Raw genomic sequence first — 57,874 nt, forward strand, 5'->3', positions numbered from 1 at the left:
TTTGCTGGCCTCCTACCTTACTCAGTTCCCATCTCACCTCCTTTCTTCCTCTCCTGCCTTCCATCCTCTCTCTTTCTCCATGCCTTCACCTAACATTCCTTCATTCTTGTTAGCTCTTAGCCTTCACTCCATCTCTCTTTCTCATTCTCCCTCTTCTTTCTCATTCTCACTTCTTTTAATTTTACTTTCTTTATTTTTCCCTCATGCTTTTTGGGTCATAGGAAAATCTGAACAAGCTGATGACCAACTTGCGCTCCACACATCCCCACTTTGTGCGTTGCATCATTCCCAATGAGACCAAGTCTCCAGGTGAGTCGCAGACCTCAGGACCAGCTCACTGCCAAGACTCACTGCCCAAGAACAGGGCCTTCTGAGTCATCTCCTAATCTCCCACCACAGTGCTTTCCAAATCACATTCGTCTCTTGTCCCCCATGAGGTCTCATAGACCATCCCCTGCCCTAGTGCTACCTTACATTTGGAATGTGTAACTCAGGGCAATGTGTAAGGCACTTTGATGGACATTACCTCATTAGTGCCATACAACTCCCATTGAAACTTATAAGGATTGCTTATCCCTTTTTGATTGATAAGGAGATAGAGGTTCAGGGGCCTGGGTTTAAGGCTTGTCTCTGTTCTGATCCACTTGGCAATCTTGGTCAAGTCCCTTAGTCTCTCTGGGCTTAGTTTATTCTCTAGAAAAATGGAATATATCTGCTCTGGCTACCCTGTGACAATAGGCATTAACAATATAAAAAATGTGAAAGATTTTGATTATTCTTATAAGCTATAAAAAATGAAAATAAATTAAGGGTCATTATAAACTGGCCTGCTAAGGCTACCAGCTTTTAAGTGGCAGAGACAGGATCAGAACTAGGACACCTGGCACTTGGTCCAGTGTTTTCCCCACACACTCCTCTCCCCTCCCCACTGCTGCAGGGGTGATGGACAACCCCCTGGTCATGCACCAGCTGCGCTGCAATGGGGTGCTGGAGGGCATTCGCATCTGCAGAAAAGGCTTCCCCAACCGCATCCTCTATGGGGACTTCCGGCAGAGGTGGGTACAGGATGCCCCAGGGCTCAGGGAACAGGGGAAGCCCAGGCAGCCTTGGTGAGGAGGGGAGTCTGCAGGTGGCCCCAGATTCTGTGGGCAGAGTGGATCAGTGCAGCCATGGGTGACTCCGGGCACCTCCTTCCCAGGTACCGTATCCTAAACCCATCAGCCATCCCTGAAGGGCAGTTCATCGACAGCAGAAAAGGAGCAGAGAAGCTGCTGGGCTCCCTGGACATTGACCACAACCAGTACAAGTTCGGCCACACCAAGGTGAGTCTAGCGCTCCATGGGGTGGAATTGCAAGGTGTGCAGCCATCATGAGTGGAGCAGCTGGGAGTTCGGAAGACAGACCCCTGATTCCTGGCTCCCTGTGTCAACCCAAAGGCTGGAAGCCAGGCTTCCTTTCTGTCTTGTCTTTCACACTTCACTCCCAGGTGTAGGATGAGCAGGTGATGGGTCCCCTGGGAGCTCAGCCTGGGTCTCCCACCCTCTTCCTTCATCCTAGATACCCTTCTCTGAGGCTGTGGTGCCCTTGGTTCTCCCCCTTTCCACAGGTGTTCTTCAAGGCGGGGCTGCTGGGGCTGCTAGAAGAGATGCGAGATGAGAGGCTGAGCCGCATCATCACCCGCATCCAGGCCCAGTCCCGTGGCGTGCTTTCCAGAATAGAGTTCAAGAAGTTGGTGGAACGCAGGTGGGAGATCTCAAAAGGAGGTTGCCAACCTGAGGCACAGGGTGGTTCAGGGGTGGTGTCGGGAGAAAAAGCTCACGGGATCTTCAAACAATGAAATCAGCAGGAATGTCTGATAGGGACAGAGGGTGGACCTCATGGTCAGAAATGGGATGGATGAGAGAAAGGGCTTAGGAGTCAGGGCCTCCTAGCGCCCTCTAGGAAGGAAGGAGGAAGGACCTCTCACCACCACTCTCGCTGGGCCCCTGCAGAGACTCCTTGCTGATAATCCAGTGGAACATTCGTGCCTTCATGGGAGTCAAGAACTGGCCCTGGATGAAGCTGTATTTCAAGATCAAGCCCCTGCTGAAGAGTGCAGAGACAGAGAAGGAGATGGCCAACATGAAGGAGGAGTTTGGGCGCCTCAAAGAGGCCCTGGAGAAGTCGGAGGCTCGCCGGAAGGAGCTGGAGGAGAAGATGGTGTCTCTGCTGCAGGAGAAGAATGACCTACAGCTCCAAGTGCAGGCGGTGAGGCTCTGGGCGGCTGTTGGCTCTTCCACCCAGCTCTGCCTGTACCCTGGACCTCCCTACCCAGGGTCTCTTCATCTTGTCCCCTCTCAAGCAGAGGACTCTGGAATCAATATTTTCAAAGACTTCCAAAGAGGCCCCTTGAGAGAAGGAAAGGGAAGGGGCATGGGGGAGAATTAACTTTTAAAACACAGGCTTTTCACCTGGGTTCATCCTGGATCCACAGCTCAATAATTTTGTGACTTTGGGCAAACTATGCATTATCTTTGAATCTCAATTTCCTCATCCTTAAAGCTGCCCATGTCACTACATTGTAAATATATAAATTTATGTATATTTATGTAGTTCCCTCCCTTCAATGGAGGGGCCCAGAGGAAGAGGACCAGACAAAGAGACTTCTGATTTCCTTTCCTCTGTTCCCATCCCCCAATGCTCCCATTACATTGCACTGAAATTCTTCTCCTCCCATCCTTCTGAGATTCTTCTCAGAGCGGGGATGTTCTGGAGCTCCTATAGTGAAGGCTGAGCCTCTCCCTCCTTCCACCTGCTATAGCAGAGACCCCACCCACTGAAAAACCTCCCCTCTGTGTCTCACCTTCAGGAACAAGACAACTTGGCTGATGCAGAGGAACGCTGTGACCAGCTGATCAAGAACAAGATCCAGCTGGAGGCCAAGGTGAAGGAGATGACTGAGAGGATGGAAGATGAGGAGGAGATGAATGCTGAACTCACTGCCAAGAAGCGCAAACTGGAAGATGAGTGCTCTGAGCTCAAGAAGGACATTGATGACCTGGAGCTGACACTGGCCAAGGTGGAGAAAGAGAAGCACGCAACAGAGAACAAGGTGAGGGAAGCTCTCTCTCTGGTTTCAGCCTGGGTCTCCTCAGGATTCAAAGACCACACTGACCTTAACAAATGCCAAGCCTCTCAGGGGATCCTGATAGCAGTGTTGTCCTTGGCATTGGAGATCTCCATAGATGTCTCCAGGGTAGTGACCTTTGACCCTAAAAGGGGATGGGGTTCTTGGTTGACAGGTGAAGAACCTGACAGAGGAGATGGCTGGGCTGGATGAGATCATTGTTAAGTTGACCAAGGAGAAGAAAGCTCTGCAAGAGGCCCACCAGCAGGCCCTGGATGACCTCCAGGCTGAAGAGGACAAGGTCAACACCCTGACCAAGGCTAAAGTCAAGCTGGAGCAGCAGGTGGACGATGTGAGTAGATTGTCACAGGGCCTAGATATACATGTCCATCTGTGCTTGTGTGTGTGTGTTCGTGGGGTGGTATGGAGAGTGCTCTCTTTCCTAAAACCTTTCTAGAAGGGGGCTGGGGGAATTGAAAAGGGGGAGGGTGATCAAATGTGAGTTATGTAGATCATCTCACTGATATGATCAACAGTTGAAGTGGGCTTCCTTATTTCAACTTAGGTTCAAGTCTAAAGATCACTACCTTCAACCACAGGATTTAGAGGGTTATCTCATAAGAACATGATATATTTCTCTGGGAATTTTTGAGGCTCCTCAAGGAGGATCTTCAGACTTCTAATATTTTAGGCAGTCTCTGGTCCTCAGGGATCATTTTTTTTGCACAGATAGTTCTTTGTGCATGTCTCTGTTGACTCACTTATTACTCTGACTTACCATTATTGAAGTATCTATTATTGAAGCCCACATCCATAACACTGTGGGCTGCCTTTTGGCAGAAACTTGGATTTATTCAATTTTGTTACTGCAGTGCCTAGCATGGTCCCTGAAACCCAATAGGTGCTTATAAGATGCAGAATGAATAAATGTAGCTTAGGTATTTTGTCTCATAGTCATTCATTCAATCATTTATCAGTTACTGAGCATCCCCACATGCTAGGCACTCTCACAGCTCCCTGGTAACATTGGAACTTCTCTGGGGAAGCTTTCCCAAGTACTGGACATCTCTTGGGATCCCCCAACCCCAAAGTGACTAAGCTTTTAAACCACCAACTCAAGATCTTGTCCTCAAGAAGCACATCAGTCCTTCTCTCCACCAGCTGGAAGGGTCCCTGGAGCAGGAGAAGAAAGTGCGCATGGACCTGGAACGAGCAAAGCGGAAGCTGGAGGGTGACCTGAAACTGACCCAGGAGAGCATCATGGACCTGGAGAATGACAAGCAGCAGCTGGATGAGCGGCTGAAAAAGTAATATGTTCCCCACCCTGCTGCCTTTTACCCTCCCCAGCCCAGCACCCTGTTCTGTGGATGGCAGCCTAAGCTGACCCAAGACATCCATCCTCAGAGGCAACAGCCTCATGCAGCTTCAATAAGTGGGTGCAAAAATGTGGTTAAAGCCTCTAGAAAGAATGCTTTCCTCCCCAAAACATGCACTTCAGGGCCCAGCCATCCTCGCTGGCAAAGAGTCTAACTTGAATCCTTCAAGCTCTTTCTTTCTTTTGGGCACTTAAAAGGGGCAGAAAATAACAGCTTGCCCCATTTACACACAAGTCTTTTTGGAGGCCAGCTGTTAATGTGGAAGAAGGCTCCACGAAGCAGCCTCTCAAGAACGGTCTTTTAGGTCCTTCACAGAGAGCCTAGAGCACAGAGAAATGGATCAGCCATAACACTTGAGCAGTGCAGAGTCTGGGCCATTTCTTTTGTTCTGATGAACCTGTGGTTCTAATCCCTATTGCAAATCCTTCCAAAATGTATAGTTCCACTTTGCAACTTGGTAAACAGTGAACCTGAAGAACATATGTAGATACTCAAAGATCCTCTGGTACTTTACACTCAGTCCTTTGAAAGGCTCTGAGAATTATCATGATCCATATCCTCACCGGGCTATGTCCGCCCAGGAGGCTTCACACTTCCCCAGGCACAGTGTTTGTGGAACGAGTGAGTATGTGATCTCGCTGATCCTCAAACCACCTTTAAAGGATGGTATTTTTGGCTCCAATTTACCAAAGGGGAAACAAAGGGTCAGAAAGATAAACCAAATTCAAAGTAAGAGTGTCTGAAGTGAAGACCATTGGAGCTAAAAAGGGTTTTTGAAACAGTCAGACCAGCCCCCTCATTTTACAGACCAGAAAGGGAGAGTCCCTCAGAGCCCAGGTCCTGTCACTCCACCTGTACTGCTCTTCCCACTGCATTTCCTGCTGGGCTTCCATCCTTCAGCAGGTGGACCCTCCATCAGCCCTGGAAGCTGTTTTTCTGATGAAATCCTGCTGTTCATTTGTTTTGTTACCATTTCCAACCACTGGTGGACTCTCCTAGAGTCCAAACGGCCTCCTTATCCTCACCCTCCCTCCTTCCCCACAGGAAGGACTTTGAGCTGAATGCCCTTAATGCAAAAATTGAGGATGAGCAGGCCCTGGGTAGTCAGCTGCAGAAGAAGATTAAAGAGCTTCAGGTAAAGTCTGGGATGCCCAGGGTGGGTACTGGACTCCCTCGACCGGTTCTCAGCTTCCCAACCCCTCCTGCAGTCTGTCCTCTCCCCAGCATTATAGGCGATTGCTATGGGCCCATGAAGGGGGACACTAAGCTATCATAGTTCACCCATGGAACAACTTCATGAGGGACTTGGTGATCCAAGGATGATTGAGGAAGAGACCTTGAAAAGCTCACGGGTCTGGGGGACAGAAATCTTGGCTTCCTATTTCAGCTCTGGACTAGCTAATGACAGTGGGAGAGCCCACTCCAGATCTCTGGGCCTCCATGTCCTCCCCTGTTACCTGGTAGTTTTAAGGTCCCTTCAGCCCTGATGGTCCATGACTTTGGTTCTTACTTCTAGAGCAGACACTGTTAGGTCTTTAGTTGCCTGGTCAGACAAACACATCCCTCTCATTCTAACTTTTATTATTTTTCCCACCAAACTGTTTTAACTATCCCTAGAGCACAGGCCTCTTTGTCTCTCTTCAAGAGCAAGCTTCAACCACTTTCCTTGAAGTAAAGAGAATGTAAATGTTCTGGCCTGAAGGAAGGCTAACTCTGATGCCCAAACCATCCCCCCCAAGCCTTTTTCTTTCCACACCTCCACTGGTAGAACTAAACTGACTTGCTGTTCCAGATGGGCTGGGAGCCTTCCAGAGTAGGGGGAGGGGGTTCTGTTGGAGAGTTCCAGGCAATGGGTCTGAGCCCTTAGTGTCCCGACCCAGGCACGCATTGAGGAGCTGGAGGAAGAGCTGGAGGCCGAGCGCACTGCCAGAGCCAAGGTCGAGAAGCTGCGTTCAGACCTGTCCCGAGAGCTGGAGGAGATCAGTGAGCGCCTGGAAGAGGCTGGCGGGGCCACATCTGTACAGATTGAGATGAATAAGAAGCGTGAGGCTGAGTTCCAGAAGATGAGGAGGGACCTGGAGGAGGCCACCCTGCAGCACGAGGCCACGGCAGCGGCCCTGCGCAAGAAGCATGCTGACAGTGTGGCCGAGCTGAGCGAGCAGATTGACAACCTGCAGCGTGTGAAACAGAAGCTGGAGAAGGAGAAGAGTGAGTTCAAGCTGGAGCTGGACGATGTCACTTCCAACATGGAGCAGATCATTAAGGCCAAGGTGCTTAGCCTGTGCTTAGCCTCTTCCCTCCTCCAATTCCCTCCACCCACCTCCACATTCTGCCCATGTCTCCTCCTCTCTTCTTTGGTGGCTGTTTTCTACTTTCCTTCTTCTACCGAGTTGTCTGATCTCTCCTTCCTTCCATGCTTTCCCTCTTCCTTCTCCTTTAATTGCTCCCAGTACACCCCTGAAAGTGCCCCCTACAACCATCATATGACTCTCCTTCCTCTCTTAGGCTAACCTGGAGAAAATGTGCCGTACCTTGGAAGACCAGATGAATGAGCACCGGAGCAAAGCTGAGGAGACCCAGCGTTCTGTCAATGACCTCACGAGCCAGAGGGCCAAGCTACAGACTGAGAATGGTGAGCATCACCGGAGCCTTGGGTAGACACACACACATACCTCTCCAGAGAATGGGGCCTGAGGGTTAGGAGAGGGGTTGGGGGCGAGAGGAATGCCTGGCCTTTAAGAGTTGGATGTGCCTTGGTACCTTTCCAGGTGAGCTGTCCCGACAGCTGGATGAGAAGGAGGCGTTGATCTCCCAGCTAACCCGAGGAAAGCTCACCTACACTCAGCAGCTGGAGGACCTCAAGAGGCAGCTGGAGGAGGAGGTTAAGGTGAGGTCTAGACTCAGGCCACTGGCCCCCTGCCAGGAGCATAGTGGTTAGCCTTGTATCCACATCATTTCCTTTTCCCAGACTGGGGTGGCTATTCGTCCATTATTCTCCCAGAATTCCAAAAGGAATAATAGCTTAGACCCTACCACATGCTTCTTAACTCTAATCCCTGGGCTGAGGCTTTCTGCTGCCATTCCTGGAAGGCTGTGGGGGAGGCCAGGGCCTAAGGGTGCCCCTGGGTCCTAGATTAGCAAGGCAATTTGAAACTAGAGAAAGAAATTCACTGAAGTCTATTCCTAGAATTTTGCTGGGCTCATGAAAAAGGGGAAAGAATGTGGCTTTTTAAAAAGGCCAGGCCTCAAATTCTAACCTGCCTCTTAGAGCCTGGTGATCTTGGGGAAATCACCTAACCTCTCTGAGCCTCTGCCTCCTGCCTTCAAAAGGGGTGAGGATGATAATGCCTGCCGCAGTGAGGAACACAAGGGTGACAGGCATGAAGCTTCCTGGAAATAGTGCAGTGCTGCATGGGCAGACTTTCTTATTAGTATTCAGTAAACCATTCCTGGTCCACTGGGGATTTAGAGATAGGTGAGCCATGGAAAGGCTGTTGAAAGTAGGGTGAGGAGATGGGCAAGGCCTGGCATTGCTTTGTGAAGAAAGCTGAGCCCACTCTTGGCGTTCACCTCCCCAGGCGAAGAATGCCCTGGCCCACGCATTGCAGTCAGCCCGGCACGACTGTGATCTGCTCAGGGAGCAGTATGAGGAGGAGACAGAGGCCAAGGCCGAGCTGCAGCGTGTCCTGTCCAAGGCCAACTCAGAAGTGGCCCAGTGGAGGACCAAGTATGAGACGGACGCCATCCAGCGGACAGAGGAGCTGGAGGAGGCCAAGTGAGTCCCAGGCAGCCAGCCTCTGGCTGGGGCCCGGACGCAGACAGGACTAGTCAACTGGCCACAGGGGATGGATGCTTAGCTAAGTTTTGACAACACAGGAGGACCCTACCCTGGCTCCATCTCCTTCTCCTCTCAGGGAAGCTTTTTGCTCGCGTTATGTTTCTCATCCGAATATAAGACGAACAAAAGGTTTGTCTGAGGGCAGAGTGCTCCCACCTGGAGCAGGGTGCTGTGCGGGGGAGGTGGGGTGGCCTGTGGAAGCTCATATGCCCTCCATATCTGCAGCCTAAAGACTGGCCCAGGGTTAGAGGGATGTCACCCAGAAGGCCCTCCTGGGTTCTGTGGTTCTTCATACCTTGCCACCAAAACTCTCTGCCTGCTCAGTTCTCCCCCTGGGGCCCGTCCTCAGGCATCTCCCACACACTTCTGAATTTTCAAGTATTGTTCTCCAGAAGACTCATGTCATTTCCTCTTGTCCAAATCCACACTCTCCATCTTCCCCATCCTCTCCCCTACCCCCTACCTCTGGGGCAGGAAGAAGCTGGCCCAGCGGCTGCAGGATGCTGAGGAGGCCGTGGAGGCCGTCAATGCCAAGTGCTCATCACTGGAGAAGACCAAACACCGGCTGCAAAATGAGATTGAGGACCTGATGGTGGACGTGGAGCGCTCCAACGCAGCCGCCGCAGCCCTGGACAAGAAGCAGAGGAACTTCGACAAGGTGGGGCCTGGTGGGGGCTGCAGCCAGGGGGCAGGGCAGGGGTACCTGCATCAGTGTGAAGCCAGGAACATCCTCCTTGGAGGCAGGGAGGAGGCTGAGCCCAGGCGAGGGGCCTGGGCAGCCCCTGGGGGTGGGGCAGGACTGCACACTGAGCCCCAACCCTGTCCCCGCAGATCCTGGCTGAATGGAAGCAGAAGTATGAGGAGTCACAGTCAGAGCTGGAGTCCTCACAGAAGGAGGCTCGCTCCCTCAGCACTGAGCTCTTCAAGCTCAAGAATGCCTATGAGGAGTCCTTGGAGCACCTGGAGACCTTCAAGAGGGAAAACAAGAACCTTCAAGGTGTGCTGAGGGCTGAGGCTGGGGAGGGGTGGGAAGAATGCCTCCTTCTGGAGCACACAGGACCTCTGAGAGGGATGCCCTCCCCAGTGGACCAGGGAAGCCTCTAACTGAGTCGTTCGGCCCCTCCCACAGAGGAGATCTCTGATCTGACTGAGCAGCTGGGTTCCAGTGGAAAGAGCATCCATGAGCTGGAGAAGATCCGCAAGCAGCTGGATGCAGAGAAGCTGGAGTTGCAGTCAGCCCTGGAGGAGGCGGAGGTGTGTGTGGGGTGGGGGGGAGGTAGAGCTCTAGGCTGTAATCCTTGTTGTTGTCTCCCTTTTGTCTGATTTGTTCACTGTTACATCCTCAGAGCTTAGAATAGTGCCTGGCACATACTAGGCAATCAACAAATATTGTGGAATGAATGAACAGGTCACTCAGTTTACTTGCACAAACGTTTGTTGCACAAACATTTTACCTATTACATCTTAGAAAAGATTTCCTGTTTTCACTCTCTTCCCCTTTCCACCTCTGCCTCCCTCTTTCAGATTTTCACATTCTGTGCCTGATTGCATTTGTTTCCTTGGTAACATCTTCCTCTTCATTTTCCTCTTTATCTGTATTGCTAGCTCTTCTCTGAGGCCTGAATCACCTTCTATTAGGCCTATTTTTTTTCCTTTAAACTCTCTTTTCTTCTTCCTCTTGATGTTTCTTTGACTGAACCACTTACACCACTCTTGAATTCACTTTGTATCCATAACTCATGGACAGACCCCTGCCCTCGCCACATGCTGTGACTCTCTGCCTCAACCCCCTTTCCCTCACCCCTCTCCCAGGCCTCCCTGGAGCATGAGGAGGGCAAGATCCTTCGGGCCCAGCTGGAGTTCAACCAGATCAAGGCAGAGATGGAGCGGAAGCTGGCTGAGAAGGATGAGGAGATGGAGCAGGCCAAGCGCAACCACCTGCGGGTGGTGGACTCGCTGCAGACCTCCCTGGATGCAGAGACACGCAGCCGCAATGAGGCCCTGCGTGTAAAGAAGAAGATGGAGGGTGATCTCAATGAGATGGAGATCCAGCTCAGCCATGCCAACCGCATGGCTGCTGAGGCCCAGAAGCAACTCAAGAACCTCCAGAGCTTGCTGAAGGTACATGGTGACTGTTGGGAGCAGGAAGTCAGCTTCCCAGAGAGGGGATGGCCTCCACGTGGCCACGTTGGGTGGTGGTGTCCCATCACAGCTCCAGATCCCTCCTGCCCCAGGGCCATTACACAGACAACCCACAGGCTCCTCCTGAGCCACCACAGTGGGCTCCCCATCGGCATCCAGTTCAGTGTAACAACTTTCTGATGGGCCCAGAGGTCAGCTGCCTCTATCATGCCCAACCTCCTGATCCACAGGACACTCAGATCCAGCTGGATGACTCAATCCGGGCTAATGATGACCTGAAAGAAAACATTGCCATTGTGGAGCGGCGCAACAACCTGCTGCAGGCTGAGCTGGAGGAGCTGCGGTCTGTGGTGGAACAGACGGAGAGGTCCCGGAAGCTGGCTGAGCAGGAGCTGATTGAGACCAGCGAGCGGGTGCAGCTGCTGCACTCCCAGGTGAGCAGTTCTCCTGGGCATTCCTAGAGTCAAGCACAAGCTGCAGGACCCAGCAGGTGAGGTTTGGAAGCCAGTCATGGGTTCTCAGTGCTCTACCCACTCCTGCCCTCAGAACACCAGCCTCCTCAACCAGAAGAAGAAGATGGAGGCAGACCTGTCACAGCTTCAGACTGAAGTGGAGGAGGCAGTGCAGGAGTGTAGGAACGCCGAGGAGAAGGCCAAGAAAGCCATCACAGATGTAAGTGCCACCACCCTGCCCACCTGCTCCAGACCAGCGTCTCCCTGCTGGGCCGTGAGTGTGAGAGGACTCAGCCACACCACGTCTCACTTCTCTCCTGCCCACAGGCCGCCATGATGGCGGAGGAGCTGAAGAAGGAGCAGGACACCAGCGCCCACCTGGAGCGCATGAAGAAGAACATGGAGCAGACCATTAAGGACCTGCAGCACCGGCTGGATGAGGCTGAGCAGATTGCCCTCAAGGGTGGCAAGAAGCAGCTGCAGAAGCTGGAGGCCCGGGTGCGGGAGCTGGAGAACGAGCTGGAGGCCGAGCAGAAGCGCAACGCAGAGTCGATCAAGGGCATGAGGAAGAGTGAGCGCCGCATCAAGGAGCTCACCTACCAGGTGGGGCTGGTGGCTGCTCTGGGGCAGGGTCCTCTGCATTATGGCTTGAAGCCAGGATGACGACCATCCAGGAGGAATGAAGTGTTCTCTGTGAGATTCTTCCAGGGCAAAGGGTGGAAGTGTAACCCCTGGAAGCCCATTTTGACATCGCTGACTCTGTCCTACCCTCAGTGTTTCCTGGCACAGAGGCCAGTCCCTGAGACTCCTGGCTGAGAGCTTTACCTCAGCATTCACCCTCAGCCTGTCCGCTGGGGACACACACAGAACTCCAGCCAGAGCTCAGCCTGCACAGTGTTACCAGAAAGCAAGTATGTGGCCAAGCTTTAGCCTGGCACCATCACCACCAAAATACATCAAAAGCATGCCAAAGCCATTCAAACAAATCGCAAAACTTTTCAGTTATGCCAGGAGATATAGACTTTAGCTTTCCATGGTGTTTTCTAGAATAGATTCTCACTTAGATTTTGTTTCTGTCCAATCCAGAAAGTCACCATCCCTCTATGCACATTTTTCCTTAATCTCAATCAAGTCTATGTCATTTCCCTGCAGTCCCAGAGATCCCATCACACCTGCAGTACCAGAGCCACTGCCAGGGCCTGCTGGGTTCCAGAACTGTGAAGTTTGTCCTCTGGGGGTCCCAGGACCTCCAAGGGCCTGCTCCCCAAAACAGGACACACACACAATTTTCCTCACACTTTCTAGAGTCCTATCAGTTCCCTAGACCTTTTCCTGAAACATACCAGCAAAAATATTTATACTTTTTTGGGCCAGATGAAAAATTATAAGGATAACACAAGTGTTTGGTGAGGATCGGAAAGTAGAGTAAAAATGTCCAGTGAGGGAATGGGGCATGCCTCCTATGACTGTGCTGTCCTCACTCCTGACCCCCAGACGGAAGAGGACAGGAAGAACCTGCTGAGGCTGCAGGACCTGGTAGACAAGCTGCAGCTGAAGGTCAAGGCCTACAAGCGCCAGGCCGAGGAGGCGGTGAGTGACCTTGCTGCGGATTGAGCCTGGCGGAAGGACAGGGGAGCCAGTGCTCAGGTTGGGAGGCTGAGAACCCCAGGCCCCCTCTCACCTCATTCTCCCCCCAAACCCCCACAGGAGGAGCAGGCCAACACCAACCTGTCCAAGTTCCGCAAAGTGCAGCACGAGCTGGATGAGGCAGAGGAGCGGGCGGACATTGCTGAGTCCCAGGTCAACAAGCTGCGGGCCAAGAGCCGTGACATTGGCACCAAGGTGGGTTCCCTACCCCTGGGCAATGTTAGTGGTCCCCACAGAGGTGAGCCCCCATCAGTGCCCAGACTCAGCCCCCAATACAAGGATGCCTTCTCTTTATTCATCCTCCATAACTGAACTCCAAGGCCCTAGAGGGCAAAGTGATTCTGTCCTCTGTGATTTCTAAGGTTCTTCCAGCTCTCACTTTCAATCATTTTGCAAATCCCAGCCTTAGGGTAGTCAGCAACCCTAGAAAACGCTACTTTGTATATCTACCCAGTATGCTCCAGCTCCTCCCAGCTGCTGGGCTCCTCTTCTCTTTCACCTTGTTTTGACCTACAACCTTGCAAGGCAAACTTAAAGTGGACAGGCCAAAGCACCCCTTGTCCTCACCCACACAACTCCCTCTGGTGGACCCCAGAGCCCTACCACCCAGAACATGTCCTCCACACTGATCCCTGGGACACATCTCCCACTATCACGGGGCCCCTGTCAGACCACACAGCAGTCCTCCACCCCACTGAGGGCCCTGTCTCCCCTTTGTTTCCTGTGCCAATCCCTACCCAACTCCCACCTTTCCAGAGCTAAGTTGGACTTTATTTCCTTTCAAAGGGCTTGAATGAAGAGTAGCTTTGCCACAGCTTCTTGATCTGCTCAGCCCTGAGGGTGCCAACAGAGTTCCAGTCCTAGAACCTATAAAACAGCCTTTTTGGAGGAGGCAGAATAAAGCAATTTTCCCCGATGTGAAATCCTACCTCTGGACTCTTCTTCACTGCCTGCCAGCCACAAGGACATGCATACTGGGATGGACACAGGAGTGAGGGGAGGAAGGGCAGCTTCACAGGCTGGACCAAGGAGGCCTCCCCGAGGTGTCTGTGAGGCTCTGAGCATCCCCAGTGCAATGATGCCTGTGTTCCCCTTCACCTCCTCCTCAGAAGCTGACACCTCTCCTCCCAGCCCTCTCCCTGGCTAGCAGACACTCAAAGTTAAAGAGATTTAGGGGAAACTCTTAAGACTTGCCTAGAGCATCTGAGCCACTCTGCTGTGGACAGACATCCCAGCTCTGATCAATGCTACCCCACCACCATCAACAACAACACCAAGGCTGGGCTGGGCGGAGGAGGGTTAGTGTGTAGGATATACTATGAGGTGTGACCCACTTGGACAGGTAGGGTAATGAGCCCCAAGCCCAGTCAAAGAGGGTCTCTGAGAGGGCACAAGGACTTAAAGCTATAGCCCACCACCCTTCCCGACACAGCCACCACTGTCTCGAACCACCCCCAGAGGCCAGGCCCCTCTCCCCACCTCACCAGGAGAACTATACCCTTAGCCCACCTTCCATCCTGGCCCCTCCATCCAGGGGGCTACTTTCTTCTCCCTCATTTCTTCCACTATAATTTCTTTCACAAGACCCTCTTCATCTGAGTTTGCTGGAAGGTGGGGACTCTTTGGTCCATTTATGACAGGCTACCTCTAAAGAAAGCAGGCAGATGAGGGACTGGGAAGAGACGTGTGTGAACCAGACTCTGAGGGGAAAAGGAGGAAGGGACGGGTCACTGAAGGGCTGGGAGGAAAAAGCAAGCCCCACTCCAGTGAAACCAGCCCAGGCCCCTGGAGTCACTGCCACACCTGGGCTGCTTAGCAAGGCCTGGGACTATGGGACCATAGAGGGCAGGGGCTCAAGAGGCAATGGGGCCGTTGGCCTCCTGTTGAGACTCCTGAAGCCTTGGTTCACCCCTGAACTGAATCTCCCCAAGCCTACCACACATAGCCACTCCCAGCCAAGATCCCACTCCACCCCCCACTCTGACCCTGAGCTTTGAATGCAACAGTCAGAGTGAGGGCAAGATACCATCCCAGGACTGAGGGACGCCAGTGTTAGATTACAGGAGGGGAAGAGACAGGGAAGAAAGGGAGAAGGAAAGGAAAAAGGAAAGACCTGAGGAGAGAGAGAGGGAGAGAGCTCAAGAAACTGGGGCACAGGAGGACCAGGGAAACCAACAAAGAGAAAAGATACAGGAAATGAGGAGAAAAGGTCCACGGTCCCTCCCACCTTTCTCCTCATATCTTTCTCCATTCTCCCACCTTAGGACCACTTCTTTTCCTAGGAAGAACTTGGACAGCAATGAGGAAATCAGTAGGGAAAAGAGAGGGACACACTTGAGAAGAGAGATACAGGGGACACCCAAAGAACCTAAGTTCCTGAAGCAGAAGACAGTGGGATCTGGATGCTGAGAGAATGGCAGGCAATAGCGGGTGTGAGAGAGAACTGGCAGCTGAACCACAGGAGAGGAGGGTGCTAAGAGGGGATGGTAGAGGAGAAGGGAGGGTGAACCTTGGACAGAGGAGCTGGAAGAGCTGACGGGGGTGATCTTGGACCAAAGAAAGAATCCTGGGTCACCTTCAGATGCAAGGAAAGTCAGGAAAGCCGAGAACAGTGAGATTAGAAAGAGGTCAACAAAGACCCTGGAGCAAGATGTGGAAGCAGAGATGAGACAGGCAGAAGGACAAGCAGAGATCAGTCTCAAAGAAAACAGAGACTCATGAAAACATAGGCATTTCAGACCCCTAGATGGACAGAAACATGGCACAGGTCAAGTCTGACTTTGAGAAAGGGAACCAGGCATAGGGAAGGGATTGTCAGACTCAGAGACAGACAAAGATACAGGGAACCAGGCAAAGACAGGCGACTTGGTGCCAAGGACGCTGGACTTACCTCTTTATCCCCTCACCTGTGTCAGGAGCCTCCATCCCATGCCCTCACACTCTAGGACTTTCAGCAGAATTAGGAGCTGCTTTGGAAGGAGCTGAGGGAGGATGGAGAGCATGTGTGGGTATGAGAGCCAGGGGAGTGGAAGGGGCCTAGGAAAGGAAGAGGAGGGCAAACCAGACCACAGAGGGGCAGAGCCCTGGAACAAAGTTAGCCCCTTCCCTCCTCCTCCTTCCATAGGACACAGCAGGAACTGTCTGCCACCCTTCACCCGTCTCTCCACCTACATTGAATCTGGCATGCTCAGAACACAGGGTTCCCTAAGGACAAAGCCTAGTCTTTGTCACCTGGACCTGACCTAGCCCGACCTGGTGTTCTCAGCCCCTTATCTTGTCCCCAGAGCAATGGGAACCAGGCATGAGGCACTGAGCCAGGACTAACCCCCCAGCTTGCACAATGGGGCCTCAAATGACCTAGAGCTGGGGACAGGTGGCCTGTATTCCCTGGGGTAACAATTTGACATATGCACCTGCAGGAGATGGGAATGTGGGCTTGACTCACAAGACATCAGATATAGGATACAAGTCGTCTGGAGACAGATGTATATTCCTGAGTCTGATAATGGGGCAGTGGAGGGCCCTAGGGAGTTGGGGACCTTGAGAGAGAAGTTTCATATTTAATGGAAAACTCTCCTACCCAGAGAAGCTGACCCCTGTCTGTCCTACCCACCTCCACACTCTAGAGCTATATTGAGAGGTGAGAGTAGATGGGGTGGAGGGGGGAGAGGGGGGAGCTGGGAGAGTATTCTTGGGTGTGACGGTGTAGGGGAAAGCCAGAGCAGGGGAGTCTGGCTTTGTTTCCTGAACACAATGTCCACTTAGTCATAACAGTCACGGCTGCTGAAGACCTGACACCTACCGCATTTGAGAGGTGGCACCAGTGGAGGCTGGGGAGGGAGACCTTGAGGGCCTGGGGCACTTGGGGACACCATGAAGAAGGGCATGTGAATATGAACCCCATTGGGTTGGAAGGGGCACCAGAGTTCTACCTGGGAAGGGGTGGCAGACTACAGAGCCCCACCTGCACCCCCACCCCAGGCAACAAAGAGCAAAAGGCCCAACTGTTGTAAATCTCCAGGCCTGCCAGACCTTGGCCAGCTTCAGCAGCACCTGCACTCTCTGGCAGTCCAGAGAGGCGGAAGGGGGCAGCCCCCCACCCCTACCCCTCTTCCCTCAGGCCCCAGGGATTAATGCCTCCTTGCTGCCCCCCACCAGGAGTAAAGGGTGTTGGGGGAGACAATGTATGTGTGCAAATGCGTGTATCTGTGCATAACAGCAAGTAGGATAATTTGCAAGATTAAGCTTATAAGTGTGAAAATTCTGCATATGTGTGGCTAAGCATGGGTGTGGACATGTGGTGGTCAAGTTTACATGTAAGGGTCCTGGACTGTTGGTCTGGATACAGATCTGCTGTGGTGGCATGAGGAAACCCCCTTTCCCCTGTTTGAGAAGTTGGATGGTGGGCAATGTATCAGGAGTATGAGGGGAGGGCTTGGGGGCTCCAGATATGTCCCCAAGGCAGCACAGCCTCAAGTCTCCAGGAGGACACCTGCATGAAAACTTGGGGAACAGAAGGTAACAAGACACAACCTTTGTGCTGAGAGACAGCAGCACAGACATCATGGAGCTGATCAGCAGACCCTTCCCCTGGGCATCGTGGCTTCAGCTCCCAGTACTTGCACTGTAGAACTCCAGGTGGGAGAGTGGGAGATGCTCCCAGCCTGGGGCTGTGTGAGGACAAGCCAGAGTGAAAAAGAGAGGGTGAAAAAGATGGGGGAGCCTGTGGTTGGAGGGCAGGGGACAAGTATCTGGCCTGCAGGAGAAGGTGACCCTCACCCAGTGTGCTCAACTCACCCTTCAGGTTAAAAATAACCAAAGTAAGGGAGGGGGTGGTGGTGTGAGAAGGTGCTGTCTTCCCACTATCTGCCCATCAGCCCTTTGGAGGGGAGGAATGTGCACAAGGACTAAAAAAAGGCCCTGGAGCCAGAGGGGCTAGGGCAACAGACCTTTCATGGGCAAATCTGGAAGCCCAGTTGTCCTTCTCTCACCTCCAGAGCCAAGGGATCGAGGGAGGAGGAGCTACAAGAGGAGAGAGGTGGGAGGGAGGGTCCCTCCGGAAGGACTCCAAATTTAGGCAGGGGGTGGGGGCAGCAGGATATAAAAGGAGCAGGCTGCAAGGACAGACAGATGCTCCTTTGAACCAGGTAAGGGGAGAGTTGGGTGGGGGCTCTGTGGCCCATCCCTAGAGCTCCTACCTTGAGAGACTCTGCCTTCACGGGAGAGTGGGGTGCAGGTCGATTGGAGGCCCCAGGGTGCTGCTAGAACTGCCTTTCTCCACCCTGGGAAGTTCCCACTGACAGAGACGTTTCAATGGGAAAATCAGAAACCTCTTTTCCTCTCCCATCTGCCTTTCTTTCCAGCAACTGTCATCTGCTTTCTGTGTCCTCCCAACACTGTCTCCATTGTTCTCCCTTCTCTAATGGCTTTCCTCTCTTTGTCTGGTTTTATTTTGCTTCTTCATCTTTGTCAATACTCATCATACTTCTTTGTCTCTCCCCCTTGTTCTTCCTTCTTGGTTGTGTGTTCTAATCTCCTTGCTTCTCTCTGTCCCCCACTCTGATTCCACATCCGACTGCTCACTTCTCCCCGGCGGGCCGCTGCCATGGTTCCTCATCCTCTTTGTCTCTTCTCTCTGCCTGCCTGCACCTCTGTGGCTCCACCCATGGTCCAGACTCCAGAATTCTTTGTGAAGTGGTAACCAGGTGAGAACCACTCAATTTTCTCCTGGAAACCAGGTTGCTAGAACAGGGACTCACTGTCTGTCCTTGGAGCAGCTCAGCACCCCTCCTTGGCAGACTGCAGCCAGTTCCACCCCCTGCAGACCCCTCACAGAGATTCTTCTTCAGTGCCACTTTAGAGGGCAAGGGAACAGAACTTGAGCAAGGAGGACTGAACTGAGAGCTTCTCAAGGGAGGGGTCAGAAAAGCGATAGGACCCAGGTGGTAATGAGAAGGTGGGGATGGGAGTGGGGTACAGAGAGCAGTGCCGCCTACTAAGGCCTGGGCCCTCCTATCTCAGTCACAGAGGAGCAACAAGATGAGTGACGATGCCCAGATGGCCGAATTTGGGGAGGCGGCCCAGTACCTCCGCAAGTCAGAGAAGGAGCGTCTGGAGGCCCAGACACGGCCCTTCGACATCCGCACTGAGTGCTTCGTGCCTGATGACAAGGAAGAGTATGTCAAGGCCAAAATTACATCCCGAGAAGGGGGCAAGGTCACTGCGGAAGCTGAGAACGGCAAGGTAGTGTGAAGCACAGGGCCAGGGGAAGGAGAGAAATGGTTTTGGGGAGGTGCAGGGTGAAGCCACTTGTGGTGGGAGCTGCAGGGTCCTGGAGAAGAGCCAAAGCCAGCAGGGTGGCAGGACATGCTCCCTTGTCCCTGAGGAGCCCTGTATCTGAGTGAGAACTCTGATCTTCTCAGGTGGACCTGCGCAGGTATGACAGAGCACCACCCCAGCATTGCACACCCCTTGCCAGAGAGGATTCTGGAAACCTCTGCTGGTTTTCTCCTCGGAGGGATCTTATTAATAGAGGGCATAGTCACAACATCTCATGAAGTTCCCTTCTCAGATTTGTTTCCAGCTTCTCTGTGCCTCAGTTCCTCCATGAAGAAGCTCCCCCTAATTCTCCTCACCCAAACCAAGAGCAAACTCATAGACCCAGATGAACACAAAGAGCAGGAATTCCTAAGCTGAATGGCCAGTCTTGAGGCTGGTGACTTGCTCTCAGAAGTCCCCAGTCCCTGGTCTCTCATACCATCTGAGAATTGGCACTGGTCACCAGCAGCAGCTCAGAGTCATATGCCTCACAGACACACTTACTGAACGTTGCATCCCATGGAGGTGTGGAATTGTGGCCACAGCCCACTGGGGGTTTTGACTCTTACCCCAGCTCTGCCACGAACTAGCCACTGTGCCAGGAAATCATTTCATCTAAGCTAGTGTCCTCCACTGTAACAAATGCTAGAATACCTGCTCACAGGATCTAATGATGCCAGGGCATGGCAAACCGACTGGCACCAATCAAACCAGTGACGGTGGCCTTTAGGGAAACAGGGTAGATGTGTGAGACATTTTTCCAGTAGAGGTGAAGGCTTGCCTCAAGCACTGCCCCCAGGAGTCATGGTAAGGTTATGCACACAGATGGCAGAGCTGGTGGCCCTCCAAGTCTGCCCCTAGATGCTTGAAGCAGCGACTGAAAAGCAATACTCAGGCTCACAGGGTCTAGGGTATTAACAAGATGCAGGGACTCTAGGATTGTCCTTAGAGTGGGAGAGATAGTGAGTGGGTGGGCAAATCTTCTAGGAAGTTCTGAAGTAGGACCTGGGTACTGGTTGGAGAAGAGCTGGGGGAGCGAGGCGAGGTAGTGGCCTGTGTTCTGGGAGGAGGTAAGTGGGCAAGGCTGGTGATCACAGACTAGAAGGTATACTCATCCTGTCCTACTGCCCATGCTCCCTCCCTAGACAGTGACCGTGAAGGAGGACCAGGTGTTGCAGCAGAACCCGCCCAAGTTCGACAAGATCGAGGACATGGCCATGCTGACTTTTCTGCATGAGCCTGCTGTGCTCTTCAACCTCAAGGAGCGCTATGCCGCCTGGATGATTTACGTGAGTGTGTTCTGCACATGGCAGGGAGCCCATCCTGGACCAAGACCTAAGTAGGCCAGGGCAACATTCTGAAGGCGAGAAGGTCAAAACTCTCCCAAGGGACCCACCCCCTCCCCCTTCCTGTCCCTGGTCAGCTGCAAGAAGAGAAGAGCCAGCTGGGGTGACTAGGGACTCTCCTGCCTGTCACCACTGCCCATCCGGGGTTCTCCCTCCCAGCCTCTCATGCCTGCTTGTCTTCTGCTCCAGACCTATTCAGGCCTCTTCTGTGTCACTGTCAATCCCTACAAGTGGCTGCCGGTGTACAACGCTGAGGTGGTGGCTGCCTACCGGGGCAAGAAGAGGAGCGAGGCGCCACCCCACATCTTCTCCATCTCTGACAATGCCTATCAGTACATGCTGACAGGTGAGCCCTGTGGCCCTGACCTCTGCCCCCTCAGCCCCACAGCCATGGGCCTAGGCCCTCAGCCCTGACCCCACTGCCTGCCCTCTTTTCTCTTCCAGATCGGGAGAACCAGTCCATCCTCATTACGTGAGTGAGCACCATCTATCCACAGAGGGGCTTGGGTGAACCCAGGCTGATTCTTGAGAGTCAGGGTGGGTGGAGGACATGTTTAAGGTTGTGATTGCAAGGACTGTGGGACACTGAGTTCTCAGAGGGGCTGCGCAGGTATGGTCCTGTGCAGAGGGGGGCAAATTCTCCTGGTGGAGGATGGGACAGTGTTCAGCCCCAAGTGAAGAGCAGTGGGAATCCTAGATTCTGACGAGTCCCTGTTGCCTCCAGCGGAGAATCCGGGGCAGGGAAGACTGTGAACACAAAACGTGTCATCCAGTATTTTGCCAGCATCGCAGCCATAGGTGACCGTGGCAAGAAGGACAATCCCAGTGCAAACAAGGTGCGGGGTGAGCCAGAGGCTCAGCAGAAGGGGTCTGCGGCAAACTGACCCTGGTGTCCCTGAGCCCTGACCTGGGAAACGGTGGTGGCAGTAGCACTGAGCCCAGTGCTTAAGACCTTCCTGGCAAAAGTCACACACTCTGAGGTCCAAATGTGGCCCATTTGGAGCTGCAACCTCCTCAGCAACCCACCCAGCCCCATCCCCATTTCCCAGAGAAGCCCCCTGCCCTCACCACCAGCACCCAAAGGTAGACAGAAGATGAACTCCCAAGGATCTGCTCCCTCTGCAGGGCACCCTGGAGGACCAGATCATCCAGGCCAACCCTGCCCTGGAGGCCTTTGGCAACGCCAAGACCGTCAGGAATGACAACTCCTCCCGATTTGTGAGTGCCCTTGACCACTGCCACCTGGTTTCATCTGACCTTAACCAAAAAAGGAGGAGCTGTTTTACTAGTACTAACCACACCCAGCTGATTGTCCTGTGTTTGGCTTTGGATTATCAACAAGTGTGTGTGTACACCACCACACAACCCTCCTGACTCAGCTTGGCTCTGGGAACTCAAGAAGACAGACCAGAGTCACCACAGCTGTTTCTTAGCCAAGAAAAGGAGTGCATTTGGTTGCATTCTAGATTTCCCTTATGTCTGTTTCCAGAGCTCTTCCACGTTAGAATGGGAAGAGAGCACAGGCATTGGAGCCAATTCCCCAGCTGCACACTTGCCCAGCAAGTCCCACACCTGTCAGCTCTAGTCCCTCCATCTGTGGAACAGGTCCTAATAGTCACTGAGAGGATTACATGAGGTCAAGTCAAAAGTACAAACAGGAGGCATTCTCTCTGTTCTCATTCCTGTGCCATTGTTTCTGGACAGATGTGGGTATGGGCATCCTCTCCCTGTTTCACTGATCCTAAACTAGGACCCCAAGTCAGTCATCTACATTTCCAGGGCATTCTGAGTTGCGTTGAGGTCTAAGATCCTTACTCTGTCTCTTCTGGCCAGTTCCCTCACTCTCTGTCCCATCTGCCCTCAGGGGAAATTCATCAGAATCCACTTTGGAGCCACTGGAAAGCTGGCTTCTGCCGACATAGAGACCTGTGAGTATGCAGAGAGCCCTGCCCACCGCTCAGGGTCCTCCACCGCTGCCTCTTTGCCCTGTGGGTGGCCCTATTTCATCATTTCCCCTCCATCTTCTATCTTTCTCTACATCTGACTCTTGGTTTTAGTTTAGTCCTTTGTTCCTCAAGCTGTGGTTTTCCCCTGACTCTTTCCATCTTGCTGTAGGAGCCTAATCTCCACCCTATTGCTGGATCAACTCTCTCCCCTTCCTCACCCACCTTCTTCTCCTCTCCTCACTCCAGATCTCCTAGAGAAATCCCGGGTGATCTTCCAGCTCAAGGCTGAGAGGAACTACCACATCTTCTACCAGATCCTGTCCAACAAGAAGCCAGAGCTTCTGGGTGAGCCTGGTTTCATGCCCCTGCTGCCCCACTGCTGTCCCCAGACAAGGCAGGAGCCCTCCACCTCCTTGCCCTGTCCTGCTGCCCCACTTGCCTCCCCACTCCCTCCATCTGCTCAGTGGCTTTCTGTTTCTGCTCCACCTTGGGTCTTCCTGCATCTCCTCTTGCCTCCCTTCCTACCCTTTCCTTTTCGTAGTTTTCTCCTCTTATTTGTTAGCTTTCTCCCACTCCCCTTTGTTTGTTTCTCCTACTCATAGATGCCATCTCCTCAACTGTCCTTCCTCCCTGGGTCACCTGCCCCTCCCACCTACCTTTTCATTTCTTTTGGAGTCTCTCCAGGGAGGGACTGCCCTGCTGACTCTCTTCCTCTCTATCTGCTCTTGGTCCTCTCCTTCCATCTCTCAACCCCTCTCTGCCCCCCCCACCACCCTCTCCCATCCCCTTGTCTCCTCCCCTGCCCCTGGCCTGGACAGAAATGCTGCTGGTCACCACCAACCCCTACGACTACGCCTTCATATCTCAGGGAGAGGTGTCCGTGGCCTCCATTGATGACTCCGAGGAGCTCATGGCCACAGATGTGAGTGAGGAGGTGGTGTGAGGGCTTCACAGGGCTCCTGGGCCACCAACTCCAACCACCTGTTTGCCTCTCTCACTCTATCCAGAATGCCTTTGATGTGCTGGGCTTCACTGGGGAGGAGAAATCCTGTGTCTACAAGCTCACAGGTGCCATCATGCACTATGGAAACATGAAGTTCAAGCAGAAGCAGCGGGAGGAGCAGGCAGAGCCTGATGGCACCGAAGGTTTGAGGGGCCTCTGGTGCTGGGTACTCACCCATCAAGAGGAAACAGTCCTCTCAGAGCAGGGTCTCCCACACTGCACCCAAAAGTAGTACTTTCTAACAATTCTTAAGGAATGAAGTTGACAACAATAGAGAAAGTGGGAGGAAACCAGAAGTCTGAGAAGCAGGTAGTCAGAGGGAGACGCCTTTCCAAAGGGGTAGGATCTGCTCCGCCCCCTCCCTGTTCAGCCCTGTGCCCAGGCTCTGTGCCAGCCTACCCCGGCCCCTGGCCACCCACTGTCCCCAGAAAGGACTGAGGCTCATGGGGTAGATGGGTTTGGTGAGGGCTGAGTAGGGACAGGGACGTGGGAGAGGTGGGCAGACAGTAAGAAGGGAGGCCCCCCACCATCCCAAGTTCTCAACACCAGAAGCACTGACCAGAAGTGTGTTGAAAATTTTTCCTCTTGTGCCCAAATCTCACCAAAGCCCAGGAAAACACAGACCCTGAGCTTCGCACGTCCACATCATTGATGCAGTATGTACACGAGGGTGCCCCTCGCAGGTTCTGTCATGTTGTTTAGGAGGCAGCAGGCCAGAGGTCAGGCCACAGATCACAGCATCGGTGTGCCACCCACTCTCTGGCCCTCAGTTTCTTCTTCAGTGAAACGGAGGACAGTCCTTCCCAGCTCCCTCTGGGGCAGTTGCAAGGATTCTTTCAGAAAGAGATATGAAGGTGTGAACACTGATAGACAAACACCTGAGACATTCCTCTTGACCTACCTTTGAGGAGCTGTTCTCTGTGTCTATCCAGACCAAAATGCAAGCCCAAGTGTCATGATAGCCATGTCACCAATGATCACAAAATGCTTGAAATTAAAACAAATAAATATCCTCTAAATAGGGAAGGTATATTGGAAGGCACATCTGGAAAGCTGGGAGTTGGAAGCAAGGAAGCTGTTTGACATGCCGTTCGGAACTTAATTTCCCAGCCAGTCAAGTTGGTCAAAATGTGGATTGAGTAGAGTGTACCCAATCCTGGGCCAGTCCTGAAATGGAACAAAGGAGGAAGGGAGCAGAGTGTATCTCCCATCCCTGTCCTGGAGAAACGAGGGGATACAGAGAGCTCAGAAACATGCTAACAGCAGTGCTAGTGAAGAGCCTAGACCAGAGACATCCAGCAGACATAAAGATGGAGCAAGAGGAGCTGCTGTGTTGTGGGAGGCCCTGGGTGAATGAAGGGGCCTGGGCTTCAGGCTGACTCAGACACATGCTGCTGGTGTGACCACAGCAAGCCTTGTGCCCTTCTAGGCCTCTATTGCAGTTACTTAATGAGCGGGACATGATGCTTCAGAAAGGTTCTGGCCCTAGGCAGGGAAGAAGAGTCTGTTGAAAGCATTCACTTGCTCCTTTCCTTCTCCACCAGATGCCGACAAGTCTGCCTACCTCATGGGACTGAACTCAGCTGACCTGCTCAAGGGGCTGTGCCACCCTCGGGTGAAAGTGGGCAACGAGTATGTCACCAAGGGGCAGAACGTGCAGCAAGTGTACTACTCCATTGGGGCTCTGGCCAAGGCAGTGTATGAAAAGATGTTCAACTGGATGGTGACACGAATCAACGCCACCCTGGAGACCAAGCAGCCACGCCAGTACTTCATTGGTGTCCTGGACATCGCTGGCTTCGAGATCTTCGATGTGAGTGGGGAGTAGGGAGAACAATAATGCACTCATTGGCACACGTAACAGGATGGCCATCAGCCAGTGCCAGGAAGGCAGTGGGCTTCAGCAGTGATGGAGGCAGTCACCATCCTGCCTTTGGGGGCATTCCCTCCCGGCTCTGACAGGGGAGAAGACCAGCCACACACTTCATGGGGCTGGACACAGCCCTGAGCTGAGCCCACTGGCCACTCAGACACCTGCCTACCTGACCCAGCTCCACCCTCATTCCCCTGCAGTTCAACAGCTTTGAGCAGCTCTGCATCAACTTCACCAACGAGAAGCTGCAGCAGTTCTTCAACCACCACATGTTTGTGCTGGAGCAGGAGGAGTATAAGAAGGAGGGCATCGAGTGGGAGTTTATCGACTTCGGCATGGACCTGCAGGCCTGCATCGACCTCATTGAGAAGGTGCTGCCTCAGCCCCATTGCCTGTTTCCTTCCCTCACCATCCAGACAAAATGACAGGCCCATTCCCTCCACAGCCAAGAAACCAGAGTCTCTAAAATCCCAATCCCCTCTCCAGGACCAGCTTTCACCCACCATGGAATTGCAGGCACAGACAGACCAAGACCCTCCCTCTGTTCCTGGGAACTTGTCCTCACAGTGGTCACATCTCAGGGTCTTAAGAAGGGGATGTAGTGTAGGAGAGGACTCCTGGCCCCTCTGACATGCCATGAGAAGCACCATTCACGGACAGATCCTGGGATGAAACTAGAGATGTTGGCTTTCCATCCTTTTCCTGTTCACTTAGAATAAACTTGTGTTCAGCCCCTCTTATCTACATACTCAGGAGACAAGGATGAAGCTTGTGGGAAGCTCCCATTGCTGACTTGCCCTCAGGGTGTTCTTGAGCTTTGCTAAGGACCAGAATCCAGAGGGACTGACTCTCATCCAGCCCAGCCACTGTCCTTCAGGAGAGCTCCCCATAGGCTTTGGGTGGTAATCTAGGGTACTGGTCTTCCGGAGGCCTCAAAATCCCTGTAATTGTATGGAATACATGCATTTTTCTGGGGAGGCAGTCCTTGCTTCCTCAATTTTTCAATAAGATCCTTGCCCCAAGAAAAGTCAAGAACCGCCATGCTTTCTGAAGAGCAGGATACTGTGCAGAACCTGGATCCCGCTAATCATCCCTTGAAGAATTGTTACCTGTTGTGTAGACAGGAGTCTGGCCAGCCCTGCAGCCTGGTGTCTCGGACATACAACTGTCCCTGCCTTCACTGGGCTCTGGGACAGGGGCTGTCCAGGAAGGAAAGGTTTTGCTGGGATGCCTTGGGGGCCTCGCAGGGTGATTAGGGGTACATGGCTCTTCACTGGGTACTCTGGGGCAGAAAGAGGTTATATAGGCCAGATTTGAATATAATTGAGTTAGGTTAATTCCAAGAACACCAGCTTACTATATAAGGCCAAGAGACACCAGCAGGCTCTCTGTGGCTTGCCAGTTATACTGGGCTCATACTCTGTCAGGGTGTGGGACTCTGGAAACCTGTTTTGTGCTCATTGATGCTCTCTCTACCTCCCACCCTCCTCTCAGCCCATGGGCATCATGTCCATCCTGGAGGAAGAGTGCATGTTCCCCAAGGCCACCGACATGACCTTCAAGTCCAAGCTATATGACAACCACCTGGGCAAGTCCAACAACTTCCAGAAGCCACGCAATGTCAAGGGGAAGCAGGAAGCTCACTTCTCCCTGGTCCACTATGCTGGCACTGTGGACTACAACATCATAGGCTGGCTGGAGAAGAACAAAGACCCACTCAACGAGACAGTAGTGGGCCTATACCAGAAGTCATCCCTCAAGCTCTTGGCCACACTCTTCTCCACATATGCTTCTGCTGATTCTGGTAAGAGGGCAGTCTCTGCACTGGGAGCACTTCTGAAGGTGCAAGTGGTCAGGGACCCACTGCTTCAAAACTCAGACTCTAGAGGCAGGAGGGAGCCTGTAAGCCATGGGGTGGAGGCCAGATCCATCTGTACCCCTTCTGTGAAAGTGCCTTGTTCTACTTTATGTTGTGGATATCAGTGTATATGTTATGTCTCATATCAAGACTGAGCACCTGGAGGTCAGTGAGGGTAGCACATACACCACTGTACCAGGCCCAGCATTAGAGTGTGCCCGCAAGAAGTTTCGGTAAACTTTGAGAGGATCACTGAATGAATGAGCCTCCAGGTCAGGAAAAGAAGAGGAAGGGTGTGGTCTGAAATGAGGAGGATGAAATACAAGAAGAAAAATATAAAGTGAAAGATGTAAGCATGAAGTGTGGGGTTAGAAGAGGGTGGGAGAAGAGAGCTGATACTATTTCATCACCTGCTGCTAGGTGGCAAGCACTGGCTTACATGCTGATCTTATCTAATCTTCTTCAGACCTTTAGAGATAGTTACTACCCTCCTCGTAGAAAAAACTGAGACTTGGAAATAAGAAGTCACACGCTAGTAAGGGCAGAGCCCCGCCCCTGCCTGAGGGCTCATCTGTTTAAAGCTCTTGTTCATCATTCCTTCTTATTATCAGATAGCGGTGGTAAAGGCAAAGGAGGCAAGAAAAAAGGCTCATCTTTTCAGACAGTGTCAGCCCTCCACCGGGTAAGAAGAAACCAGACACCTATGGTGGGCAGGCCCAGCCCAGATCCTTTAGTGCACCTCCCTAAACTGATGCTCTGATTTTGGGGTTGTAGGGGAAGAAATCTGAGCTGCATGGCCATTTGTGGCAATGTTAATTCTACACAAGCTTGAACTCACATCATAAATTTCGTGTCAATCCCTTACCGTTTGTGGGTTCTGGTGACAGGCTGTCTGGGGCTCACAGTTCAGGGACAAAAGGGATGGTCTCTGTGGCTCCTGACTCCTCTCTCTCACCCACCCCCAGGAGAACCTGAACAAGCTGATGGCCAACCTGAAGACCACCCACCCTCACTTTGTGCGCTGCATCATCCCCAATGAACGGAAGGCTCCAGGTGAGGCATGAGGAAGGGTCTAGTCTAGGGAGGACACTTGACATCATTTACGTTGGGGCTGACCCCTCCTTCCTCCCCACTGCTGCAGGGGTGATGGACAACCCCCTGGTCATGCACCAGCTGCGCTGCAATGGGGTGCTGGAGGGCATTCGCATCTGCAGAAAAGGCTTCCCCAACCGCATCCTCTATGGGGACTTCCGGCAGAGGTGGGTACGGGATGCCCCAGGGCTCAGGGAACAGGGGAAGCCCAGGCAGCCTTGGTGAGGAGGGGAGTCTGCAGGTGGCCCCAGATTCTGTGGGCAGAGTGGATCAGTGCAGCCATGGGTGACTCCGGGCACCTCCTTCCCAGGTACCGTATCCTAAACCCATCAGCCATCCCTGAAGGGCAGTTCATCGACAGCAGAAAAGGAGCAGAGAAGCTGCTGGGCTCCCTGGACATTGACCACAACCAGTACAAGTTCGGCCACACCAAGGTGAGTCTAGAGCTCCATGGGGTGGAATTGCAAGGTGTGCAGCCATCATGAGTGGAGCAGCTGGGAGTTCGGAAGACAGACCCCTGATTCCTGGCTCCCTGTGTCAACCCAAAGGCTGGAAGCCAGGCTTCCTTTCTGTCTTGTCTTTCACACTTCACTCCCAGGTGTAGGATGAGCAGGTGATGGGTCCCCTGGGAGCTCAGCCTGGGTCTCCCACCCTCTTCCTTCATCCTAGATACCCTTCTCTGAGGCTGTGGTGCCCTTGGTTCTCCCCCTTTCCACAGGTGTTCTTCAAGGCGGGGCTGCTGGGGCTGCTAGAAGAGATGCGAGATGAGAGGCTGAGCCGCATCATCACCCGCATCCAGGCCCAGTCCCGGGGCCTGCTCATGCGCATTGAGTTCAAGAAAATTGTGGAGCGCAGGTGAGGCATGAGGGAAAGGAGATGTGCTCTCAGAGATGTAAGAGGCAGACAAATAGTGTCAACTGGCATGGGTCAGAAGACCTGAGTTCAAATCCTGGCTCTATCACTTACCAGCTGGCCTGGGCAAATGGTTTTACGACTCTGGCTCTCATTTTGAATTCTTAAAAAAAGTTTTTTTCATTGAGAAATGCCAGTTAATATCTTGATAAGATACCACTTAAACACACTAGATTTACCAAAAAATCAAGAAGTGTTATTCATTACTTACACATGTGTAATTTAGTGCAACCTCTTTGAAAAACAATTTATCATCTTTTAAAGATGAATAGTTGCATACCTTTCAATTCCACTCCTGAGTACATGCCCACAGAGAAACTCCTGCAGATGTACAACACAAGGCAACAAAGGAATCTTCATAGCAGCATTGCTAAAGATTGCAAAAATCTGGAAACAAATCTATTTTCCATCTACAGGGGAGTGGGTAAATAGTATAGTCATCTGGTAGAACATTACACATCAAAGAAAAGGAGGGAACTACAACTATTTGGTGCAGTATATTTGAACCTTAAAAGCATATTGTTCAGTCAGTAAACAAAAACGAGTCATAGAAGGATACGTACAGTGTGATACAATTTTCATAAAGCTCAGAAATAATAAAAATGGTGGCATATTATTTAAAGATACATACACATATGGTTAAAGTCTTTTTGAGAAAGCTAGGAAAAGAAAACCACAAGATTCAAGATAGTAGCTGCCTCAGGTGGGGGGACCAGGAACGGGGAGGGGAAGAAGTACATGGGCAGAGTCACTACTGGCAATGCTCTAGTTCTCATCTGGACAGTAGGTTCATGGAAAGTCATTTTGTTTCATGCTCAATAACTTATATAACATAGATATCCTTATATGTAAAATAAAATCTCAAGCATTTTAACATGCTTGAGACTCTAATAAGAGTACAAACACTGTACTTAGTAAACACTTTGTAAATGGTAGACTTCATTATTACAAAGGCCCCAGTAGGGAAAATGTAATCCGCCCTTTTGTTTATTTTTTTTTATTTATTTATTCTCAGAGAGGGGAAGGTAGGGAGAAAGAGAGGGAGAGAATGTGCAAGAGAAACATCAATGTAGGGTTGCCCCTGGCATATCCCCAACTCGGGACCTGGCCAAAAACCCAGGCATTTGCCCTGACTAGGAACTGAAGGTGACCTTTCAGTTTGCAGGCTGGTGCTCAATCCACTGAGCCACACCAGCCAGGGCCCTTTTGTTTAAATGATCAGTTAATAAATGTTTATTGAGCAACTCCATGTCCAGTGTGCCAGTGTCAGGGTGGTGGTATTTATCAAGGCTGCAAGACAGAGTTCCTGCCCACAGATGTCTACAAACTTGCTTAGATGGGCTGGAAGACAAGTGAAGTTGGCTCCATGATTGGGAAGGGCTCTTTCATAGTGCCCCTCCCTTCCTCCATACTTCCTTGCCAGGGATGCTTTGCTGGTAATCCAGTGGAACATTCGTGCCTTCATGGGAGTCAAGAACTGGCCCTGGATGAAGCTGTACTTCAAGATCAAGCCCCTGCTAAAGAGTGCAGAGACAGAGAAGGAGATGGCCAACATGAAGGAAGAGTTTGATCGTATCAAAGAGGCCCTGGAGAAGTCGGAGGCTCGCCGGAAGGAGCTTGAGGAGAAGATGGTGTCTCTGCTGCAGGAGAAGAATGACCTACAGCTCCAAGTGCAGGCGGTAAGACCACATAATTATCTCTACAATTCTCTTCTCCTCTCCCCTAGATTATAGCCCATCTCATCACCAGGGACCAAGACCCTGAAACTCTACTGTCTTTAATCACCAGCTCTTTTCTCTGTGCCCTTCTTCCAGGAACAAGACAACCTCAATGATGCAGAGGAACGCTGTGACCAGCTGATCAAGAACAAGATCCAGCTGGAGGCCAAGGTGAAGGAGATGACCGAGAGGCTGGAGGACGAGGAGGAGATGAATGCTGAACTCACTGCCAAGAAGCGCAAACTGGAAGATGAGTGCTCTGAACTCAAGAAGGACATTGATGACCTGGAGCTGACACTGGCCAAGGTGGAGAAAGAGAAGCACGCAACAGAGAACAAGGTGAGGGAAGCTCTCTCTCTGGTTTCAGCCTGGGTCTCCTCAGGATTCAAAGACCACACTGACCTTAACAAATGCCAAGCCTCTCAGGGGATCCTGATAGCAGTGTTGTCCTTGGCATTGGAGATCTCCATAGATGTCTCCAGGGTAGTGACCTTTGACCCTAAAAAGGGATGGGGTTCTTGGTTGACAGGTGAAGAACCTGACAGAGGAGATGGCTGGGCTGGATGAGATCATTGCCAAGCTGACCAAGGAGAAGAAAGCTCTGCAAGAGGCCCACCAGCAGGCCCTGGATGACCTCCAGGCTGAAGAGGATAAGGTCAACACCCTGACCAAGTCTAAGGTCAAGCTGGAGCAGCAGGTGGATGATGTGAGTAATTCGAAGCATGCTCCATCTCTCTCAGGTCAGGATTTTGCAGGCCACACCGCTGGCCAGTGAGTTCCTCATCCCTAGAAATAACGTCTATGGCTACTGGGGCCTTTTGTTCTCTGTATTTCCTCCCTAGTCTGGGTCTCTGAATCTTTTGTGCTTGCAGGGATTTCTCTGCTGGCTTTGACTTCCAATCCCCTGGACTTTGAGTTTGGAGGGGGCCAGACAAGCATGCAATGTAGACTTCAGGTTATCTATACCCTGTTTGTTTTCTTCTCTCCACCAGCTGGAAGGATCTCTGGAGCAGGAGAAGAAAGTGCGCATGGACCTGGAGCGAGCAAAGAGGAAATTGGAGGGTGACCTGAAGATGACCCAGGAGAGCATCATGGACCTGGAGAATGACAAGCAGCAACTGGAAGAAAAGCTCAAGAAGTAAGAGCCTACAGTGGCCAGGAGGGGCTAATGGAGGTATCTGGCCGGAGAGTTAGAGCATAGGGTGCTGCACCCCCACTGTCCATGACTGCTTTGAGCACAATGGGAATAAGATGTCAATCACAGCCCTCTTTCCTTCATCCTCCTGGCCTGGGTGGGAGAGGGGGTGCTGGTGCTGGCCTGTTGAGGCAAGAGAAGAAAATTGGCACAGAGAAAGAAAGACCACCTACCACCTGCTTCTCCTCCAGGAAGGAGTTTGAAATTAATCAGCAGAATAGTAAGATTGAGGATGAACAGGCACTGGGCCTTCAGCTGCAGAAGAAACTGAAGGAAAACCAGGTAAGTTCTTCCCAGTGCAGGCAAGGGGTACTCAGTGGCCCTGAGGCAGCTGTGGCCTCAGGAGCTGCTTAGGGCTGTAAACAGTATCTACAATTCCTGGCCACCCCAAAGGTCCCACCAATTCCAACTTATTGGCACTTGGAAACACTAGCCTTCTCCCATTAGAACAATAATGTCTTACTGAAGCAAGATTATTTAGCATGTGGAGGTGGGAAGAGGGGGAATCATACCTACCAAAAGGGGTTCTCTTTCTGGGCTATGCTTTGCTTCATGGGTTTTCTGCTGTGGGACAAATGCTAGCATTCGATACTCCTCTAGCCCCGCATAAGAGTGAGAAGTGCCTTCATGGAGCACCTTCTATAGGCTGCTCTGTTTATACTCTTTCTGGGTCCTGACCCCCACCACTAACTCAGGCTAAATCCCCATAGAATACCCATGACATGGGGTGAACTCCTACAACTTTAAGCAAGTCACTTCCCCTCAGAGCCTCAGAGTCTCAGAGTCTCCTACCATCTGTCAGATGGGACTAATAACCCCTGGCTTACAGAGGACCAGAGGAAAAAGTGTGTGTGAAACCATTCTGTCAATTAGAAGTCAGCCAGCCAACTGGCAAGGACAGGTCCTTTTTTCTTCCCATGGCCTTTTCATCCCTCCACAAGAGGAGATTAAATTAACAGCCACAGTCTACCTTACTTTTTAATGTACCCTGAATGTTAGTGTGTGTTTAGTCCTGTGTTTGTCAGAACCCTGGAAACAAGGAAGGCAGGTACTGTCATCCCCTTTTTATAACTGCAGAAGCTTTGAGGCTTGCTCTAGACATAGTGATCCCGAAGGCAACAGGCAGTCAGCTACTGGGGGCAGGGCCTTATCCTCTCATTTTCTAGTTATATGACAGCTAGTGGAGATAGCTGATCTCCCCCTTCAGCATTTGGAGCTCATGGTGCAGGGGGCAAGTGACACATGAACACAATTTCACTCCTCTGGAGGTTGCTCAGGAGCTGACCTGCCATCAATGAAAACGTGTCTTCCCATCTTCTTTGGTGCCTCTTCTGGGCTTTAGCCAGAAAATTGTATTTCCTCAGATTCTTCTACCATGGATCTAGGCAACTTCCTTGACTCATGGACCCAGAAAAATAGTACTCTTATTCTCATGAGGTCTTGGCAACAGCCTGTGGCCCCTTTTTCTTCCTGCTCCAGCTCTTGCACATAGTCCCAATTTCTCCACCCTGAGAGCAGAGGCCTGGTGGTCCTCTCTCTCCTGCTCCCAGGACCTACCCATGCACATTCCATAAACATTATGGAATCCATAACCACAGATGAGGGGATCCCACCAATCCTTCCCCTTGCTCATGGCTATTTAGACAACAGATCAAAATTGTAGATGAGACATTATTCCAATTTAGTCAAAGCTAAGGCCAGAAAAATAAGGTAGAGGCAGAAGAAGGCACTCAGCTGGCCTGGAAGGGAACAATAAAACAGGAGGCCAGCCCTGGTATAAGTAAAGCAAAACCTGGAGAGTGAGGAATATGGTTGAATGGATTTTGTGGTCAACTTGGAAAACTACGTAAGCTTTTGATTGTTGTCATGCATGTTGTTACAAATATTTGTAAAATGCAAGCACCTGCTTTCCTGCCTTCTGGTTAGAAGAGCAGACTCTACTGCATCTGTAGAATCTATGAGATTCAGGATCTTACAAGATCTTATGATCTTCCAAACACATACTCTCAGAACTCAAAGCTGTACATTCTCAGACTGAGTTTGTGATGTCCCTTGAAAGTGCTTTGAAGTTCAGGCTTCTACCAAATTCATATTGATGGCTTCTGCATTGTACATTGTTTAGCAGCATCCTTGTCCTCTGACCCCTAGATGCTAGTAACAACCTCCCTCCCCAGTGTCATGTCAAAAGTGTCTGCAGACATTGCCACCTGACCCCTAGAGAACCATTGTTCTACAGGGCCTGAGTACTTGAGCCAGGAGTCTTCTGGAGCAGGGAGAGTGGGTTCTGATGGAAAGTTCCAGGCAATGGGTCTAAGCCCTTAGTGTCCCGGCCCAGGCACGCATTGAGGAGCTGGAGGAAGAGCTGGAGGCCGAGCGCACTGCCAGAGCCAAGGTCGAGAAGCTGCGCTCAGACCTGTCCCGGGAGCTGGAGGAGATCAGTGAGCGCCTGGAAGAGGCTGGTGGGGCCACATCTGCCCAGATTGAGATGAACAAGAAGCGTGAGGCTGAGTTCCAGAAGATGAGGAGGGACCTGGAGGAGGCCACCCTGCAGCACGAGGCCACGGCAGCGGCCCTGCGCAAGAAGCATGCTGACAGCGTGGCCGAGCTGAGCGAGCAGATTGACAACCTGCAGCGTGTGAAACAGAAGCTGGAGAAGGAGAAGAGTGAGTTCAAGCTGGAGCTGGATGATGTCACCTCCAACATGGAGCAGGTCATCAAGGCCAAGGTGGGCTTACGCTTAGCTTCTCCTCGCCCTCTTCTCAACAGCTTGTGCCTTCCTTTTTACTTTATCTGCCATCTCTCTTGTCATTGTCACTCCCTCCATCACCCCTCGGTCTCTCTCCCTCTCCTTTATCCCTCCCTCGCCCTTCACATTTCCATCTCCTCACCATTCTTCCCTTCTTTAACTCATGCACCCCCTTCAGATTGTGCCCCTCCAGCACCACCCCATTTCACCCCCCTGCCCTCTGTGTTCCCCCGATCTTGGCCCTCCCTTCCTTCCTTTGGTCCACCCAGCCCTTACTCCCTGACAACTCCATCCCCTCCCACATTCACCATTCCCTGTCCCTTTACTGCCTAAAGGCAAACCTCGAGAAAATGTCTCGGACATTGGAAGACCAGGCCAACGAGTACCGCATGAAGCTGGAAGAGGCCCAACGCTCCCTCAATGACTTCACCACTCAAAGAGCCAAACTGCAGACTGAGAATGGTGGGTGTCCCTAACCAGCCCTGTGCCTGCCCAGGATAGGCCATCATTTGCCTTCTTCTGTGGATATAAACCCACATTCCCACCTCCAGGTGAGCTGTCCCGGCAACTGGAAGAAAAGGAAGCGCTGATCTCCCAGCTGACCCGAGGGAAGCTCTCCTATACCCAGCAAATGGAAGACCTCAAGAGGCAGCTGGAGGAGGAGGTTAAGGTAAGGCCCAGCGAGGGAAGCAGTAGGACAGGCTTGATGGCAGCCCTTAGGCAGTTAGTGTGAACACCAGAAAGAGGCTAAAGAGAGGCCCCTGTATTGGGAAGACTTCCAGTCTAAGTTCTTCTAGTCTTCTGCTAAGCCACACCTGCATCAGCAAATGCCTCATTTCTTACTTGTAAGGGGATGGGGTAGGCAAACTGGGAAGCTACTCCAGGACATTGACATTTCATACCCTGAATGTGGTTGGGGCTTAGTTGAAATTCATAGATATGAAAAGGATTTGCAGAAGACAAATCTTGGGAGCTGCCTGGGAGCTGAGCCCACTCCTGGTGTTCCCCTCCCCAGGCAAAGAACGCCCTGGCCCATGCAGTGCAATCAGCCCGGCACGACTGTGATCTGCTCAGGGAGCAGTATGAGGAGGAGATAGAGGCCAAGGCCGAGCTGCAGCGTGTCCTGTCCAAGGCTAACTCAGAAGTGGCCCAGTGGAGGACCAAGTATGAGACGGACGCCATCCAGCGGACAGAGGAGCTGGAGGAAGCCAAGTAAGTCCTGGTCCCCCACATTGAATCTAAAAGTGGAAGGAGCCAGAGAACATGGGGTGAAACAGGCAAAGTGAGAATGGGAAGGGGATTTGGGATAGGAGAGAGAGGTGGGTGGGAGAAATGTGATGGAAAATAGAGGTGCATGGATCCTGCACTCTGAGTAAACCCCGACTGGCCCTGGCTCACTTCCTGTGACGGGCGAGCTTTTGGCCCGGGTTATACCTGATGCTCACGTATAAGACGAGCAAAAAGCTTGTTGGTCAGAGGAGCTACCACCGATCAGCCTGGCATGGGGACAGGTGGGGGCTGCCACCCAGATGATGTGCATGTGGGAAGGAGACTGTTTTAGGCACCCCCTAGGTTTGGCTCCCTCAAGGCAGGAGTCCAAGGACCTAAAGGAACTGCTCATCATACCAAGGACTATGGGGAAGGAGTGGGTCCTCCTCATGTGGCAGTCCAGGAAAGGGGGTGGTCTCAAGGCCCTACTATTCCTGGGTGGAGTCACACACACACACCCAACCAACCTGGCAGGAAGAAGCTGGCCCAGCGGCTGCAGGATGCTGAGGAGGCCGTGGAGGCTGTCAATGCCAAGTGCTCATCACTGGAGAAGACCAAACACCGGCTGCAAAATGAGATTGAGGACCTGATGGTGGACGTGGAGCGCTCCAACGCAGCTGCCGCGGCCCTGGACAAGAAGCAGAGGAACTTCGACAAGGTGGGGCCTGGTGGGGGCTGCAGCCAGGGGGCTGGGCAGGGGTACCTGCATCAGTGTGAAGCCAGGAACATCCTCCTTGGAGGCAGGGAGGAGGCTGAGCCCAGGCGAGGGGCCTGGGCAGCCCCTGGGGGTGGGGCAGGACTGCACACTGAGCCCCAACCCTGTCCCCACAGATCCTGGCTGAATGGAAGCAGAAGTATGAGGAGTCGCAGTCAGAGCTGGAGTCCTCACAGAAGGAGGCTCGCTCCCTCAGCACTGAGCTCTTCAAGCTCAAGAATGCCTATGAGGAGTCCTTGGAGCACCTGGAGACCTTCAAGAGGGAAAACAAGAACCTTCAAGGTGTGCTGAGGCCTGAGGCTGGGGAAGGGAGAGGGCAAAGAAGACCCATAAGGGTCAGGAAGAGCACAGGCTTTGAGCTTTCTGTCCCTCCAACCCCCAGAGGAAATCTCCGACCTGACTGAGCAGCTGGGAGAAGGAGGAAAGACTGTGCATGAGCTGGAGAAGATCCGCAAGCAGCTGGAGGGGGAGAAGCTGGAGCTGCAGTCAGCCCTGGAGGAGGCGGAGGTGGGGGCCTGGCACCACCTGCACTCCTGCCTTGGACCCTCTCCTGTTCCCTCCAATCCTACTGTCTCTGACTGCCAAGTCTTCCTCACCATGACCCCAAGACTAAGCTATTAGCTCCTTATTCTTAGTTCAAGGTTGTCTACCAACTACCCATGACTACCTCCAAAGCCAAGGTCTGCACAAAGAAAACATCACAACCTAATCATAGGCCATCAGGTTTGGTTCCCCGTGAAGTTTATAAAGTTTAAGCCTGGCTGTCATAATAACTCCTCAGACAGTGGGTGGCAGCATGGGCTCTAGAGTCAAACAGACCTGAGTTTGAAACTTGGCTTCAGGACCTCCATTGCGTCATTGGGCAAGTTCCTTAACCTCTCTGTACCACAGTTTTCTTACCTGGAAAATGAAATTAATTGTGTATACCTCATAAGATTTACGCATGATTATTATGAAAATGAATGAGGTAACACAGTTAAGCACTTGATATATATTATCTATTGTTATTATTCATTTTTAAGAACTTAGGGATAGCCTGGAGTTTTGGGTCTTCTAACTCTTTTCACTAAAGGCTAAGGAGCCTGGGAAACAAAGGTAAAGTTTCGAATTTGTGGTTATAAAACTCCCTCCTTTTTCTATGACATTTTATATGAGGCAGGACCATACAGTGTTAGTGCAGTGGGGTCTTGGCAATTGTGAGGTCCAAACACTTTCCTGGACAGAGGAAGCCCAGGACATCTGGCATCTCCTCCCTCCAGAGCACCCAGGAAGCCTAAGAGGTAGTGCCCACCTCCCCATCTCTTCCCAGCTCTCCTCTCCAGGCCATAATTCTGGTTGCCACCCACACCTATCCACCTCCCTCTTTACCCCACTCCGTGCCCTGACTCTCTGCCTCAAATCCCTTTCCCTCGCCCCTCTCCCAGGCCTCCCTGGAGCATGAGGAGGGCAAGATCCTTCGGGCCCAGCTGGAGTTCAACCAGATCAAGGCAGAGATGGAGCGGAAGCTGGCTGAGAAGGACGAGGAGATGGAGCAGGCCAAGCGTAATCACCTGCGGATGGTGGACTCGCTGCAGACCTCCCTGGATGCAGAGACACGCAGCCGCAATGAGGCCCTGCGTATAAAGAAGAAGATGGAGGGTGACCTCAATGAGATGGAGATCCAGCTCAGCCATGCCAACCGCATGGCTGCTGAGGCCCAGAAGCAACTCAAGAACCTCCAGGGCTTGCTGAAGGTACATGGTGACTGTTGGAAGTCAGCTCCCCAGAGAGGGGATGGCCTCCACGTTGGGTGGTGGTGTCCCATCACAGCTCCAGATCCCTCCTGCCCCAGGGCCATTACACAGACAACCCACAGGCTCCTCCTGAGCCACCACAGTGGGCTCCCCATCGGCATCCAGTTCAGTGTAACAACTTTCTGATGGGCCCAGAGGTCAGCTGCCTCTCTCATGCCCAACCTCCTGATTCACAGGACACTCAGATCCAGCTGGACGATGCAGTGCGGGCCAATGATGACCTGAAGGAGAACATTGCCATTGTGGAGCGGCGCAACACCCTGCTGCAGGCTGAGCTGGAGGAGCTGCGGTCTGTGGTGGAGCAGACGGAGAGGTCCCGGAAGCTGGCTGAGCAGGAGCTGATTGAGACCAGCGAGCGGGTGCAGCTGCTGCACTCCCAGGTGAGGAGGTCGGGGGCCACCATGGAGAAAGCTGCTGAGTGGCAGAGCCTGAAACACAGATGTTCTGAACCAGAGGTTCTGAGTGAGCATGTCCAACCAAGATAGCAAATTATCTCTTAAACCAACCCTCACTTGTTAGTCATGACTATGAAACCACTACCTGAGAAGGGGGTCTGTACTTAAAAGCTGAGAGAGTCATGATTTTTTAAATTGTATTTTATTGTTTATACTATTTCAGTTGTCCCCACTTTTTCTCACTTTGCCTACCTCCACCCAGCACCTGCCCCCCCCCCCCCCCCCCCGCAGCATGTCATGATTAATTAGTGATGGCTGCCAGGGTCACAAATCTAGGAGTGGTGGAATACATGCTGTTATTTGATATCCTTGATCTAGAAGCCACTTCCATCTTGCTCTGTAAAAGATGGGACTTTGGAAATTTAAAGGAGCCCAACTGCACCTACTTGCAAACCAAATTCTTGACAGGACACTGTTCTTCTGCAGCCCATACACACTGCTGCACTCTGCAATGAGCTTTGTGCCCATCTCCCTGCAGTGCCCTGCAGAGTGTGTTCCACATCTGGTATGTGTGGGAATAGCATCACGCGCTGACCTGGGCCTCTCTTCCTCACCCCCCTGCTTTCTCTCTGGGACTGTAATTATTTCCAGGACATTGTCCTGGTAAAAAGTTATTCCTGTTCTCCTTGAAATATTTTCATGCCCTTGCATAGACATGTTACTAGTGAGCTCAACAGCAGAACTGCAAACCCTTTATTGCTTAAAGTCTTTCTTCAGTGCTGATAATTTTAGGTATCACATTTAGAACATATTTATTTTCATAAGAAAATGAAAAGCAGGGGAAAAAACAGGGAATATACTGCAGCAAGACATGTTTTTAACAAATGACCAGTTTTAATTCTCTCTGGATAAAGGCGCAGAATCAGGCGACAAAGTATACATTCCATAGTTTTCTCTGCCCATATCTAGAACACCAGCCTCATCAACCAGAAGAAGAAGATGGAGGCAGACCTGTCACAGCTTCAGACTGAAGTGGAGGAGGCGGTGCAGGAGTGTAGGAACGCCGAGGAGAAGGCCAAGAAAGCCATCACAGATGTAAGTGCCACCACCCTGCCCACCTGTTCCAGACCAGCGTCTCCCTGCTGGGCCGTGAGTGTGAGAGGACTCAGCCACACCACGTCTCACTTCTCTCCTGCCCACAGGCCGCCATGATGGCGGAGGAGCTGAAGAAGGAGCAGGACACCAGCGCCCACCTGGAGCGCATGAAGAAGAACATGGAGCAGACCATTAAGGACCTGCAGCACCGGCTGGATGAGGCTGAGCAGATTGCCCTCAAGGGTGGCAAGAAGCAGCTGCAGAAGCTGGAGGCCCGGGTGCGGGAGCTGGAGAACGAGCTGGAGGCTGAGCAGAGGCGCAACGCAGAGTCGATCAAGGGCATGAGGAAGAGTGAGCGCCGCATCAAGGAGCTCACCTACCAGGTGGGGCTGGTGGCTGCTCTGGGGTGGGGCCTTAAGGAGTGGCAGTGTTGCCTGAGCCTCACCTCCTGGCCCCCACAGATCCCATGCCAAATCACCATCCAGGAAATGCCACCCGGCCCTCCTGGCTCCTGCTTCCTCAAGAAGCTGTCTTTAGATTAACTTCCTTTCATGTACTTCAGAGTCAGTTTGGCTTTATGAATATTTCTTGTGAATGGAAGAGAATCTACTTCTACTTTTTGAAAGCCTTTCTAACCAGAATTCCCTCAGGTTTTTTAATAACCTGAAGGTCTACTATGAAGGCTTCAGAATAGTCCAAGGAGCTCTCCACCTTCCAGAGGCCCGACCGGGAGGGACATTGTGTGGTACTTCAGGGATAAAAGTCAGGGATGGGAAAAGACAGAGCTTGCATGGAACTTCTGGGACAATAGAGAGAAGGCCTTAGAGAAAGAGCGTTTCAAAATATTCTAAGACCTTTTCCTGCAAAAGCTCATAGCTTTTGCCTTTGATCAATGTACCTGGTAATGAAAGAGAAAAGGGCATTGGTCCATTTAACACTAGACACACAACACAGGAAGGAGATACAGATGTAGAACTGCAGATGCACCGTGGGCATAATATCAGCCTAGGAAATGTCAGCCTGGCACATACAATGATGAAAACACAGGAAGCATCAGGTGACATTGCAGTCAATGATCCTGGTGCCAAAATCTGGCCCAGCACAGCATATCAGAATATTGAGCTAGGATAGACTGGAATGACCTGAAGTGTAACACCCTCTTCTTTCTGCATTCCCCTGCTTCTTTTCTGGTCATGCTGGTGCGACTGATCAGTTGGAGCTGGAACAGTCCAATGTCTCCATATCATTAGATGATGGAATTCCATTTAGTTCTGAGCCCCTCCCTCAACTTCCAGCTTTAAGGCAGCAGTTCTTATTGCTTTTTTAAAAAAAATTATTTATGGATTTTTAGAGAAAGAGAAGAAGAAGGGGACAGAGAGAAAGAGAAACATTGATTTGTTATTCCACTTATTTATGCATTCATTGGTTGACTCATGTGTGCCCTGATGGGAACTGAATCCACAACCTTGGTGTATTAGGACGACGCTCTAACCAACTGAGCTACTCAGCCAGGGCTAGCTCTCATTGCTTTTTAGATCTCAGACTGAGGACTTCACCTGGGCCCCTTGACCTACAAGTAGTGTCAAAGAGAGCTCTTTCCACCACCCTTTTACTCGGGCCCTTTCAAGGGAGGAGCAGCTAAGGCACTGGGAGAAGAGTGGAGTGGTGAGGGAGGGACACATGATTGCACTTGCTCCTCCCCCCCAAACCGACTTCTCCTGCCCATCCACCCCCAGACGGAAGAGGACAAGAAGAACCTGCTCCGGCTACAGGACCTGGTAGACAAGCTGCAGCTGAAGGTCAAGGCCTACAAGCGCCAGGCTGAGGAGGCGGTGAGTTCATCATTTTGTCCACTCAAATTAACACAGTCTCTGTGTGTTCAAACCAATGAGTGTCCACCCAGCATGGGGCCTGGGCAATGGGTTTGCTATAAACTTTAACTCACAAACATTAGTTATACATGTCCAGTGTGCTCAGAGGTGTGTCAGGCACTCTGAGTTAACAGAAGCAGTGCTTATTTGACCCAGAACTTGCCCAAAAGCTGCTTACAATTCATATGCCAGTAAGCCCAAGAGAAGGCAGTGTAGCTGCCAATGGGAGTCAGGGGGCCAGACAATGCTACAGGCTGGAAGGTGGCAGTGAAATTGAGCCTGAAGAGGAAACTGCCCAGGCGTAGTGCAGTGAAGAAGACATCTGGGTGGGCAGAAAAGTGTGGGTGTGAGGTGTTGGTGAGCACACCTGTACAGGAAACCCCAGGGCTGGGTGCATGTATCAGATTCACAATGGCACAGGTGCAGTGAAGCTGGTTTTGAGTGGGGCTGGACCAGGCTGCATGGGATTCATCTTGGGCAGTGGATGGCCATGAAGGATTCTGAGTGCTGGAGAAGTTTGAGGAGGGTACCAAGCCAGGAGTAGGCAGGGCTGTTGCAGGAACATGGGCGAAAGGTGAAAGCACTGAGCCCCATCCCCCCACCCCTTCCCACCTCACCCTCCCACCCCCTGAACCTCCACAGGAAGAGCAGGCCAACACCAACCTGTCCAAGTTCCGCAAGGTGCAGCACGAGCTGGATGAGGCGGAGGAGCGGGCGGACATCGCAGAGTCCCAGGTCAACAAGCTGCGGGCCAGGAGCCGGGACATCGGTGCCAAGGTGGGTCCCTTCCCCAGGCCTGGCTAGTTTCCCCACAGCAGCTTCCCTCCAACACCAGGGCCGCTCCGAGTTGGCACTTCTTACCCTATATTTGGACAAACCCAAGAGTCCCAGAGCACCCATTCGTGAGAATCCCCCTCATGCTCAGAGCACCCTTACTGACTGGTCCTCTACAGAACCCCAGTACCTCAGGGTTCCATTTAAGGGATCCTAAGCCACAAGGACCCCTTAAATGGAACTCCAGGATTCCTGAGGTCTGAACCTCTCCCTCTAAGGCATCCCCCTTAGGCCCCTTTGAGCCCTAGAGATTTCTCCCCACATTCATTCTCCCTCTTGCCAGCTTCCCCCTCACACTTTTTATTCCTTTCTCAGCAAAAATTGCACGATGAAGAGTGATGCTGCCTTCCAGACCTCGCTTTTGCTCACCTGTAATAAATCTGAACACCAGACTCTGCCTGAGCTCCTGTCATTTCTGTCCTGAGCTCGGAGGGCAGCCCTGCCCTGTGAGCGACCTGTGGTAGCCAAGGTTTCCCAACCCATAGAGGAGGAAGAGGGGCCCCAAGAAGTGAGGTGTATTTACTGAGGCAGCAGAACTATGAGTCTCAGTTCTGTGAAATCAGTCGGATCAGGAGTGAGAGGGAGAAATTTCAAAAGTGGAGAAAACAGAAGCACCGAAGGGTGAACCAATTCTAGACACTGGGAGACAGAATCTTGGTGCCAAAACTGAAGCCCCCCTCCACCTACCCCACCTCCGAGGCCACAGGGGTTAAAAGTGTCCTGGGACACCCATTTCTGCCAACATGGATTTCCCACTGACCCCAGGAGAAGTGCAGAGCTGGTTGGGGGTGCAGATGCAGATGAAAAGGTGAGGCAGATCCCACTGTGCTCAGCAGCCCCTTAGAAGTAACCCACAAGGAGTCCTCCCCGTCAGCCCCAGGGACAGTCAGCTGGGGCCAAGGACTGCCCCGGGCTCTGGCTTAGCTCCTCAGGAGGAGGGCGGCCTGAGGCTCTGGGGCCAGCAGACACTGAGTCCAAACCAGCATGCAGTGTAGACCAAACCTGGGCACTGCTTCTCTAATTTTGACCTCTATGACAGACACAGGTGAGCACAGGTACACACCACAGATGGCACTTACGCTGTCTCTGAGACCTCACTGGGGACTGTCTGGTCTGAGTCACACTGCTGCTCAGGGAACAGAGCTGGTCCTCACCCCATTCTGCTCCACGCAAATCCCTGCCCCTGCCTGGGCTTTACAGCCAGGCTCTCCTGACCACCTTCTCATCCCCTCACCTGGCACCCCATCTCCCAGATCCCCCTGGCTAAGCCCCTGCTAGCCCTCCTCTGAGGCTGAGGCCTTGACCCTGCCCCTCAAAGCTCAACCGCCAGTCTTCAGAATGGTCTGTGTGTAAAGCCCTGACCACCGTGAGTGGAGGCCAGAAGAACACATTGATCAACAGAAATGTTAGTTCCGGCCCTGGTGAGGAACCAGGACATGAGGCTAGGAGAACGGGAAGCAGGAGGCCAGAGAAATCAGACCAAGAGACTTGTGGTTATCACCAAGGGGAGAAGAGTACCTCTGTTAGAATCCCAGGGCTCAAGCAGCACTTAGGGACTGGGGCCTGCATCTGGAAGGAGCACCCCAGAAGAAGGAAGGCATTTCAAGACAGGAGCAAACAAGCATTAGAGAGAGGAGACAGCAAGCCAGCTTGGATGAGCTGCCGAGCTAGGTCACACTGGGTTCTGTGAGGCTGGGCTGGGCAGGGACAGCCTGGCTGCACTGAACTGTCATGGGCGCCACAGGGCTGATTCCGGGCTGTGGCAGTGCCTGCTCCAGACTGCCCCTGAGCAGATCTCCACCAGGGCATTCATCACGGAGGATCATAATCATCTTTCACTAGCCTGCCTCTTCCCAGCCTGTCACCACTGAGTCCCTGGGGCCCAGCATAGGGTCTGCACACAGGAGATGCTCAGGAAATGTTTGCTGGGTGCTGGCAAGCTGGGAAGATGGACATGCTGGTGGAGGGAACTGGAGACGAGGTTGGGTCGTGTTTTCTGAGCCAATACAAGTGGGTTCTGTACAGTATCCAGAACACCAGTTGAGTGTTAGGAGCACTGGGTTCTAGTTCCAGCCCTGTCACAAATAAGGATGTCATGCTCCTTAATGGGCCTGTTTTCTCTTACATGGAATGAGGGCTGATATTTAAGGGCTCTTCTAGTGCCTGCTTTGTGGGAACCTCTGCCCTCTTCTGACGCCACAGACTGACTTCTTCCCTGTGGCCTGCAGGCCAGGTCTTCCCCACACCACAAGAGGGAGCTCTACACACAGCCCAGGCTAGCACGGAGCCTCAAACCCACTAAAACAAATCTGTGTGTACAGAAATGGCAGGTGGGCACTCACACTGGGAAAGCCATTCCTCTCAGACACAGAACTCCAGGTGCCCAGACATCAGGCACACCACAAAGTGGCCTTGCACACAAAGGGCTGAGGCATGAAAGTTTTGTGTTGAGAATGTCTTCAGCCTCTTCATTCTAGCCCCCCACTTCCTCATGACTGAGACCTGGTCCCAGAGAAGGACTATGACCTGCTCCAGGTAACATTTTCATGAACACTCCTTGGATTCCTGATATGCTTAATTCCTAGGGAAGGAAAAGACTGACCAGTAGGATTCGAATCTTTTAATTTGGGAATAACCGGCTTTCTCCTGCCCACTCCTCCCTCCATAATACCCCTCTTCAGTCCAGCTTCATCAGGAGCCATATCTTAGAGCATCAGGCCCACACACAAGTCCCTGTGGCTTCTCAGGCCAGTCTTCATCTCTGCAGATCTGGGGTGGGGGACAGCAGGCTAGAGGGTTGGTGAATCCAAGAGAGATGTGCCTGGACTCCACTGTCCCCTTGGTCTGGCTGTAGCCTTGGGGTCACTGTTGGTCCCCTGTGAAAATGGAGCCAGGCAGGGAAGGGCACATCAGGCTGGGACAGCTGGGGCAGGGGGTGGGGGCACCTCCTCTTCCAGAGCACAGGCACTCACCCTGGGTGGCCCTGGGCACAATGTCAGTTCGGTAAATCTTGAAGGCATCATAGGCAAAGACGGAAACCAGGATGATGCCAAAAACCTGTGGAGCAGGAGTGGGGATGGCATCACAAAGGCCGTCTGGTATTAGGGAGAGGGGCCTGGGTGGGGGAGGCACAGGAAGTGGGTAGCACCAGTTAGAGGTCCTTAGGGAACTGAAGAGATTTGGGGCCATTGGACTCACAAAAGCAGCAATGGCAGCTCCATCTCGGGAGGTCACAGCTGCAAAGGAGACTACTAGGAAGATGATGATGGCGCTGACACAGCGGAGGAAGTCCTGGAGGGGCCAAGATTCCAGGTCAAAAGGAAGTCAGAGTACAGGGTTATCCCCCTGAACTTTCCAGGCTAGTCAGCACTTGGCCCTCAGGCACTGAATTCCTGCATAAAGATATTCCTGGACTCTACATAAAGCACTAAACAGAGAAAAAGAGGGAGGGAGTTCACATATTATCCAGGGAAGGGATGCAAATGAATGCAGAGTGACCAAGACAGAAAGCCAGAGGTCCGGGTATGGCTGACCCAAGCTCAGCAGCTGGAGCCAAGGGGCACGTCTGGGGGGTGCCAGCCAGGAGGCTCAGGAGAGCAGGGCAGGGCTGGGGCTGGGCCTTTAACAGGTGGGAGAGCATATCTAAAGGATGTGTGTCCTCACTGTCAGTGGCCCAGCAGCTGTGAATCTGTGTAGGTCAAAGCAGTTTTTGAGTACAGGGCACAGCTTGGGGCAAAGCTCAGCTGGGGTTGAGGGGCCCAAGTAAAGGAGAGAGGCTGGGAGAGGAAAGGGAAACTCCCAAGCTCAGAGGAGAAGAAAGAGAGCAGAATGGGGTGGGGTAGGTGGGGTCCCTCACCAGGCAGGGCCAGTTCAGCCGATCAAAACGCTGGTAGTACTGCGTCGCATAGAGGAAGAGGAAGGCGAGGGTGATAAAGAACTCGAGCAGTGCCGCGGCCATGTAGGCGGAGATGGAGGCGGTGAAACAGATGAAGATGATGAAGGTCAGGGCCTGCGGGACCAAGTGTGTGGACTTGCCAGGAAGGAGACACAGGCACGCCCTGGCCTTGGCCTTCCTCTCCTCAGGAGCCCCCCCCCCGCCAGGCTGTCCCCCACCACCTGTCCTTGGAGGTCTCTCCATCCCTCGTGGCAGGAACCATATTCCATGGCTTTCGTCCAGGGACAGGCTCCCGCCTCCCACCTCTGCCAGCCCAGGAGGATTCAAATCTTTTAGTTCAGGGATAGCCAGCTGCCTCCTGCCCCAGCATCCCAGCAGGCCTAGCCGTGTGGTGTCCTCCTGGGGCACAGAACACAGTGTGAATGCCACCCCCCGGAGTCATGCCTGCACCAGCCCTGTGCCCCAGGCATCAGCCTGCGCCCCACGATCCTTTCTCCCGGATGCCTCAAACTTCTCTAACAAGGCCTGAAGCCTGTGGCTCCATGGCAAGGGATGAGGTTTAGAAGACAAATGCTCCATGGTAGATTCTGGGGGTCCCTTCAGCTCTGGCCCTGCAGGATGGCATATGCGCAGAAGAATTGCCTTTACACCAAGGCCTTGCTAAGTGACTAGGGGAAGATCCTTTCCTGGGAGCAGATGTTCACAGGGAGCAGAAACAGAAACAACAGGGCTGCAGGAATTCTGCCGTTTTAGATAGCTGGACTTCCCAAGAAGTCCATGCCAAGAAGAGGCCATCTTAGAGCCCAGGAAAGAGGCTGCTGGTACCCTCGTCCCGTCCCTGTGTCTTGCACCCCCTCAATGTCCCACAAAGCTGTCCTGTCTAACTTTAATCCTAGCTGCCCCAACAGAGACCTACTGTAACTACCTCCAGATGCAGAGGCAACAGGAACGCAGGGAGGCGATGAAGGAGGGGCAGCTGGGCATAGGAGTGGTGCCCAGAAAGCCTGGGAAGGGGGGATGGGGCAGGGGGGCCAGGGCTAGGAGATGTGGAGGCGCCAGGTTGGGGTGGCTGTTGTTACCAGCTCAGTTTCCAGCAGGATGCCTTTCAGGGAAGAGAGGAAGGTCTTGTCCACAGCAAAGCCCTGGAGCCCTGCAGCTGACCCCTCTTCAAGAGGCCGGTCCCGGCGATCCAGAGCACTGAGCATCTCCACAAGGCCCACCGGGCACAGCCCCTCACTGCCAGCAGCCCAGGAAGGGAAACAGGAAGACGGAAACCTGGCAGGACAGGGAAGCAGACAGAAGAAGGAAAGCGCTTTGAGAAACCTGAAAGTGAAGCGTGCAGCCCTGCTGTGGGGGTCCTAGGAGAAGGCAGCCGCTGGTGGAGTCCTGCCCAGATGGGCCTTCCACTCAGCTGCCCCGCTGGTGTCTGCACCAACCCCCAGGAGGCACATGGGGAGGGGAGGGGCTGGGGAGGAGTGGCCAAACCTCCCCTTACTTGGACAAGGGAGGACGGGGAGGAGGTCTGTAGAGACCGGGAGGAGTTGGGACTGGAGCCAAGAAACGGGGCTGGTCTAGGAACCCCAAGGACCTAAGCCTGAAGAAGTTTGCATCCCCTCCCCTAACCTTATCCCTCTTCCTTGGCCCATCTTTTCTCCCTTTTCCTTTTAGGGACGGTGGGAGCTGGAGCACGCCCAGCAGCACCCCCAGGGCCCAGCTGTAGCAGCCAAGACAGAGGACAAAGGCAGATTGTTGGGGGGACAAGGGGGTGCTCTGTTCCTGCTGCAGTGCCTCAATGGGCCTCTGTCTCTCCAGTATACCAGGAGGGTGGCCTGACCCCCACCCTGGTGTTCAGGGATGGACCGAGGAGCCAGAGAAGGAGAAGGATGGGAGGCCACAGTGGAAACTCTGGAGACAGTGATAGGTGAGGGCTGACCGTGGGGCAGAACAAGGACTGGGCTGGGGACCACAAGATGTTCAGGCACCAGGATGCTAAAGACAAATTAAGCCACTTTTAAATATAGATTATTTATTTGGATAAGTCTCGCCATTATCGATAACAGCCTCTTCCTCAGAGTCACCCATGTCAGAAGACCAGTAATGTGCTCATTGAGTGTTTGATGAGTGAATGAATGAATGAGTGAACGAATGAACAAATGAACAAATAAGCGAAATGAGGGGCTCTCTGTTGGCAAGAGGGGAAATATCAAGAAAGTGCCTGTGCTCACGATGACAGCTGGGGTGGAAGGAAAGGAAGAGACGAGGTGGTGGCCTCCAGGAATGGGCAGAGCTTTGAAAGCCTTTTTGAGAGGAAATGCCAGGATACTGGACACCAGCTTCCAGAGGCCACCGCAGCTGTGGCTCCCTTCACTTCCCCTGCATTTCCCATCCACTCCAAAAAGTGCAAAGTGTGTCTTCTTCTAAAGTCCCCATTCTGCCCCACGATCCTGCTGCTCCAGGTGATGCTTCGGAGGGGTGAGCACTTCGGCGTCCGGGCTCACCGTAGTAGACAGTTGCACACCCAACTCCAGCGTTCCACGGGGGACCAGCCATGGGCAGCATGACTAAGCCATCACACGAGGCCGCACGCACACACAAGCCAAGGAGACACGGTAGAGCCTGCGTTCCAGGCAGTAGCCATCACTTGTGCCCCGCTCTCCGGGGCATGGCCGGCGATAGAAGACGGTCTGGTTGTGGTAGAGCAGCACCGAGTTGCCCAGGGGGTCCATGTGGGAGCCTGTCTGTAGGCTGACGCAGTGTGGACACAGGCAACGGGCGTGGTACAGGTCCTGGGGGAGCCGGTTCAAGTCCCTGTCCAACCTGTGGGGATGGCACCAGTCGGTCAGGCCCTGGAGGGAAGCTGGCTGGGCAGGAGGGCCTAGGCCAGAAGCAGGGAGCGGCCAGGGAGGGTGAAAATGCCAGAGGAAGGAAATGGTGTGGTCGGGAGGCCTGGCTTCTTGCCCTAGCTCTGGCACCCACTTGCTGCATGACTTTGGACAAATCACCCCCTTCTCTCTGGGGTTTATCTTCCCCTACTGTGAGGGTCAGCAGGGGAACATCGCTGTCCAACTGGCCCTGGAACCCTAAGGGAGGCAGAGCGAAGCCAGAAGGCTCCTGCCCGAGTCTCCACCAGACCAGCTCCGCTGTCCGATACGCACACTGGGCCCTGGAGTGAGGGGACTCCAGAAGCCTAGCAAGAAATAGCTACTAGGTTGTAAGACCACTGTCCATGTAGACAAGCCCTCAGAAGCTAGGGCTCGGCTAGCACAGAATTTTCCAAAGTGGGTTCCCTTATAAGTACCTTGCCAGAAAAGGGTTCTGTGATTGAATGAGTTTAATGGTTTCTTTCCTGCTGACTTCCGGCAGGCTTTAACGTGCTGAGCACATTGTGAGTCTATGAGGGGTCGGGGCTGGAGCTGCTTCACCCATACCTGGACATCATCGATTTCTCTCTGAGGAGCAGCTTGGGGGACGAGTGTTGCAAAGAACCTTTGGGGAAGACCACCTGAGTGGTTATCAGGATCTCACAGCCTCCCAATAAGGGATCTGGACCCCAGCCCAGTTAGCCGTCTGCCCCCCAGCCGTCCCAAAGGGGCTTCTACCCTTCACATTTAGCCCAGGACCCCACCAGCCTTCTGAAACCACTTCAAAGTGTGGTGATTAGCAGTCTCCACCCTGGATCTAGTCTCAATCAGAGCCGACCCCCTCCCTACCCACTGAACTCTCCCTTCATCCCTAAAGCCAAGGGTAAGCCAGACTAGGCTTGTGAGGAGTGAAAACGCAGACACCCTGTGAGGACAAGACAGAAGGAGAAATGTGTTTAGGATCCCTAAGGCCTAATTTCTAGTAGTTTGCTTCATTGTCTCTATTTCAGTGCTTCCTGATATTTTTCACATCATGGCACGAATAGAGAATGCTAACATTTGTGTGGTGCACTGAGTGAAAGACTAAGACTGCCCACGTTCCTAGGTAAGCAACCTGGTGCTCCAGCCACCCAGCTGCCCCCAAGCAGCTGGTATTCCTTATCTTGGTATATTTCTAACCCACTCACGTCCCAGGGCAAACAAAGCATTTGGCATTGGGATGCTTCTTGCCTGTATCATACCATGATTCCCTGATATTCTAGTTATAAAAGCATGGCCACTGTAGGGTGAAGGAGGAGAAGAGGAGAGAAACGACATTCTATGTACTACATATAGATTTTACATATATTATTTCATATGATCTTCACATGAGCCTGTGTGGTATTATCTCACTTTACAGATGAAAAATAACCCGAGCTTTGAAGCCTTGAGTGATGGGCACAGGGTTGCCCAATAAGAGTCAGAGCTAGGACCCAGACTAACACCCAAATCTTTATGGCCTCTCTGAGATAAAAAGGAGCCGATAGGCTGGAACTGGGTAGATCTCCCTTGGCCCCTCACACATACCCTGCCCGGTACATATGCAAGAACTCAGGAGGGGACAGCAGACTCACTCATATCTCCAGGGGGAGATGGACCTGCTGTTGAGGGGTCCATCTTCGCTGGCCCTGCAGGATACTGGGTGGTGGGCAAGGCTGCCAGCCTCTGGAGGAGGCATGAGCACTGAGTCCAACTTCAGCAGCTCTTCAGTGGGGTCCTGTCCTTGGCTGGGGAAGCAGTTGGGCCAGAGGATGCAGTCTTTCTGAAGCCGTAGATTGAGAGCGTGGGCTCCCATGACTACTGCTAAGAAGGCAACCACCTGTAGGGAAAGGTCAGTGAGACAACTGCTCCCATCTAGTCTGGGTGCCCCTCTCCCAGCTGTTCCCTGAGATCCTGGTTTCTAGCTCCACCTGACCTCCAGCCCCAAACCTCGGAGCCCAACCTCTCTGCTGCTTTCCCACTTGGCACCATCCCCACCCGGCCTCTGCACACCCACCTGGTACATGCTGAATGCCGGATGCTGCTCTCCCAGCTCAGTGCTGTGCAGGCTGACAGGCAGGGCCCTGTGGAAGCAGGCTGGTTAGAGCAGTTGAGGAGTCCTGGTTTTATTTTCAGCAAACCTGTTTTGTTTATTCAAATTTATTTCCACTACCTTTTGGAGGGAGTAACCTGAGATTAAAAAACAAAACAAAACAAAACAAAACCAAAGAAAACCTGACAGGTTTTTCCAAAGCTGTTTAAAATGCTGTACTCATGGAAGTTGTGATGAACATCATCGTAAGCCTGGAAACGAATCGGGTAAATTTTGTTGTTTGCGTGGACTCAAAGCAATAGTATTTTGCTCTTCTGAGACTTTGAAAACTGGCATTATGGGAATTTCTCTGATTAGCTTGGTAGCCAAAATTAGGAAACATTACCTGGCCTCTCTTCAAGGGGCCTCATTTTCATGGTCTCTGCTGCTCCCACTTAGCCTCTTGTCTGCACCATTCCCTTTCTTCCCAGAAGTCCTCCTGATCAGCCACCTTAGTGAGCATTTCCACTCTACCCCTTGTGAACCATCAACCCTTCTGTTCTCTGACCCTGTCCTCATCTTCAATGACCCCAACTTCTATGACCCCCATCATCTATGACTCTCTCCACTGTCTGTCACCTGCTCCCTAACCCACCCTCACCCTCTCCGGTGGCCACCCAAATCCCTATCCCTGCCCTTTCCATGACCCCACACGACTGCCAGAAAGACCCCACCCCATCAGCTTGGTGGCTGGATGTGCAAGATCTGACGGCAGAAGCTGTGGGTGACTGTCCCGTTGCGCAAGTGAGAAGGTAGAGCCAAGAAGAGGAGGGGCCTGGTAACTGACTCGTCTAACACCCCACAGGAGGTCCCAGTTCCAGGGACCAGCCTGTCCCCACCCCCACTCATGGGGCTCTGGGGACAAGGTCTTGGTGGGGGTGGCTGCTGCTCTCAGGCCGTGAGATAAGCCCACCTGGCTGGGGTTTGGGACCATGGGCTGAGGGGGCACAGTTGTGTTCACAATGGCTCAAGCTGGGCCTGACCCCAGGGACCACCCAGCCCGAGAGGCTCGGTGCTGAGGGCAGGCCAGCCAGAGCCTTCTTCCCTCCGCACCTTTTCCCTCATGCCCACCACTGACCCCCCAAACCCCACACCCGCTACCCGCCCCCACTCGTACACACTCCGTATATTGACATTTCCTCTGGAATGATGTTTCCTGATTTGCATGTGCTTTCCCTTAGAAAATACTCCTCTTGTAACCAAGGACACAGGACATAATAAAGAGAACCAGGAATAACTAACTGTAGAGTGAAGGGGAATCCTTCAAATGCTTTAGGGCAACGATTTTCAACCTTCTTCTTCTTGTGGCACACATAAACTAGTTACTAAAATTCTGCAGCACACCAAAAACTATATTACATTTTTTGCCACTCTGACAAAAAAATAGGTATAATTTTGATTTATTCACACTGGGCGGCTATTTTTGTGTTGGCTGTTGTCATTTTGAATTTGACAGTCTAAGTAAAGAGAGGTCAGTGCCCCTGACTAAATAGTCAGGCACTGCATGTTTCAAAAATTCTTGCGGTGCACCAGTGTATCTCCGTGCACCCGTTGAAAATTGCTGCTTTAAGGCAAAACAGGGCCAAAGTGTAGTAGTGATGAGGTCAAGGGGCATGCTGGAGGACTGGGAGAAGCTGTCTGGTGAGGGAGGGCCCTGGACCTGGGAGTGGGGCAGGGCTCTGGGCAAACAAGTGGCTGCTGGAAGGCAGGGGCACTTAAGAGAGCACTGAGTCGGGAGTCCGTCACCCTGCCCCACTGCCCGCCTCTTCACCCGTGAGCTCCCAGACACGCTCACTCCCACACTCTGTTGGTCCCTCAGGTCTGGGTGTCACATGCCAGGATGGTGTCAAGGCCTGTACGTGCATTAGCTCATTTTACCTTCCAGTAACACCACGAGGTGGAAACTCTTATTCCTATTATCTCATGTTAAGATGAGGAAACTGAGACCCACAGAAATTTAGTAGCCTCCTCAAGGTCACTCAGGAAGGGGTGGAGCTGGTTTTCCACTCTAGCCCTGACCCACTCCAAACCCAAGCTCCTGGCGTGGAGGTGCCACACTGTGCAGTCCCTGGTTGGCTGCAAAGGGAAGGGAAGTCCCCGCATAAATGCTCTTCTGCTCACCTGGACTTTGGCTGGGACAGGTCTCACCTAAACCTGTCTGAGGCCACAGACCATTCTTGCCACTCAGGTATTCAACCCTGCTGGCTGGGGTCCACTGCCCCTCACTGCCATTCCCAGCCTTGGGTCTGGCACGAGCAACTGCTGACACCAGAAAAGGCTCTGCAAGAGCAGTGCTCTTCCAGAAGACCTGAATCCCTGTGGGTCTCCCCCAAACCAATCAGACCCCCAGAACCTGACATCAGACCAAACCCACACCCCAACCCATTGCCCCAGTCCAGGGAGGGGTGCTCAAAAGAGCTGGAAGTGATCCTAGATACTTATTACTTGCTGGTGTTGCAAAAGCCTCACATGTTTGCCGATGACATTGACCTTCAGGAGAGGCCTTTGGGGTGTCCCCCTGCCTCTGTAGCAGGACCTTCTCTGAGGAAACCCCTGAAAGGCAGAGGCAGGGCTCCTACACACACACAGTCTCCCCCAGGGATGATCAGGCCTGACAGAGAAGCATGCTGTGAGCCACGCACCCCTGCCCCACCCACCTGCTCAGCCTCTGCCCTTATCTCAGTAGTGTCTCTGTGGGATTCCTTAGGGTAACTCCCTGCAGTGAGAAACATTTTCCAGAAGGTTTTCCTCCTGGGATGACTAGTTTTGGAATCCCTGAGTCACTTCAGCTTCCAGGGAATCCTTGGGGGTGTGGGAGATGGGTGTAGCAATGGGGAGAATACCAGAGGTGGGAGCAAAGAAAAGTTCACTCAGCACCTGATATCAAGGATGCCTCCCAGGGTATTCTCACCTGCCTGGGCCTGACCTGGTGGGAGACCCACCCTTGTGCCCCTGGGAAGAGAGATAAGTGCCCAGCAGGAAAGGGCAGAGAAGACGTGGTCCTCGGTCAGGAAAAGTGCCTGGGGCGTGCAGAAAGCTAGAGCACCACTGTCCTGCCCTTTCTCAGAAAGTCACTCACATCTTCACCTGCTCCCTTGTAGTCCTGACTCTCCCTCTGATCTGCTCTTGAGCTTGGGGCCTCTCTGCTCCTTCCTCCTTATCTGTACAAGTTTGTGTGTGTTGGGGGTGGCAGGGGTTTAACCTGGATGGCCACAATAGTGCCAACCAGCTTAGCTGCCCTGGACCTCAGCTCCTGAAATAGTGCTGAAGCCACAGGACTCAGCAAAGTTTACTGAAGCTCATCTCCGCTCACCTGCTGTGAGGCAGGGACACTGTTGGGTAAAAGGCTGAAATACCTCTGCCCCTGCTGGTAAATTGATGATATCCTCAGCCCAGAGCCACCCCTACCTATCACAGCCTCCTCGTGGTCCTGCAACTAAAGGCCTGGCTGGGATAGGGCCTCCAGAGCACTGCTTCATGCACCGAGTGATACGTGGTAATGGCATTGGTTGCTGATAGTCTGTAGCATCACCTTTAGTTGCAAAGACACTTAGGCTTGGGAACCTGCCTTCAAAGAGAACCCTGCCTGGCCTGGGAGACACACTGAGAATAGGACTGCACAGAACAAGAAGCCCCACTACTCCCTCTCCAGCTGGGTGCCTGTATCTCCCCAGAGGGCAGGGCCCATGGCTTACTCAGCTCTGTCATACAGTCAGGGCTGCCCCTGTTCGTTTATCCATTCACCAAATGTGCATTGAGCATCTATTGTACTTCACACCAGACACTATTTTAAAGGGCGAAAGATTTATAAGATCTGAAGAGAAACCAGAGTACGAGACACTATTTTAAGTAGCAGGAATGCAGAGGAGGACAAGCCAGATAAGGTTCCTGCCTCAGGAAACTTCCATCTCAGGAGGAGACAGACAATAAATAAGGAACAGATCATTTCTGATAATAGTAAGTGCTATGAAGACAATGAAACAGAGTTATGAGGTAACAAGTTATGGGGACAGGGGGTAGCTTTAATTTAGAAAGTCAAGGAAGGCCTCTCTGAGGATGAGTGGTCCAGGCAGAGGTAGTGGGACATGCAGAGTCCTGGACGCAGGAAGCAGATGAGTATATCTGGGAAACAGAAAAGACAATGTGGATAGAGAACAAAGGATGGGGGGGAGAGTGAGATGAGATGAAGTGGAAGAGGTGGGCAGGGCCAGATCACATAGGGTGCTGTGGTGGGGCACGGCATTTGGGTTTTATTCCAAGGTCAGCGGGAAGTATTGGCTGGATTCAAGCACGATCTCGACAACGTGAGTTTCTCAAAAGCAGGCGTTGTGTCCTTGATATTCTTCTCCCCCGACTAGGGGCTGACATCAAATAACAATAGTAGTTGCTCTTACCCAACATTTATACATCATGAGTTCCGTTATTATCCCACTTTATAGACAGGAAACTGGAGGCTCCAAGAGGTCATGTAGCTTGCTGAAGTAACTAGCTAGTGTTGGAAGCAGGATTAGAACCCAGGCAATCTGGATTGCTCGGGGGGGCCCAAAGGAAGAAGAACTAGAATTCATGAGCACCTGAGAAGTTTTGAGTGGCAGGAAGAACACGAATAGGCCAAGGAAGTCAGGGAGGGGTGACAGAGAGACCAGCAGGTTGGCCCTGCTGGCGAGGGGAGAGAAGACTGAGACCCAGAAAGCCAGACGGAGGGGTTCCTTAGTTTCTTCCTCTGAACATAGATAGCAAAGGCAGACCTCGAAGCTAAGGGCCTGGCTGCCTGAGGCTGCCTCCCAGGTCTTAGCTGTCCATCCAGCCTGGGCTTTCTCTAACTTAACCTGGACCCCATAGCTCTCCCTGAACAAGTTAGAATCATCTTAAACCTCTGTGAAAGAGAGGGCAAGGACGAGGTACAAGAGGAGGGAAAGGTTCTTCCTGCCCTCAGCAAAAAACCCTTTCATCTTTCATGAAAGCACAAGTTGCGGGGAGAGCCAGGGTGAAGAGGAAAAGCCATGGAGGGAAATCAGCACGGTGCAGGGCACTTTACACATACTCACTCTTCCCTGAAGTCCCTGTTACAGATGAGGAGCTGAGACTCAGATATGTTGTATAACTTGACCAAGATCACACAGCTTATAAACCAGGATTCACCTCCAAGTCTGACGGTCTCTGCTCGGGGGCAGTCTTCTTTTCCTGCAGATTTGCACTCTGCTGCCCACACCTACGTTTCCCCAAGTATTAGACCCCATTGTCCACCTCCCAAACAACAACTTTACCTGGTTCTGGAGCTTCCTTACTGCTTACCTTTTTTGGCCTCTATCCATTTCCAGTGTGCCAGTCAGAGCGTTCCCCTGCGCAGTCCCCTGGGCAGAGATCACAGAGCCACTGCCTTCTGGTGTGTGCTCTACCCAGCCAGGCCTCCTAGGGCTGGGGTCTGCAGAAAGTTGGACCAGGCTGGAGCTGGGATGGGGGAACTCTCCCTGTAGATGTACCTGGAAATTTAAAAGTTCCTCTGCCATTCTGACAGAGTCTGAGTTTGTTCAGGATTCCCAGCCCCACGCGGAGGTCCGTACTCCCATCTCTGAGCCAAGCCCAGAACCAATATTGTCCATCCTCATGTTCATCCCATAGGTATTACCCCTCCCTCTGCAAAGGGTTCTTTCTTTCTTTTTTAATTTCTTTAGAGATTTCTGGCTTTTTAAAATATTTTATTTATGTTTATTATTTTAAAAAACATTTTATTTATTTACTTATTTTTAGACAGAGGGGAACGGAGAGAGGGAAAGAAACATCAGTGTGTGGTTGCCTCTCACGCACCCCCTACTGGGGACCTAGCCCATACCCCAGGCATGTGCCCTGACTGGGAATCGAACCGGCTAACACTCCATCCACCAAGCCATACCAGCCAGGGCTGCAGAGCGTATGTGCCCAGGCAATAGGGAAGGAAGAAGGGGTGGTATTCTCAGAATACCAGTCAAAGCAGGTATCCTCACCTCCTTCCCACACTGGGAAATGTCTGTGGGCCTATGGACTGTGGAGAGGGGCTTATCCATCTACCCAAGGCCTAAGGTTCACAAAGGACCTTAAATTAGATTTGCAATGTTAATTAGATATGCGATACCAAATGAGGTTATACATAGTCTATTTTTTGTGTTTTGTGGATGTACAAGGGGATACCAACAAATGCAGTGACTGAAAATAACCTCTGTAGGGAGATCTGATCATAAATTCCTAACTGAGCAGGTCACAGTGGGTAGTCACGCCCCAGGCTTATAACTTCTTTGGTAAAGGTTTTTAAGCAAGCCTTGCCCATTGCTCTAGGTTAACACACCTTTGAAATGCCAGAAGTACCGGTAATCTTCTTTTCCAGACCTGGGGAAGGCGAGGCCACCCTCAAGGGAGCACATAATCTAGTTAACTATCCCATACCTTGCTTTCTCCCACCTTCGAGTAATCTTCCTTAACTTCTCTCGTTAA

The 57,874-nt window shown here is 52.4% G+C and overlaps 4 protein-coding genes across 7 annotated transcripts in view; 2 read left to right on the forward strand and 2 right to left on the reverse strand.

The window, feature by feature from the left end:
• The window catches only part of MYH7 (myosin heavy chain 7), a 21,612-nt gene extending 8,125 nt beyond the window's left edge, over positions 1-13,487 (forward strand). Inside the window, exons 18-40 of the mRNA XM_028505365.2 lie at positions 222-309; positions 938-1,055; positions 1,199-1,322; positions 1,607-1,743; positions 1,992-2,247; positions 2,849-3,091; positions 3,282-3,458; positions 4,268-4,413; positions 5,527-5,617; positions 6,363-6,752; positions 6,988-7,114; positions 7,251-7,369; positions 8,061-8,257; positions 8,795-8,978; positions 9,152-9,317; positions 9,450-9,574; positions 10,133-10,441; positions 10,693-10,896; positions 11,009-11,134; positions 11,242-11,517; positions 12,409-12,504; positions 12,622-12,756; positions 13,348-13,487. Coding sequence (XP_028361166.1) covers positions 222-309; positions 938-1,055; positions 1,199-1,322; positions 1,607-1,743; positions 1,992-2,247; positions 2,849-3,091; positions 3,282-3,458; positions 4,268-4,413; positions 5,527-5,617; positions 6,363-6,752; positions 6,988-7,114; positions 7,251-7,369; positions 8,061-8,257; positions 8,795-8,978; positions 9,152-9,317; positions 9,450-9,574; positions 10,133-10,441; positions 10,693-10,896; positions 11,009-11,134; positions 11,242-11,517; positions 12,409-12,504; positions 12,622-12,756; positions 13,348-13,365 — 3,852 coding nt within the window. The 3' untranslated portion in view covers positions 13,366-13,487. The remainder of the gene's footprint in view (positions 1-221; positions 310-937; positions 1,056-1,198; positions 1,323-1,606; positions 1,744-1,991; positions 2,248-2,848; positions 3,092-3,281; positions 3,459-4,267; positions 4,414-5,526; positions 5,618-6,362; positions 6,753-6,987; positions 7,115-7,250; positions 7,370-8,060; positions 8,258-8,794; positions 8,979-9,151; positions 9,318-9,449; positions 9,575-10,132; positions 10,442-10,692; positions 10,897-11,008; positions 11,135-11,241; positions 11,518-12,408; positions 12,505-12,621; positions 12,757-13,347) is intronic.
• A 4,182-nt stretch (positions 13,488-17,669) lies between these two features.
• Positions 17,670-42,937, forward strand: LOC114491330 (myosin-6). Of its 2 annotated transcripts, XM_036030205.1 has the most exons (39): positions 17,670-17,708; positions 18,236-18,266; positions 18,583-18,804; positions 20,025-20,168; positions 20,415-20,571; positions 20,670-20,697; positions 20,950-21,061; positions 21,351-21,443; positions 22,090-22,153; positions 22,418-22,516; positions 22,990-23,093; positions 23,179-23,317; positions 24,719-24,987; positions 25,248-25,418; positions 26,542-26,851; positions 27,517-27,587; positions 27,871-27,958; positions 28,047-28,164; positions 28,308-28,431; positions 28,716-28,852; positions 30,333-30,588; positions 30,724-30,966; positions 31,157-31,333; positions 31,620-31,765; positions 32,014-32,104; positions 34,158-34,547; positions 34,904-35,030; positions 35,120-35,238; positions 35,584-35,780; positions 36,312-36,495; positions 36,669-36,834; positions 36,935-37,059; positions 37,977-38,285; positions 38,522-38,725; positions 39,710-39,835; positions 39,943-40,218; positions 41,572-41,667; positions 42,349-42,483; positions 42,856-42,879. In XM_036030205.1, the coding sequence occupies exons 3-39, from the start codon at positions 18,601-18,603 to the stop codon at positions 42,877-42,879; spliced, it is 5,823 nt and encodes a 1,940-aa protein (XP_035886098.1). In that variant the 5' UTR covers positions 17,670-17,708; positions 18,236-18,266; positions 18,583-18,600. The 2 variants fall into 2 exon arrangements, with proteins under 2 accessions (XP_035886098.1, XP_028361167.1); XM_028505366.2 differs by lacking the exons at positions 17,670-17,708; positions 18,236-18,266 and having other exon boundaries at positions 18,601-18,804; positions 42,856-42,937.
• Positions 42,938-45,145: 2,208 nt separating this feature from the next.
• Positions 45,146-47,895, reverse strand: CMTM5 (CKLF like MARVEL transmembrane domain containing 5). Of its 3 annotated transcripts, none has more exons than XM_028507241.2 (5): positions 47,515-47,895; positions 46,397-46,549; positions 45,739-45,831; positions 45,513-45,597; positions 45,146-45,416 (listed from the first exon to the last, which is right to left on the reverse strand). In XM_028507241.2, the coding sequence occupies exons 1-5, from the start codon at positions 47,638-47,640 to the stop codon at positions 45,403-45,405; spliced, it is 471 nt and encodes a 156-aa protein (XP_028363042.1). In that variant the 5' UTR covers positions 47,641-47,895; the 3' UTR covers positions 45,146-45,402. The 3 variants fall into 3 exon arrangements, with proteins under 3 accessions (XP_028363042.1, XP_035886117.1, XP_028363043.1); XM_036030224.1 differs by having other exon boundaries at positions 45,146-45,309; positions 47,515-47,820; XM_028507242.2 differs by lacking the exon at positions 46,397-46,549 and having other exon boundaries at positions 47,515-47,820.
• Positions 47,896-48,478: 583 nt separating this feature from the next.
• IL25 (interleukin 25) lies at positions 48,479-52,008 on the reverse strand. The gene is made up of 3 exons (XM_028506285.2): positions 51,332-52,008; positions 50,910-51,154; positions 48,479-49,252 (listed from the first exon to the last, which is right to left on the reverse strand). The coding sequence occupies exons 1-3, from the start codon at positions 51,338-51,340 to the stop codon at positions 48,997-48,999; spliced, it is 510 nt and encodes a 169-aa protein (XP_028362086.2). The 5' UTR covers positions 51,341-52,008; the 3' UTR covers positions 48,479-48,996.
• Positions 52,009-57,874: the final 5,866 nt, after the last annotated feature.

Source organism: Phyllostomus discolor, chromosome 1, assembly GCF_004126475.2.
Source record: "Phyllostomus discolor isolate MPI-MPIP mPhyDis1 chromosome 1, mPhyDis1.pri.v3, whole genome shotgun sequence".
In the NCBI taxonomy this organism is placed as follows: Eukaryota; Metazoa; Chordata; class Mammalia; order Chiroptera; family Phyllostomidae; genus Phyllostomus; species Phyllostomus discolor.

Coding starts and splice junctions, on each gene's coding strand:
- CMTM5 (XM_028507241.2), bottom strand. CDS start 47,640: ATGCTCAGTGCTCTGGATCGCCGGGACCGGCCTCTTGAAGAGGGGTCA. Junction 46,550..47,514: donor TCCTGCTGGAAACTGAGCTG/GTAACAACAGCC, acceptor TTGGTCCCGCAG/GCCCTGACCTTCATCATCTT. Junction 45,832..46,396: donor GGCTGAACTGGCCCTGCCTG/GTGAGGGACCCC, acceptor TGGCCCCTCCAG/GACTTCCTCCGCTGTGTCAG.
- LOC114491330 (XM_036030205.1), top strand. CDS start 18,601: ATGAGTGACGATGCCCAGATGGCCGAATTTGGGGAGGCGGCCCAGTAC. Junction 38,286..38,521: donor ACCTCCAGGGCTTGCTGAAG/GTACATGGTGAC, acceptor CCTGATTCACAG/GACACTCAGATCCAGCTGGA. Junction 38,726..39,709: donor TGCAGCTGCTGCACTCCCAG/GTGAGGAGGTCG, acceptor GCCCATATCTAG/AACACCAGCCTCATCAACCA.
- IL25 (XM_028506285.2), bottom strand. Junction 49,253..50,909: donor ATCTCCCCCTGGAGATATGA/GTGAGTCTGCTG, acceptor CCATCCCCACAG/GTTGGACAGGGACTTGAACC.